The sequence below is a fragment of the Myotis yumanensis genome, unplaced genomic scaffold (genome assembly GCF_028538775.1).
Source record: "Myotis yumanensis isolate MYYU_CA2020_CCGP unplaced genomic scaffold, mMyoYum1.0.hap1 SCAF_3, whole genome shotgun sequence".
NCBI lineage: Eukaryota > Metazoa > Chordata > Mammalia > Chiroptera > Vespertilionidae > Myotis > Myotis yumanensis.
The window spans coordinates 15,175,823-15,247,911 of NW_027223754.1; the positions used below are offsets into that span (position 1 = coordinate 15,175,823).

A 72,089-nucleotide genomic window follows, 5' to 3' on the forward strand; every position below is an offset into this window, starting at 1 on the left:
TTGATTCTTGTGCTCCTCTGGTCTGCTATTGGGTATAATATTCTTTATTTCAGTCCGTGTATGCTTACTTTCTAATTTCTTTATCGTAGCATCGAGGGTCTCATTAGTTTTCGTGAGGCTCTGCACAAATTTATGGCAAGCCCTCAAAATTGCGATTCTTAGCTCCATATCTTCCATTTCTGTCATGTTTTTTTGTCTCCGCATCTTATATGCTTTCTTGGTGCCCCCCCTTGTGGTCTCTGTGTGCAGTCTTGTTCTAGCCAAGCCTTAATTGTTGTAGTTAACACTAGAGGGATTTGACCACCAGGCCGACTGGCTGTAGGAATCAGCTGTGGAAAACGTCTGTCTTCTGGGGAGGCGTTATTCCAGCCTTTGCCTGAGGCGGTCGGCAAATGGCTGTGCGCAGGGCTTGGGCGGGCGAGATCAACAGGGCGGGGGGAGGGAGCAGCTATGGCCGCTCTCAGTCCGTCCCCAGGGGCTCTGCCTCTCTGTCCCAACAACCGCTGCAAACCTCGGAGGGGCCGTAGCCAGACAGTCCCGCTTCTCCCGTTTGAGTCTGGGTCCCTAGAGACTCGCCCGGATCTGTAGCCCAGAGTCTGAGACTCGCTCCTGATTGAAAACGACAACCGCGCCCTCAGCCGCCAGCCCGCTTTGCGCGCGCACCCTCACCACTGCACCGCCGTACCTTTAAATTTTCCACACTGCGCCTCCTCTGTGCGTCGGAATGCTGTTGTTTTTGCTTCTAGTTGAAGAGACTCTCCTCAGCCAGCCTTCCCGTGGTTCTGGTTGATGTCCGTTCCGACTTTTAGTTGTATTTTTGAAGTGGTTGTCCACGGCGGCAGTCTCCGGTGTTTACCTATGCCGCCATCTTCCCGAAGTACCCTGTTTGTCCTTTAAACACAGTGTCTGTGCCAGATGTTTGGACAGGATATTACATCCGCCGACGAGCTAGCCGCCCCCGCCCCCTTGGCAGCTCTTTCCTGATGCTTTGAACCTCGAACGCAGGTTATACTTGTTTGACTCATCCAGACTGTTATCATTAACTTGATCTCACACGTGAAAACATGGCACAGGGGACGAAACTGATGCTCGGGGGGGGGGGGGGGGGGGCCAAGCATTTTGGTCAAACCAGACAGTCGTTTTTGTTAATCCTCACACGAGGATATCTTTACATTGATTTTTTAAGAGAGAGTGGAAGTGAAAGGGAAAGACAGAGAGAAATATCGACGTGAGAGAGAAACACACATCACAGGAGCCCTGACCAGGGCCCGGGCCGGGGAGGAGCCTGCAACCGAGGTACGTGCCCTTGACTGGAATCAAACCTGGGACCCTTCGGTCTGCAGGCCAAGGATCTATCCACTGAGCCAAACAGGCTGGGGCAAGCCAGTCAATCTTAACAGCAACAAGAGACCGAGCCTAGGAGGGGGGCTAGCACTCGGAGAGAGGTGGTCATACTAGGCTTACTGTGGTGATCATATCGTGGGAACGCAAATGTTGCATCACCATGTGAAGCTACTATAACATTGTATGTCAACTCTGCTTTAATCATTAAAACGGACAAAAATACCCGCAACAGGAAGCCGTTTGCGCTCTCTCTCCTGGTCCAAGCTCACTGTGCTCTCTCTAGTTTCGCACGGGTGCCCCAGGACTCTCTCCCCTGGCAGCCCGCCAGGGGCAGTCACCCTCAGCTTTGAGAAAGGGGACTGGGCATCAGCAGGTTCTGCAGGGAAGTTAACAGAGCTGGGCAGCGCCAAGTCACAGAGCCGCAGCGGCTTCTGTTCCCCAGCAGAGGGCGCCCTCGCTCCACGCGGGCGGAGGCCTGGGCCGGCTTCTCCGCGGGGCTGCGGTTCGTTACAGGTTCTCAGCCCCGCAGGCAGCCAGGTGGGAAGGTGGAGCCATTTCTTCCTTTTCTGCTCCCGGGCTCTCAAGACATTAGCTCATCCTATCTTACCTTTGCGTGAACCTCACTTTTCTTTCTAAGCCTACTGCCTCCCCTCCTCGCTGTGCCCCCTCCCCACCCACACCTTCGCTGGGCTCTTTCTGCAGCATCCGCTCAAAAACTTCAACTCTCCTTAGCAGTGGTTCTCAACCTTGGCTGCACATTAGAATCACCTGGGAATCTTTTTAAAATCCTGATTTCTGGGCCTCATCCTCCGGAAATTCTGTTTCTTTGTTACTAATGTTGTGGCCCCACCCCATAACAAAGAAACAGAATTTCCGGTGGATGAGGCCCAGAAATCAGGATTTTAAAAAGATTCCCAGGTGATTCTAATGTGCAGCCAAGGTTGAAAACTACTGCCAGAGAGAGAGAGAGAGAGAGAGAGATGAGAGAAGCACTTAAGTTGACAGTTTACTTCTGATTCCAGCCATCAAGAACACTGTAAAATCTGCTAAAAAATCTGATAAGCAACCCTAACTTGTTTGGCTCAGTGTGCAGAGCATCGGCCTGCGGACTGAAGGGCCCCTGGTTCAGCTCGATCCCCAGTGGGGGGCGTGCAGGAGGCAGCCAATCAATGGTTCACTCTCATCATTGATATTTCTTTCTCTCCCTCTCCAAAATCAATAAAAAAAATTTTTTAAAAAAAATCTGTTAACCAGATAGCTTTTAAGCTGAATCAGTGCATAGATATTTCAAAAATGGAAGATGAACACAAGGATGGAAGACTTAAAAATAACGAGTGAAGTTTTAAAACAGAGATTTCTGCTGAGTACACAGCATGCGGCTGAGGTTTCATTGATTCTTTCTGAAAGACGGGCACTGCGTCTATTTCGTTTGTTGTCAGCACTGTTCATCTTTGTCTTCTAAGCAGCCACGGTGAGGGGCAGACTGAGCCTGGGGAGACGCTGGAGCTTCCGCCATCCCAGGGGTGGGTGGGAGGTGGGCAAGGTGGCACCAGGCCAGGCTCCGTCTGTGCGGGAAGGCAACCCCAGCCCCGCGGAGCTGTGCAGAGCCCACACCATGCCTGCCTTGCTTCCCACCCCAGCTCTCACACTGAGCTGGCCACCTGCAGACGGAGGTCAGCACAGAGAGCAGGTGGGCTTGCATCCCAAGAACTTAAAGCAATGACGTTGTTTGAATATTACAACCATGTTTTCACACACCTCACTTTCAGAGAGTCAAATATGTCTTTATTAATCTTAAAAGATTTTAAAAGTCAGTAAGATCCCTTTATTAACCAACTAGAGGCCCGATGCATGAAGATTCGTGCAAGAATAGGCCTTTCTTCCCCTGGCTGCCGGCACCGGCTTCCCACTGGCACCCGGGACCCGGGACCCGGGCCTTCGCTCTGGCTGCTGCCTCCCGCCTTCGCTCAGGTTGGAGCCGCCTCCCACCCGCTCCGGCCAGCTCCGTGGCCACCGCCCAGAGGCCGGCCCTCAGTGGCCAGCCAGGGCTTGCGAGAAGCTTGGCTTCCTTTGTCACTGGGGTGCTGGGGCGACAAAGGAAGCCAAGCATCCCACCCGCTCCAGTCAGCTCCGTGGCTCCAGCCAGCGCCACCATCTTTGTGGCTATGGCGCCGCCATCTTTGTTGTGGAGTGATGGTTAATTTGCATATCACCCTTTTATTAGTATAGATTAACCCTTTTCGGTCCAACGTCGAGGCTGATTCGACAGACCAGGCGCTAGGAGCAGGTCCAACGTCGAGGCTGAAGTCGACACCGCAAACCAGTTCAACATGCAATCCCGTCAATTAATTTGGACCAGACTGTTTGAATTCCAAAAATAAAATTGGACCGAAAAGGGTTAAAGACACTCTATTATTGAACAGTTAGTCTGATTTCCTTTAGACAAAGATAACAGAATTCAAACAGGAATTGGCCCAGTTCTATGGAAGGATAGCGAGGGGGCTGAACGGATAGAGGAGGGAGCCTGCTTGTCACACTCCGCGTGGAGCTGAAAGGCAAACCTGCTCATCCAGGGAGGTCTGTGAAGAGCACGCCTACACAGAACTGCAATAACTAATGCGTTCCATAAGCATACACACGACACCATTTTTATAATCCTTATTACAAAAAGATCCTAACGTCACTGTTGATGCAAATACAATATCTTCAAATTGTCACAATAAAGATATTTTACATCAATGTGTGCTTTTGAAACTATGGTTAAGCTTCTGGGAAAAGCTCAAGTAACTGTACATTGTAGAGAAAAAGATTTTTTGTATTTTTGATACAAATACATGTCAACACCAGAAGAGGCACAACAACATTTAACAATTATCTTTGAATTTCTCTAAAATGACAAAAAAAATCAATTCAACGAAATACATTTCTATGGTAATTGCTAATTTAGTGTTTTGGCAAGTACATAAGGGGGCTGCTTTTTCTTGGTCAGTAATGACAGCCAACACTAGACGTCTAGGAATATGGGTATTTACATCATACATATTGAAGAGAACATCTACAGAAAATGAGACAGTTTTCACATCCATGTTCAAAGTGTCTCAGAAATTCCGCTGGGGTCCATTTTAGCGAGACTTAAGTAGCGCCAGGGTTCTGTGTAAATAAACAGTAGAACAGTCCTTTACTAATGCATTACATATGCAAATAAAAAATCTAATGGAAGTGGTATGATTAGCTCACTAGAGAAATGCCTGTCACTCAAACAAATTTCCTGCTAAGCGACCATAAATATTAATATAACTTCTTCAGGGAATTCAACATTCAACACTGGCTACAGATGAACTGCTGTGACCCACTGTTTTTTCTCTTCAGAGGTAACAATCAGAGGGAAAAAAAAATGTTCTATGTAGAAAAAATATATTGTTTTGTATGGATCCTTTAAAAACTAATTTGGTTCGGAAATTTATTTTTCCCAGCTCTAGTTGAAGACAATATTACATATATATTGCCAAAAGAGGGATCTAATTTCTTAAAAATATACTTTTTTAATTGATTTCCGAGAGGAAGGGAGAGGGAGAGAGATATAGAAACTTCAACGATGAGAATCATCGAGCGGCTGCCTCCTGCATGCCCCCTTCTAGTGGTCAAGCCTGCAACCTGACTGAAAATTGAACTGTGACCTCCTGGTTCATAGGTCGACACTCAACCATTGAGCCATGCTGGCCGGGCAAGGGATCCTATTTGACAATTGATCCTCACTAGTAGTCCATTGGATTGGCCATCTATAATAATAAAAGGGTAATATGCTAATTAGACTGGACGTCCTTCCGGATGAAGCGAGGGCCGGAGGGAAGCCGGTGCTGGCAGCCCTGGGAAGGAAGGCCTACTCTTACACGAATTTCCATGCATTGGGCCTCAAGTATGGATTATGTTATAGTTCGAATCCCACTCAGATAGAGCGATTATTTGTGCATGATCAATGGAAGACCCACATCGAGAGGGGACAGCAGGTGTGAAAACTGAAATGATGCACATCCCTACGAATGCGTCACGCACTGTGGGACCCGTGGGGAACCCAAACTAGGACAATTCACAGTATTTTCTCTTCGATTAGCTTTCTTAGGCTTCTGTGTTTGTGTTCTTCATGCCATGCCTAGTGCTCTCTACGTGCATGCTCATTTTAATTCTTGATTGGTGAGAGTTCTTTTAAAAAGACTCTCACTCGAGTTTTGTAGATCATTGAGGTGGCAAATATGGAGTCCGTAACATCAAACTAGGAACTGAAATGTTGAGTTGAGGCTGGGATGAGAGGAGCCGAGCCTTCTGGTTTGGGGTCTGCCGGTGCTTCTGTCCTTCCCTTCCACTCCCATGGTTTCTCCATCTGCTAGATGGGTGTCTGACAACACTTATCTCATATGACCTTTGAACTGATGGAAGGAAGCCTGCTTCCTGCCTGTTCCTTTGGAGAAGGACAGCAATGGTGGCAGTTGGAATCCAAGTTTATATCTAGGGGATGTGATAATTACTTGTCATTATGCAATGTCTAATGAATGCATTGTTTAAAACAGCAGATTGCAGGCTAGAAAAAATTGGGTGCAATTGCAGGAGATGAGGCTGAAAATAATTTTGAGTCAACTTACGAATGACCTCCTAAGGAGTACGTGTTTTATTCTATCAGACACATTATTTTCTGAGATGCATTCCACAGAATGCTTGCGCTACAGGATGTTAATATGCCTGGGGCAAGCTCAGTAAATTGTTTACTTCAGGGTAGGCCTTAAATATGCCAATATACATTGTGATTTTCCAAGAGTATTTTGTGTATCGTTTTCTCAAACTAAACAATGTAACTTGGTAGTAGGTACACAATGAATATACCTTTCAGTTAATTCTAATATTCAGTGTACACACAACACATCTGATATTCAATGCCATATAACCGATGTATCTGGGAACTCGCAGAGTTCAGTAAACAAGTGGAATGAATGAAATATCTGAATAGCCCTCCAATTGCTCACTTATAAAATGAGAAAACACACAAACAAAAAATAAAATAAAATGGGAAACCAGTAGTACAATTTTAACTTAAAAGTGGAGTTTAAAAGAATGTTTTTATTGATTTTAGAGAGAAACATCAATCAGCTGCCTCCTGCATGCCCCGGCACTGGGGATAAAGCCTGCAACCTGGGTGTGTGCCCTGACCAGGAATGGACTGGCGACCTTTCTAAGCACGGGATGAGGCTCAACCACCAGAGCTACACCAGCCAGGATGGTAATACCATTTTTAAGATTGAAGAGTTGGAGAGAAGTGATCACACAACATTTTGTGACCAAGACTATTTTTTTCTCAATTGAAATCAAATTGAAACAGACTCAAAAATGAAAAAAAATAATAATAAAAGATGGGCGAAAATATGTAAGGGACAGTGATGGAATTATTGTTTAGCTGTGTAATCTTTGCTTAACCTTGAAAGGCTCTTATAATCTAACTAGAGGCCTGGTGCACAAAAATTTGTGCACTTGACGGGGGGGGGGGGGGGGCATCCCTCAGCCCAGCCTATGCCCTCTTGCAGTCTGGGACCTCTCAGAGTATGTCCACCTGCAGGCTTAGGCCCGCTCCCTGGGGGATCAGGCCCAAGCTGGCAGTCAGACATCCCTCTGGCAGCCTGGCAGCCCTCAGGTGATGTCCACTTGCCAGCGGGGAACAGGCCTAAGCTGCAGTCGGACATCCTTAGTGCTGCTGAGGAGGTGGGAGAAGCTCCCGCCACCACCATTGTACTGGTAGCCATCAGCCTGGCTTGTGGCTGAGCAGAGCTCCTCCATGTGGGAGCACACTGACTACCAGGGGGCAGCTCCTGCATTGAGCGTCTGCCTCCTGGTGGTCAGTGTGTGTCACAGTGACCACTCATTCCCAGTCGTTCTGCTGTTAGGGTCAGTTTGCATATTACCCTTTTATTATATAGGATAGAGGCCTGGTGCATGGGTGGGGGCCAGCTGGTTTGCCCTGAAGGGTGTCCCAGATCAGGGTGGGGGTCCCGCTGGGGTGCCTGGCCAGCCTGGGTGAGGGGCTGATGGGTGTTTTCAGGCTGTTCACACCCCCTTCAGGGTGGGGGTCCCCACTGGGGTGCCTGGCCAGCCTGGATGAGGGGCTGATGGCTGTTTGCAGCTGGTCACATCCCCTTCAGGGTGGGGGTCTCCACTGGGGTGCCTGGACAGTCTGAGTGAGGGGCTGAGGGACGTTTTCAGGCTGGCCAAGCCCCCCGGCAATGGAAGCTACCAGCCTCTCTTTTTTTCTTTTTATTCTGGGATTTATTTACTTTGTATAATTGAAACTTTGTTGCTTTGAGTGGAGCTCAGAGCCGGCTGCGGCAGCTGGGAAGCTTGGCTTCCTCCATCTTTGGGGCAACCAAGCCTCCTGCTTGCTCCAGCTCCGTGGCTGCTGGCCGCCATCTTGGTTGGGTTAATTTGCATATAGTGGCTGATTGGCTGGTGGGTGTGTCTTAAGTCGTGGCAAATGTACAGTCAATTTGCATGTTTGTCTTTTATTAGTGTAGATACTGTGACTGGGTGTACATAATGTTGTGGTTGAGAGTACTGGCTGGGAGTCAGACTGCCAGGGGTTGAAGCTCAGCCCTGCCCCTCACTAGATGTGTGATACTTACTATGGGTGTGACTGTGATGCTGGGCAATTTCTTTCTGTCTCAGTTTTCCTCATCTGTAAAATGGGAACAATAAATATGCTTATTTTAGAGGGCTATGGTTAGGATTACAGATAAAATAAATGTTAGATATTAAGAAAAGTTAGCTGTTATCAATATATTTCAAATTTTCTACATAGTAGGAGACAAAAGCTCCAGCCTGCCCTAATTTGTTCTTCTTAGACTGTAGCTGGTTGGCCAGTGTTTCCACTCCACCCTCTCCCTCCTATAGTGGGTGTGCACAGCTCACTTTTAAGCTGCCCCACCAAGTTTAACAGCTACTGGATTAGAGCCTCCATCCTCCTTCAAACCTGTTTATTTTTACTTAAAAAGTCCACCAACGCTTACGCCTTTTTTGGCCATTAATATACAAGTTCATTGATGTTTCTAGCTGATTTATAGTTGGATTAGTCTTCTCTGGATTACGTCTAATTTTTGGCCATTCAGTTGATGCTCAGTTAAAATGCAGGGAATTCTTGACATTTAGAATTTGCGAAGACACAGAAAGGCAAACTAGAGACAAGAATTACACAGCATCCTGCAAAAGAATGGATGAGGAGAAAGGAGGACCAACACAATGCTCCAAGATATAGATGGTCTGCTAGTTACTACAATAGGCTGGTGTCATTTCGTCATTGCAGTGACAATTTGAAAATAATCTGAAAAGGCCCCTCGCGTGGCTCCCACCAGAACGTTATTTTGATTGCATCCTCTGTCTATGTGAATGCAGTTTTCCCAAAGTCATTTGACTGTTTATATGGAATTCCACAAATAAGCCAGTGAGGCAGCAATAAACCAGCAAAGGTTTTTAGAAACATCCCCAATAATCCCTCTACTTCTGATTGGGGGACTCCGCAGTGATGCCAGCAAGTAAAAGAGAAGGAGTGGGATACTGTTGGGCCAGTATTAATAATGGAGTCTGAGCTTTTAAATCATTTCAGATAGAGCAGCAAAATGTATAATCAAGCAAGTTAAGGCAGCCTGAACACTCACAAATAACCTGCGAGTGTTTAAGCTCACTTATGACTTGTATTTCCTTTGGAGGACAATTTTAAAGATGAGCAAGACTTTGAACTGATCAAGATACTTACATTAGGCTCTTGCATATCTCATGATATATGAGATATGCTATATATGGATATATATCCAAAGGTAAAAGTTAGATTTAAGAATGCTTTTCACATGAATATACCAAAGAGACATTATCAGCCATGGAATTAAATATTTGCATACAAAATAAGGTCTAGATGCATAGAATTCTGTGCTCAGCAGACGAAGAGTGAAAGATTGCTGTTATTAATGGTTTTTCATTTATAGCCCTGTCAAAATTATGTGAAAATATGTCTTTATCAAAAACCATTCTAAAGAATCATTTCTACAAAGTGTGTGTGTGTGTGTGTGTGTGTGTGTGTGTGTAGGAGGCTGTTCATACGGGTTAGCTCAAAGCTTTTTGGAGCAGTCTAATGAACTGAGTTTTATGTAAGTGGCAGGCTACCACCAGAAAGACTTCCGACTGATTTCTCGCAGCAGGACTGGGATTAAAAATACATCTGACAACAGGCTTCAAAGAAAGGAAAAATCCACTCGCAATAAAAAGGCCATCAAGCTTTAATTGTACGAACTTCTCTGACTCCGAGAATCTTTTCTTTCTACCAATAAAACCACTTATACTCATGGTTTAATGTCCTAATTTAAGAAATGGACAACACTGCTCAGCTGGCATGGTTCAGTGGTTGAGTATCGACCTATGAACCAGGAGGTCATGGTTTGATTCCCAGTCAGGGCACACGCCTGGGTTTTGGGCTCGATTCCCAGTGTGGGACGTGCAGGAAGCAGCCAATCAATGATTCTCTCTCATCACTGATGTTTCTCTCTCTCTCCCTCTCCCTTCCTCTCTGAAATCAATAAAAATGTATTTTAAAAAAAGAAATGGATGACACTAAATTAATTTCTAATTTATATCCCACTTCTCTGCCTGTTTTCATTGTCTTGCTAATGCAAACTGCACTGAACAATACAAACCATGTCTCATTTCTACCACACAACCTCATCAACCAGAAAGGTGGTGATGCAGTCTTATTTTAAAGCAAAATGAATTATAAACATTGGTAACGTTCAGCTAAGCATTAAAAATTGTTCTTGAAGTTCCTTTGGAAGTAGCATTATTAAGTCAGAGCACAATCACTGAAGAAAAAAAGAAACAAATGAGCCAAAAACAGTTTGGCTCAGTGGATAGAGCGTCAGCCTGCGGACTGAAGGGTCCCAGGTTCGATTCCGGTCAGGGGCATGTACCTGGGTTCCGGTAGGAGATTTGCAGGAGGCAGCTGATCGATGTTTCTCTCTCATCGATGTTTCTAACTCTCTATCTCTCTTCCTCTCTGTAAAAAATCAATAAAATATATTTTAAAAAAAAGAAACAAATGAAATACTTTACTGTTTCAGTTAATTTTAGTGGAAAATAGAACAAGAATTGGATTTTCATTCAGGATTACAATGGTCCTTAAAGTATATAGGCTCTTTGTCGAATGCCAATTCTCTCCTCATTGAGGAAATATCTGAGGCTGTATTCCTGGGTCAACTTATTTCTGCTTTTCTTAGATCTCTAGTCCCGTCCTAGTTATATCTACGTTTCAGGATCCATGACATGGATTTAAACAGACCCATGGTTAAATCTAAACAGAGGCAGTGACCACACAACGCCCAATCTACAGGCTTGTCTGTAAGGTGGCAGGAATTCAACCTTTGATGAATAGGACTTGATTCTGCCTAAATGTCTACTATAACTAGCAAAATGGTCACTTTCAAAAGGATAAATACTTGGGTATTATTTTTAAAAGTTCAACACCTGATCTCCCACCAACGCCAAATATCTTACCCCTTAACAGTCTTTTGTACTGAGAGCCAAGAGAGCTTCACCCAGATCCTCATTTCCTAAATATCCATTCTGTCCAAAGATCATCATTCCAGGTCGGTGGTTCCCAACATGGGCCCCACGCCCCACAAGAGGGCAATTCGAGAATGAGTTATTAACAGTGAATTTTTTTGCATTTCTTATGGTTCTAGGGGCCTCATATACAGTATATAAATACATATTGTGACATATTTATGCATTTCAGTGCTCTATTACGTTTTGAAACTTTGCTATTTTTTCATATCACTTCATATTATTATTATTTTTAAAACAATTTCGTAGTGATTTCTTCCTCAGTACTTCAACTATCCTTTCGTTCTTTTTTTTTCTCTTTCATGGATGCCATGTTCTTTGGAACTTAGACCAAGTTCATGGCCTTTTAGGCTTCCTCCATGTGAATAGGAGTTCACTTTTTGAGTAATAAGAATTATATGCCACAGGGGGGCATCAGGATTTTAGAGATGCTTAGGTGGGGCATGGTCAAAAAAAGGTGGGAACCACTGTTCTAGGTGAAAACTCCTCCTTGGTCAATCTTAGTCTTATCACAACTGGATATTCCTGGTCTATTAAGGTCAGAAAAATACCAACTACAAATACCCACAGACACTCTGTGCTAACAGTGCCTTTAAAAACTTCTGAGTGACATTGATAACCTTGTTATCCACTTAGCTTGAAGCGAGATTGCTTATCGTTTCGAAAAGTCCGGTAACACTTCTTTTCTCTCTCTACTGTTTCTCACCTTTCTGAAGACTTTAAGTTGAAGCAAGGCCTTGGCAACAAAATAATTTATCACCAGGTTCGATTTCCACCTGTGCAATGGAACAGGTTTACCTGTTATCTGGCACACAGATCTAAAACATAATCTGAGAAACAGAATTACCCCCTAACTTTATAAAAATGCCGTTTTTAGAAGGTATACTTACAAACAGGATCTTTTAAAATCAGTTTATAAGACCGAAAAACTATACACATGTAGTCTCATAATAATTTCGTTTTTCAGGGGGAAGAAACCCCAAACTGGACTGAAGCTCACTGCACACTGCTTCTTCAGATCTCTTCCATCAACACTGAATCACAAATACCCTTCGCCAAATGCTTCAGATGCCCGGCCCTGTGCTTACACAAAGATTCAAAAGATGACTTTCCATAGTCTCTACAGACCAGAGCACGCATGGGTCAAAAAATAGTGGAAGTGGGTGCAGAGTCAGGTAGCCATCCCAACGCCGGGACAGGAGCGTGGCGCATCTCCGGAGGAGCTGTCTGAGATAAGCCAGTCAATCACAGGTCTCCTTTTTCTCGGCGATGATGCACCAGTTGCCATGGTCGTTCCCAGAGCTCAGGATATGGAGCTCTGACACGTTTTCCCTCAGCAGGCCACAGAGCTCGCCTTCTCGAAACACGTGGTAGTAGCGCATAAAGGCCCTGGAATCCAAAACGTCGGGCTGTTGTCCTTCGACAGGAATTGTGTCATCTGGGATGGAATCTGTGGAGTCAACCGTAGAAATCCTCCTCAGTGATCTACGAGCAGAAGGCTTCCCTTCTTCTAAGGCACCCGCAGCAGCACACTCCTCAGGAGTATGGGTGCTACCCAGACAATCCCCACCGCCATTCCTCCCAGTTTCTCCTTGATGGTCTCCACGGAGATGTTTCACGGTGGCTGGTGCTCTCAGCCACTCCAAATGCTTCTGAGAAGTTTCCACAAACACGTCCTCATCTGAATTTGGCTCTCTTGTTGAAAATGGCTCTTGGGGATCCCTGTCTAAACTAGAGTGTCTGGAAGGCTGGATGGAGATAGTGCTGGTGGCCCAACCTTCTGTGTTTTTCAAGGGTCTCACTCTTTCAATTTGCTTCCTCAGACTTGACTCATCCAAAGATTTGGAGCAAAACCAGGAGCGAAAAGATTTTCCTAATGTGTGATAGAACCCATTTTCTTCCCCAGCTTCCTTCGAAATGTTTGCACAACAAGTCCTGGCCCTGACAGGTTCATAGTCCACGCTGTGGGACCGTTTTGAGTCCCGTCGCTCCTTAAAACAAACAGAGCAGCTACACACGGAGCAAGGAGGGTGGTAGGGGTGGCTTCTCTCTAGATGTCCACACTGCTTCTTTCTCCCAGGCTGGCTGGATTCGGACAGGAGCCGGGAGCATAAGGCCCTGTTCCACGGAACCAGCAAGTCTTGCTTCTCAAAGTGCCGGTTCTTTTGTTCCATAGCCCAAACGTAAATCATCAGCTGGCCTCCGGGAACCAAGACTCGGGCCATTTCCTTTATTGCTCGGATTCTTCTTTGTTTTGTAGAAAAATGATGTATAACTGAAAAAAGAAGAAACTAGATCTCAATGTGTATATACATACCTAAACCTACACATTTATGTATTAGTATTTTCCATGTAACAAGGATGCAATTTTGACATGTAGTAAAATCTCCGTATTTCCTACAGGGCAGAGTATGTGGTAGAAATAGCACAGGCATGGCTTTGGGAAAGACTCTTATAATTAGTAGACAACTGATCTTGGGAAATTATTTAACTTATATGGGTTTTAAGTCTCTTCATCTATGACACCTCGAATGAATAATGTGTAAAATCTCTTTCAGTTCCCAAATCCTATGAATTGTGTTAACTAGAGAGCGAACAATGTGAATTGATAAAATCTGCAAGGAAGCACTAAGTTAGGTAAGTGCTACCAGTAGAATTCTATGAAGTAATTCATTACTTTAATGAATGATTGGTACTTCTAAAGCTCTGAAGGATTAATACCACTAATCAGAGTTAATAAATCAAATAGGAGTGGAGAAAAATGCTAAAGATGTTTTTCTACTTAGATAATGCAAAGATAGCCAGTCAAGCTCAAGTCCAAATGATTGCTTATCATTTTTAAGAATGTTAATGTAATATAAAATGGTTGAATATATATATTTTTTAAAGTTAACTTCTAGGTCATCATTTTTACTTTCAATCCCTGCAAAGTTAAAGTGAGAGTCAAGCAGAACTGCCTTTATATCATCATAAACATGTTATTAGGCGACATTTTATAAAAAACATATAGCGCCCTGGCCGGTGTGGCTCAGTTGGGTGTCATCCTGTGCACTGAAAGGTGGCCGGTTCCATCATGGTCAGGGCACAGGCTGTGTTTCCACTTAAGGGAACACTTCTCACCAGAATCTGACCTCTCTCAGATTCTAGGTCTTTACAAATGTCCCCATTTTGAACTTAACAGTTTCAACTTCGAAGAAGCAGTACTATTACACAGCAGGTTTCCATGGCAACCATCTCCTGCCGGTCCTAAGTAGTTCCAAGGTTACGGCATCCAGGCCTCAATATACAAAGATACAGTTTCCATCTAATGTTGAATAAATTCACTTCTCATCTATTCAGGAGAGAGCAAACCATTTTATGCTGAGTTTTTATCTGGTCAGTCAATTTTATATAGGTTCCCTTTGCTTTAATAAAGCTTAGTATATTCAAATAAATTAATTTTTAAAGTGTTTTGGAACAAATAGTTTGCTTTGCCAAGGAAGTTGCTATGAGATCAGCAAGGGCACCAAGCATATTTAAATATGACTAACCTACCAGGTTTCAGGACTATGTGTTTTGAGTAAAATGAGCCTGCGTAAATTTCAGGCAAGGATTTTTGCTGTGTCTTTGTTTTTTTTTTTTAAGTTGTGGCATGTGTATTTATGGGCACACTTGCTGGGAGGATATGAGAAACATACTCCCTAGATTTATGAGCAATCTCTGGCAGTTCGAGCTGAGTGGCATTATAAAAACAATGCAATCTGGGACCAGGTGGGGCTGTCTTCCCCTGGGACTTGACTACCAGCAAGTGGCAGATTGGATGACACATCCTTCCAGGTGGCATTCGTCCTACAGTATTCTGCTACTAAAGAGCACACTTATGGCCTAAAATAGGTCATATGACTTTGAAATGTCCACCTCATGCTGGGAGATCTGGCTACACTGCAATATAACAAAGTACTGTTCTCAATGAGTAAAATTCCTCTACTACTTCCTTACTCATAAGCAAAAGAAACTGGAATGAGTCCTCAAAAAGAATAAAATAACAGTTTGAAAGTTTAACTAGTTAAAATAATTATATGTCCCACCATAAGTACATTTGAGATTACTCAAATAATTCAATCAGTTGGTATATTTTAAAAAATAGATAAAATGAACTACATAGACCAGCGGTTCTCAATCTGTGGGTCGCGACCCCTTTGGCGGTCGAACGACCCTTTCACAGGGGTCGCCTAAGACCATCCTGCATATCAGATATTTACATTATGATTCATAACAGTAGCAACATTACAGTTATGAAAGTAGCAACGAAAATAATTTTATGGTTGGGTCACAACCTGAGGAACTGTATTTAAAGGGCCAGAAGGTTGAGAACCACTGACATAGACCCTTCCACAAAGAATGGATGTTGGGTTGTAAGAATGGCCTCAACCACGCAACATGATTCTCATGGCAAAGAGGGAACGTGTAACCAGGCTGCCTTACCTCCTATGGAGATGATGGCATCGAAGCCCTGATCCCTAAAGGGGAGATTAAGGTTGTCACATACCATGACTTCACATCCCCTACTCCGGGCAATCTCTACCAACGGCCCACAATAGTCACAGCCCAGGGTATGTACCTGGCTATTCACTTTAAGGTACTTTCCAGTCCCACAACCTATAAGAGAAAAACTGTGTTACATGCTTAAAGGAGAATGGAACAATGTCGGTCAGCTTGTCTTATAACAAGAACAGAAATAGCTTTATATTAACTAAGTGACACAGAATACAGCATGGTGTGAAGGCAAACACAGAAGCAAAAGCAAAGCCTTCAGATAGCTCTTACATATTTTCAAATAGAATAGAAGAGGGAAAAGGGATTGGAAAACCTAAATAATACTTATTAAATATTTAGCGAGGTAATGTCCAGAGGGCGCAGCATGCTAGCACAGCTGTTGGCTGGCCCATGGAAGAAATGATTGGTCCCTAGCGTCCCAGGGACAGTGTCCAGTCCCTTTACAAAAGTTGCCTTCACATGCATATTTCATTATGTACAGATCCATATATTCTGGCCTTTATTCTCCTGCCATCTCTCTAAATAGACAGACTGCTTACTGTTTACATAAAACAAACTATTGCCCACAACTTTTAAATGGCTATAAAGAAAACAGGCTTTTCAAAATTTTAATTTGAACGAAAAAAAGATTTCAACAGTTTTTCATCCACCCTATCGTCAGTGCTCGGTTTCACATGACTCAGTATACAACCTAAGAAAGAACTATTCTTTTCTTAAATAGACCATTTTTGACATTCACTTTCTGATGGCAGAGACCCAAGTCATTCAACATTTACACAGCCCAGAGATTTAGGTCAATCAGATCTCAGTGATATTACAGGGAAGAAGATGGTGCCGTGAATGAATCACCACCCTGAAACAAAGCCTTCCAAATCTAGTACCTGGTATATTCTAGTACAGACACCTCATCTAATTCCTTTTCAGAAATATTTAAAGATATCAACAGAGCTGATGATATTTGTACCTTCTGGAATTACCTGTAGATTTTTGTCTCATATTTTTCTAAAATATAACCACTATTCAAAGATGATTAATTTGCAGCTTCTGAAATACTTTTTAAAAATATTATTTTTATTGATTTCAGAGAAGAAGGGAGAGGAAGAGAGAGATAGAAACATCAATATTAAGAGAGAATCATTGATCGGCTGCCACCTGCACGCCCCACTGAGGATCGAGCCTGCAACCCGGGCATGTGGCCTGACTGTGAATGGATCTGTGACCTCCTGGTTCATAGATCGACGTTCAACCACTGAGCCATGCCGGCAGGGCTGTCACACTTTTTAAATAACTCCTCCTTGATAGGAGCTGTTCAAAATTACGAGACACCACAAGCATAATTAAAGTTTGCTGATGCCAGGTGAGACAGTGGAGGGCTTATGAATAAAAAATAATATTTCCAATGTTATTATTTCCATGTAAATGGTTGAGGTCTTATAAATATTTCAGATCTCATGGCCACTGTTCCTAAGAATGCTTGTGAGAAAAAGTATCCAATATTTAAGAGCAATCATGGGGAAAATATAATCCACAGAGTGTTTTAAAACTGAAATCCTGATTACAAAGATGATGGTCATGTTTTTTAAAAGAATCTTGTTTTTTTATTGTGTGTGTGTTTTTTTTTTTAATTGGCTCAGGGGCTACATTTAGAGAAATGAAAGGAAAATTACTTCTAAAATACTAATAAAAACTGATTTATAGATGATTAGTGCTAGAAGGAAGTGTTCAGAGAGCATCTGGTAATAACGAGGAAACTGAAGTCTTTTAAAAATCTCAGCATCTCCTAAAAACTTCCCAGCATGACTCATCCCAAATTCATTTTTTTTTTTTTTTTGCAAATTCATTTCTAATGGTATTCATGTTTAAGGATAGCAGTGGAGATCCCAAATCTGATGTAGTTATCCATTTTCTAAGTGCCCACATGGAGATGCTAGAGAGGGAAGGTTTTATCCTAATAAGGAGCCAGAACACAGCCAAGCCTAGTCACCCCACTATTGTAAATGTGCAAGAAATAAATCAGAAGATCTTCGGTGCTGCAGCAAGCACAGGTACACAACAACCAGGTCCTTTGCAAAGTCTCATTAAATGCTGACCTTTCGTAGGATTGAAGAGAGACCAGAAAGTGTCTGCATGCTTCCATTTCCCTCTACTTTGTATTCTGCACCACACACATTTTGTGCATTTCCGTACTTTTTGGTGGTGATTTCACTGTTTAAAATTCAGCATCGTGCTGAAGTGCTGCCTACAGTTTCTAAGTGCAGGAAGGCTGAGACGGGCCTTATGGAAAAAATACATTTTGTCCAGGCATCAGGTATAGTTGTTGCCTGTGAGTTCACCGTTAAGAAATCTATACTAATAATAGAGGATTATGCAAATTGTCCAGGACACCATCACAGTAACAGTAACGACCGAACAGCAGGCTGTGTGGGGCGACCAGGCTGGCAGGGGGGTTAGTGAGGGATGACCAAACGACTGAACAACAGGCTGCGTGGGGCAACCAGGCCAGCAGGGGGGCAGTTGGGGGCGACCAGGCAGGCAGGCAGAGGTGGTTAGGGCTGATCAGGCTGGCAAAGGGGGCAGTTAGGGGTGACCAGGCAGGCAGGCAGGTGAGAAGTTAGGAACCAGTGGTCCCGGATTGTGAGAGGGATGTCCGACTGCTGGTTTAGGCCCAATCCCGGTTTAGGATAGGGCCTAAACTGGCAGTCAGACAGGGTCCCGGATTGGAGGGCCCCTTGCCCCCTCCCCCCCCAATGCACTATTTTTGTGCACCGGGCCTCTAGTCAATAATAAACAGAGACACACATGGAACCAGGTTAGGTATTTACCAGTTGACAAAAATGTGACCAGAGGTTCACAGGAACTGAATCCTATACTTCCCCTAAGGGTTATCATGCAGGATTCACTAATTCAGTGTCCTTGGCAACTTTATAGAACATAAATACTGTGTAAAATGACAATCAATTGTATTTTTTTTAATGCTTTCTGACTTTTTAAAAAATATCATACAGAGAAAGGCCTTTTGCCTCTGAGAGTATTTTTTATTTTATTTATTTTTTAAATCCTCACCCGAGGATATTTTTCCATTGATTTTAGAGAGAGTGGAAGAGAGAGGGAAAAACAGAGAGAAATAGTGACGTGAAAGAAACACACCGATTGGTTGCTTCCTGGTCTGGGGAGGAGCCTGTAACCGGAATTGAACCCAAGACCCTTTGGTCCACAGGCCGATGCTCTATCCACTAAGCCAAACCGGCTAGGGCTGTTTTATCTTTTAAAATTATTCTTTTATTCTTTTTTATTTTATTATTTTAAAATAATCTAGTTGTTCCCTAGTCCTTTAATGATTTCATTTTCTTATACTTCCATCGGTACTTCATTTGAAATTTCTGATGTAAGGTATGAGAAAGAAAGTAGCATATGTACATGCTGTGGTCTTAAAGCAGCCGTGGGCAAACTACGGCCCGCGGGCCGGATCCGGCCTGCTGGAAATGAATAAAACTAAAAAAAAAAGAAAGACCGTACCCTTTTATGTAATGATGTTTACTTTGAATTTATATTAGTTCACACAAACACTCCATCCATGCTTTTGTTCCGGCCCTCCGGTCCAGTTTAAGAACCCATTGTGGCCCTCGAGTCAAAAAGTTTGCCTACCCCTGTCCTAAAGCCACGTGTTGAATAGTTCCTTTTCCTACCAGCTGATTTTAAGATCCTGGTACTGTGCTTAGACTATGAGTGGTAAGAGTTCCAAAGTCACTGTATCTTCTGAAACCAGATTTATTTAAAAACAAACACTGACATGATAGAGATATTATCAAAGACTCTCTATTTCTACATGACATGCAACCCTTCCCCAAATTCCACACTGCTCACACCATCTTTAACAAGTCAAAAGCTCTGGCCAGGCACATGTGTTTCTCTTACCAGCACTAGAGTGAATGTCAAATTAGGCCGAGTGTGTAAGTACAGACTTAGGACTCCATGGGTGTAATCTTCATGCAGTTATTAGAAAGCAGTTTTAGGCGGGCAGGCCTCAAATGGAGATCCCAGACCTTAATCTTAGATCTACCGGGCTGTGGTTTACCACTCAATTCAGAAACATCCTTAGCCAAAATCTGCCAGGCAAGTCTGTGATTACAAAGACATGATCTATTTAAAGACAGGCTCTAATAATGAAACACCCACAGAATAGTTCAGGGGGAAAAAAATCCATGTACTAAGAGGTTACAGGAAATCTATGATCTCTGGATCTTCTGTGGAAGGCACGAGAGCCACTGGAGGTGAGCCACCGGAACAGACTATATACACATGTGAACATCTCTAAAGTTACAACAGTCAGCTTCCCAAGCAGTCGTTTCAATCCCGATTTATTCATCCGATGTCAGGTCGATTTTGTTGGAGGATGAGCCCCAAAATGCTGAAAAGATCGCCACTGTCTAAATGTAAGTTTGAGGAAGTTTCCTACTTGGTGACTTGATTGTATGAATTTCTGCTATAAAGTGAATGGGCTGCCCTGGGGTGTGGCTCAGTGGTTGAGCCTAGACCTATCCCAGTCAGAGCACACGCCCGGGTTGCCAGCTAGATCCCCAGTGTGGGGCATACAGGAGGCAGCCGATCAATATTTCTCTCTCTCCTTCTCCCTTCCTCTCTAAAATCAATAAAAGTATATTTAAAAAAATAAAGTGAATGAGCTGGGTTATAGGCATGCCAAGGGCACAATTTCAGACTTCCAGTTCACACAGCAAGGAGCACTGACTCTGAAAAGAAAGACACGATGGGATCTATTTCTCACCACGCGCCCGGCCCTGCGTTACCTATGTCGGCGATGAGGCTGCCGGGCTCCTGGTCCTGGAGGAACTGGCGGACGCGGGGCCAGGCTTTGCCCTGCAGGTCGCTGAGGTACCGGGCGGTGCTCTCATACACGTCGTGCACGTGCTGCTTCTCCAGCTGGGCCGCCTCATGGTCCATCCTGGGGAAACAGGGCCACCCCGAGAAAGGCCGGTCAGAGGCGGCTGAAGGAGGAGGCACGTGTCCTAAACCTGGGAACCTACCGCTGCCCAAGGCTGTGCTGATCTTCACTAGAAGCTGCAAAGAGTAAAGCCTTCACCACAGCTGTCAAAAGACTCAAAAAATGCATCCGTTTTACTGGCAAGTCCTCAGAAAATAATGGTTTGGGAATGAGCTAGTCATTGTCATTTCCTGTGCAAGATCAGCTCTAAATTTTGGAAGCACATACCAAAGATTCACTTGGATAAAATTGTTCTGATGATAAATAGATTTTAAAAATGTGTAATATGCAGCTCACCACTCCAATCCAGTCACAAAGCCCGATTGATTCTACCTTTTTAGTGTCTCTGGATTCCAACCATTTCTCTACATCCCTACGGATTCTATTTTAGGAAGGGTACTTACTTCTTTACCTGAATTACGTCAACGGTCCGTAAGCAGGTGTTTTTTGGGCCCTTCAATCCTTTTCTTCAATTCTGCCACAACTATTTCTATAAAATATAAAATCTAATTGTGTTGCTTCCTAGCTGAGACTTCTTCAAAGGCATTCCATACTTGTCTGATCAAGTTCAGGTGTCTTAGGAGGGCGTACGAGTCTCTTTCTGACCTGGCCTCAACTTGCCTCTTGAAGCCATTTCTCACCATCCTTCTCCAGATGAGCTGTAATACTCAGTGATACATGGTTTCTCAGGCGTCTCTCATTCCCCCTCCTCCCAGGGCCTGCACCGGAGCTGTGTTTACTTGGCTAACATCACTTCTATTCATTCTTGGCACAGCATCACCTCTTCCAGAAAGCCTCCCCTGACCTTCTCTGCAGGACAAGGGCAATCAGAAAGGAGTGGGGGAAGTACACTGCTGTTTGGGGCTTAATCTTTTCGTTATTCTCTTGTGGCACGTGAGTGAGGAGCAGCCCAGGGGAATAGCCAGATGCTGAGATTGTGGCTCGTTACCAATCAGCATGAAAGTAAGTTCAATCATGTAAGAACCCAGCTGGCCCTCCTGGTGCAGATCAGCTAGTTCAGTCCTGCCCCTGGCCCTCCCGTTGCATCCCATGCATCCTGTGAGTGTAGGTGGCTAGGTTGTTAAGGAAGGGAACAAATGGAATCGCACACTAAGCCTGATTCACTAGGGAGACGAGTCAGACATTAAGCTTGACTTACTAGGAAGCCACAGCACCGACAGGGTCCCCAGGGGCCAACTGCATCCTCTGCTGAGGGGACTGAATCCCCAGAGTGGGCAGGAAGAAGTGGCTATCGGTCATTAGCCGGGATGGCTGAGTGAGGAGTAAAAACATCAGGGGAAATGCCTTTGCTAGGCACATGCGCAGTAGAAGCCAAGATGGTGCAGGGGGAGGTAAGCGCATGAGTAGTATAAACCAGATGATGCAGCAAGACTTTGGGGACACACAGTAGGAGCCAAAATGGTAACATAAAGGGGCAAAGTCTAGCATGGAAAACCTGGGGAAAAGACTGAGTTGGATAGAGGGAGGACCCAGCATAAGCCCGCTAAGAGCCAGGGGAGAGACGGGTTAGTTTGAAAGAAATTCTGCTCTCTCCCAAGCCCCAGGGAATATGCATTTGCTCATTCACCGGTTGGATCCAGTGTTCTCTCTCTGTAGCAGCAGGTGCTGTGTTTAGGCCTAAACACAGCACCCGTTGTGGCCCAAGTGCAGCCTTGGAAGTGGCCATGCAGATAGGGCAATGAGACAGAGAAGTTCTGCATCTCTGGGCCCTGGTCCTCCTGGGCTGGGTGAGGACAAGTGTGAGTATACAGCCCCAGAGACTGGACTTACTCGGCAGTGGGATGGAGCTGAACCATTTGGTCCTGGATGAGACACCAGGCACCTGGGGACAGTCTGTTATTGCTCCAATAAATCTTACCACGACACCTCATCCTCCTCGCGGTGGAGGGCGGGGGGGGGGGGGGGGGGGGGCTCAAAATGCTTTTCTCGTGACTCCGTGGAAGAACCCTCTTTCCACTGGCAACAAAATCTCTTGAGACTATGGAAACATCCTGTTTCTCATCCTCTCTCCCACCAGTTTTAGCATCCAATCCACTGATGACTCTTACTTAAAACAATCATTACCACAATTATCATCAAATAACAATAGAGTAGTTCCCCGCCTCCCCCCCCCACCCCCCCATATCCAGTTTTGCTTTCTGAGGTTTAAGTTACCCATGGCCAACCATAGTCTGAAAATATTAAATCAAAAATTCCAGAAAGAAACAATTCATAAGTTTTAAACTGTACGCTGTTCTGAGTAGCCTACTGAAATCTGTTGCCATCCCCCTACATCCTGCCCAGGACTTGAATTACCCTTTTGTCCATCATATCCACCTCACTTCAACTCATCACGAAGGCACTGTATCATCTCACATCATCATAAGAAGGGTGAGTACAGGACACTAAGATATTTAGAGAGAAAGACCACATTCACATAACTGTTATTACAAACTATTTTATTGTAGGTACGGTTATTAATCTCTTATTGTGCCTAATTTAGAAATTAAACTTTATATATGTATATCTAAACTTCCTATATGTATAGAAAAAAAACATAGTGCAGATAGGGCTCAGTATTATCGATGGCTCAGGCATCCACTAGGAGGTACAGGGGACAACTGTATTCTAATTTCATCATTCCTTCTATAGCAAGAAAGAGACTTAGGATTTACTCTTCGAACAAATTAGGAGTAGGTTATCCTTCATTACCATGGACCTGCACACAGTCCCAGCAAATCTGGCAAACGCCTAACAGAGCACAGATCTCATTTGTGAGGTCTGACAAAACTTCCACCCAAATTGAAACAGCTTATATTGCACCCTCAACTAGAATTTACAAAGTAAACATATGGCTGGCTACAACTGCCTACACACCAGAAAAAAACCAAAACACTGAGTGCTTTTCTTTTAAATCAAAATCTCAGTAGAATAAAAAAAAATTTTTTCAGTAGACTTAGTCTGTTTAAATGTTTCCCTTTAAGAAATCAATCAGACAATACAATTTCGAGAACCTAGAACAAATAAACTTTATTGCACTTGCAAATGTTAAGTGGCAATCAACAAAAACTCAATTCCCTTCCATTGGGCTCTAACTACCAGCTCAGAATTTGTAGTATCTGAACAACAAACCCCTTGGAGAACGTTCTCTAAGTCCTCTCCCAATTGCCTGGCCTCTACCATAAACAAGTAACTATATTGTGGGAACAATAGAAATCTATTTTTTTGTTTTATTATATTTTCCAGTTAAGATTATACACTGCAGAACAAATAGCTGACTGTGAAATCGATTTGTAGCTAGGACTATCCAGTGTGACATTTTTGACTCTGTGGATTTAAATTTCCTGCAATATTTTCCATGTGAATTATATATGCAAATTCCTTGAGAATTTGGTAATGTAATTAAGCTAGTAAGACTCATAGTAAAATAAAAGTGCAGGGTTCAAGGAGAAGCTGGGGAGACAGGGTTTGGTTTAGCCAGGCTTCCTAATCTCTATGCAGTCAAATTCTGGACCCCTGTAGCTGATGCCTTATTGGTGAGTCATGAGAGAAGGGAAAATAATTTGAAAGGTAAGAAGAAGTCACATAAAGTTATGCACTGAAAATCTGAAGACCCAATTTGGAGGGTTTTTTTTAAGTCTTTACTGTTGAAAGTATTACATATGCCCCCCCCCCCCCACCTCCACTGGCCTCTTTTAGGCCTTCACCACCCTATTGTCTGTCCATGGGTTATGCATATATGCCTACAAGCTCTTTGTTTGATCTCTTCCCACCCACCCACCCACCCTCCCCCTCCTTCCCTCTGAAGTTAGACAGTCTGTCCCATGCTTCTATGTCTTTGGATCTATTTTGTTCAACAGTTCATCCAATTGGGAGTTTTTTAAGAGCAGTAGAAAGAGGTTTTAAGTTGGTAGATGAGTTGGGGGGCAACATGATTGGATTTACAATATTAAAATATCACTTTAGGTATATCTAGCTCTGAGTAGGCTAGACTATCTATTGTTTTTATTTGTCCAACCAAGTTCACCTTCCTACTTCTGATAATTTGTATCTTGCCTTGCCTGGATGGGCATGTGACCTAGCCCTGGGCAATCATGGTATCCTATATTCCTGGACACAATCATTGGTTCAAGGGTGGCCAGGTGATAAAAGCTGATCCAATCAGAGCCCTTCCTCGAGATATCTCAGTGTAGAGCCAAAGAAATGTTGGCCTTGCCTCTGGCATCACAGAGTAGGAAAGGCATAAAGGTCAGGCTGCCACTGGCCATTTTCTTCCCCAGGAAAAGACATGGATGAGAGTTCTTTAAGTTGAAGAAAATGAAGTCAGGGGAGCAAACAGAATAAGAGACAAAAGAGAGGAAAAACAAAACAAAACATGGCAGCATAGTGTCCTGCTTCCAGTCCCTGAGACTAGTCCTTGAAGTCTTGTGAGCCACGCCTTACCCTTCCCGACTCAGTCAGTAAACTCCTCTACCGCTCCTCACTGAGGTCTTTGCTGAAGTCAGCAGGCAGTTCTCTCTCATCTGAAATGCTCTCCTATCACCTGCCCGCTCCACAATCTCACCTGGCCTTCAAAGTCTAGCACAGCTTCCTCCTCCTACAGTTAAAAACAATCTCTCCCAGTATTTTTGTGTCCTGCGTATTTATTATCTCTGTCACTCTTAGGGCATTTCTCCTGCTACCGTCTTGAACTCTATACTCTGTATATGCCCCCAACTAGATTGGAAGATCCTGGAGGGAAGGAACTAGACCCAGGACAGTCACTCAGTAATTAACTGTAGAATCAATGGATCAATGAGCTGTTTCCTAAGCATCCCCTGCAAGACAACAGATTTCCTGCCCTAGCAGAGGCCTGTTTTAGAGTTATACCCTAGGCATGCAACAGCCACACTCGTATAACTAAAAAAATTTAAATTGTTCTCCCACTATAAATACCACAGAAGACACAGTATTTAAAATGAGGGAATAAAACTCTGTTTTACATTTTAAAGATGTATTTAAACTATAATTCTAAAATAAAAATACAAGTTAGTCAAGACAGTTCAAAGAATTTACTTATACTTAATCATAAAATACATGGGTGTGTTTTTTTTAGCTTTTAACAGGTGATTCTTCAAACTTAACATTTACATAATTACTTTCAAGTACAAATTATATTGCAAACTTTTGTGTAATAAAAAAAGTACCACTTAGCAATGCTTTTTAAGTGCTAGAAAAGCATTTTACACTCTAAAAAACCCCAAATACTGTAGAGTCTTGTAATTTTAACTTAGTCTGTACAACTATTTTCAAATTCTTTTTCCTACCTAGTGTAAAAATAAATTCCAACTTTATATCATTGTCATAAACTTAAAATTATAGGAATTGGGATTAATTAGGTTTACTAAACATGGACAGGGCCAAAAACCTCAGATTATTTAAACTGTAGTAATAGCTGAAAGCAACTAACCTGAGTCATCTTGTGATTACAGGAAAATTACTTCTTGTCTTTGTGAATCATGGCAGTTCGCACCCTCAGAGAGTGACAGTTGTTGCTCCCAACCTTCTCAGTGTGAAAGGTGAAAAGTACTAGGGTGAGTGACATCAAGTAGAGATTCCTTCATACTATGAGCCACTCTGCAGGGGACACAGGCCCTATTAGGAAAAAACAAACAAATGGTAAGAGTTATTTTACATAATACAAATGTGGAGCCCAGGTTGACCTCTGAATCTATCCAGATATTACCCAGAGAAGACGGGATGAGAAAGAACTGTTAAGATCCGTGGGATACGCCAGAACTCTAAGAGCAGTTTCTGAATTAATTCCTAAGCTTTCTGTAAAATGCACTGTACTTTCCCCTAAAATTAAATTGAATGGTTTCATCTTGTCCCCGGAAAAATTACAAGCACACAGAGTCAACTTGGAATACAGTGGCTTAATTAAATGTACTACCTATTTAAGACACTATCACTAAATTGTGCTAAATCATTCCAGTACCGTTCAATATTTGTTCGTATTACCAGCTACTTCCATGTCACTCTGACAAGTTCTCCTATTCTTCTTGCTCACATTTACTTTTTGCATTTTTCATAACAGAGTGGGTCTGACATGAAACCCATCAAAAAGCTCTCAGTTACTAAAAAATTTTAAAAAAGGACCTTGAATGCCAAAAAGCACTCTGCAATGCAGAGGTCTTAGGGGAACGAAATGAGGTCTGAAGAGCTGCCTGGTGTGGTAGGAAAAGTTCATCCTGTGAAACCTCGGGCCAGATTCCTCATCTGTAAATGAGGCAAATGGACCTCAGTGTGATCACAGTGCTCAACCATTTTTGTAGATGTCATATCCTTTGTGTGTGCACCTCACTGCCACAAACTGCACCTCTTACTAGGTACAGTGATTCTCAGGATGGTGGGGTGCATGTGGCTTTCCCCACCTTCCTCCTGTCCCCTATCCCGCCCCAATCTGGGACCCTGTTTAAGAATCAATGATCTGGGTATGCTTTGAAAAGCTCTCTGGTCTTTGGAATATTTAAACCACAGTCATCTCTCCATCATATGCAGGTATATAATCTGCACCACTGACAACTGCAAAGGGTGACTCTGTAGGAAGAATATTTAAGAAGGATCTTGCCCAGCTGGTGCTGCTCAGTGGTTGAGTGTCGATCTATGAACCAAGTGATCATGGTTCCATTCCCAGTCAGAGCACATGCCCGGGTTGTGGGCTCAATTCCAGTAGAGGGTGTGCAGGAGGCAACCCATCAATGATTCTCTCTCAGAATTATTGATGTTTCTATCTCTCTCTCCCTCTCTGAAATGAATACAAACATATTTTAAAAAAGAAGAAGGGTCTTGAAAGAGCTGTTAGTCAAAGGACCTCATCTTTCCTCATACACTGTCAGAGCTTGCGTTAATCATAGAGAAGGCATGTTCATTTATGGAGCCTTGTGCCCTTCCTGCAACTAAAGGCTCTCATTTGCAATCACTCTTCCCTGGCCTGACCTAGGCGCTCCACTGTCACCAGCCAACGCTGTCTGGGTGCCTTCCCTTCAGCCTTCAGCCTTCAGCGCCTAAATGAATTAGCTGCCCTGACAGGCTTATTCCAAGCTGAAGCTCAGGAGACAGCAGGGGTAAGTCAGGTAAAGGTGGAGTGGATGACTCTAAGCATGGGAAACAGCATATGCAAAAAGGAAGAAATGAGAGCGATGACAACCTCTGATGAACTTCGAGTAGATTAACAACAATTAATAGCAAGACACAAAACACAGACATACATTAATTATTTACTGTCAGCCAGGCCATTATAAGCATTTAACATATATTAAATTGTGGAGTCTATCAAATTACTATATGAAATAGAAACTACTGGGTCCCTCATTTTATAGAAAAGAAAGTAAGGCAGAGAGAACATAGTGACTTTCTAAGGTTACCTAGCTAGTAAATGGCGGAGCAGGATTTGAACCCACTTAACTATACACACTTCACTATAGTGTTGGTGGGAGGGGAGGAGGAGGGGAAGACTGTGGTGCTATATAAGCCTGGAAGAGTAAGCGGGAGTCAGACCACAGAGGGCCTAGTTGAAGTTTGGACTTTATCCTGAACATAATGGGGAACCACTGAATTATTTTAACAAGAGAAATGACAAAATTTGATTTGGGTTTTTTTTAACTCTTCTCTGGCAATAGTGTAGACTGGTATTACCTGGCCAGCTTCACAATGAAGATAGAGAAAGAACCCGATTAAATACTTTAGACAGAACCATAGGAGAGTAGATGAAGAGAGATTGTGTAGAGTAAGAAAAGGAATGAGGTTAGAACATCAAGGATTGCCAATATTTAACCCTTGTACATTATCATTAAAGGAGAGGTTAGCGTGTGCTGCCTCTACCGTAATTAAATTTAATTAAAAATATATGGACCAAGAACCTACTGGGTAAAAGATGGGCAGTCCCCACTCAAGAAGCTACAGCCTAATCAACAGCGATGCAGAAGAAGAATGACAAAAATGACAAGAGTAGGTAGCAAGCATGAGTGTTTGATAGAAAAGTAGGGGTAGCATGCGATATTAGCCTTTATAATTGTCTCCGAGTATTACTCCCTCTAAATAATGAGGGTGCTGTTCTAAGAATATTCCCTCTGTTACACAGAACTCCTTAATGATGCAACAGAGAGAGATCATAGGAGAAATGGTAAGAAAACACCTGACATTTCTGATTGAAATCTTACACGTAGAACACACTCAGGACTTCAGAACAATAAAACGTGCGGCACTGGGGCAATATGACCCTCTCTGGATTCCCAACAGGTACCAACAGGTTACTCTGGAGTAAATATATTTTGAAAGTGGAAAGAAATGAGGGAAGTTTATCCTAAGGGGAAGGGATCAAATATTCCCCCCCAAATACTTTGTTTTTCTTGAAAAGTTCAAGCACTATGTGCCTACATTGAATTCATTTGGGAGTAAGGTATTATCTTTAAAATCTAAAGGCAGGAAATGAAGGTGATACCATCTTGGGGACTGTGTGTGCACGCGCGCATGGCAGGGCAGATGGGAGGCAAATACAAAACATGAAAGACCAGAACTCGCAGCACAATACTGATGGTGAGAGCTGTTATCAAAGGTGGCTCCTCCACAGGAGAGGACTCGGCCCTATTCATTGGAACTCGATTACAAGTCATTCTGATTTTGTAGATGAGAGAAGGCCAGAAAAGAACGAGGAAATGAAATAGATGAGATTCAAGATAAATGTAACACTGAGCATCCCTCAGTGGTGTCATTGTGGGGGTATAACGTCCATTATTGTGGGGGTATATTGTCTTTACCTGAAGGCTAGACTAACACACACACACACACACACACACACACACACTATTTAAAAGATTATTTATTGTCACCAGTAGCACATACGTGAATGTGCAATATACCCCCATGAATTGGTATCAATTTGACCAAACCGGCTCTCAGCCTGTGTGAGGATGAAGGTCATTGGAGCCGCAGCACAGCAGCCAGGAGAAGGCTGCTCTGTTATTGTAAAAGGAGACCAGAGGAACGGAGCTTCGAGCCTCCTTCTTCTTAGGAAAGGAGGTTCCAGCAGGTGGGCAGCAAGGAATGCCACAGCCATTTAACTGTCAAACGACTGTTCAAGAGGGAGTTTTACCTGAAGACCATGGTAGTCAATGACAAAACTACCAATTAGGTGATGCTTTTCTAAGAATGGAATTCAGGGAGAAATGTGAGGACAAATTATGTATTGGTGTATTTCATTAAGTGTTTCTAATACAATTGACCCCAAAGAGCTGCTCATGGGATTATTGATAAAAACATCTGATTGTACATTTGAGGGTCAGAAAGAGAGTCATGTGCATACAAAGTGCAGTAAATTCGGGACTGTCAGGTATCTTGTCCTACAGATTCTGTCTGTGTCTCACTCCTCTTATGTGTCTCCCATCATTTCCCCCATTGCCTCACCCCGAGTTTAGGCCCTAACTCAGTAGTCCAGGATTTCTCACTCTTGTGGATTTCACAGACCCCCACATTTTCAAAGGGATATTTGGAGAACCAGAGGGACCAGCTGAGTCTTTACCCAAAGGCTACCAGGGGTGGGCAAACTTTTTGACTCAAGGGCCACAATGGGTTCTTAAACTGGACCAGAGGGCCGGAACAAAAGCATGGATGGAGTGTTTGTGTGAACTAATATAAATTCAAAGTAAACATCATTACATAAAAGGGTACGGTCTTTTTTTTTTTTTTTAGTTTTATTCATTTCAAACAGGCTGGATCCGGCCTGCAAGCCGTAGTTTGCCCACGGCTGGGCTAGACCATCACACGCACACTCACACACTTAAAACCTATAATTTATTGTCCCCATTAGAACATAGATGAATGGACAATTTACCCACACAAAAGTTGGGAGGCCATAATTTTAAACTTTAAAGAAGTCCTTTAAAAGTGAGTAAAATTTAGCTTTATGAAAACTGACTAAACCTTCTTTAATTTTCTCATTCCACGACAGATTGATGAAAGCATTGTCACAAACCAAGACTGGATTGAAGAGCTGAGTTTGGGGTAAATTTTATGTTTTGTATATTTTAGCACAATTTTAAAAACAACCGATTTCAGGCTCTTCTGAAGGCCTGTTGGTTATTCTAGCAAATTTCAGAAAGTGAGAGTAATTGACACCTGATGTCTCTGGGCCCATGACTGTCATGGTCCCTCCACACTACTTTGTGTTGTGGGGGTGAGGGCTCTGCAAACATTTCCTCTTTGCCAGCAGGGCCCATCAGAGGGAGCCTGGAATGCTGGAAGTGGCGGGGGCGGTGAGGGGGAGGGGAGAAGGGGCCAGCCCCTTTCTGGTTGCTTCCTGTTCCTGCCAGTTACCCGGTAACAGCCCTTGGCCTAGGCAGCAGCATTGGTTTCCAGTAGCAGTTGGTTCCCAAGGTTTTCCACTTTCCCAGAACCAGCCCTTTTGCACATCCGCATGAGATACCTGCCTGGCTGAGCAGCACCCCGGCCAAGAGATCTGTGTCCCAACTCCTCGGGGCCCCTTGTATGTGTGCTCCATAAATCCGCACTAGCCGGCCGCCGGCCCCTTCTCAGAAGTCTGGGTCCCCACTCGGACACTCTTCCTCCAAGCATCTAGGTACTGATAACTGTTCTCTTTGTTTCCCAGCACAGGGTGGCAGCTGCAGTTGACTTTGTTGTCCTACCTCATTTGTTCCCTCTGCATTGTCAGTCCTGTAATATCTGTTTAGCCAACTCCGTATACATTTCCTGTCAACATAACTAGGGTGGTTTCTATTTTCCTGACTGAATGCTGACTAGTTCTGCCATGTTTTTGCACTACTGTGCAAAACAATGAAAACAAGAAAGAATTCCATGTCAACATCCTGCTAGAGTTGGTTATTGTTTGTATTCCCTGAACAGTTTGCAAGCACCATGAAATCGAGCGTTTGGGGTTCACTGATGCACCCACCTCTTTGAACACAGCCTGGCACACAGCAGGCGCCCAATCATCTTTGTTAGATAAATGGATAGGAAACGTTGAAACATAAAAAAAAAACAATTTGGTTATGAAAATATGCTTGGAATATATAAAAGTTATAACCATGTGCAAATATATCCAGAAGGGAAGGCAGTAGCTGAACTTTGTAAAACTCTCTTTCTGAAATTCTTAGCAATATCCATTTTCTGCTTTTCTTGTGCTATATTCTTGTTTAATCATTTTTGTCAGTGGAGGTTTCTCCATATTTTTCTTGTGCATTTTGGCATGTTATCCATGAGAGAGTTGTGCAATGATTCAGTGTGATATGATGATTTACAAATAGAAATACATATTTGGCCTTTGTCCCCTGTTCCTGGCACATAGCTCCTAAAACCCTTGGAATACCCTATGTAAGAGCCATGGGGCCATCATCTCCTGTTATGTTTTGTTTCTATGCCCAGTTCCTGAAATAGCTCAGAGCAGAAAGGTGAAATGAGTGTCTTTTGCGATTAATAAATAACAAGTCCCTTTTTACTATACCTTAGTTTACTTTAATGAGGTGACCTTTACCAGTCCCTAAGGAGGGGGCTGGTTGCAGTAGTGAATACTGAGAGCACACACACAGGAGAGTTTTCCCTTTACAGTTAGTCAATAAAACACACAACTTGAAAATGGAAACACCAATAAAATGCCTTAAAGCTCACAAAGAAAACTTCAAAGGCAGAACTCGGAGCATTTTGTTCTGACCCAAAAACACTGTCCAGGGAGAGAAACACCTGGGCCCAGGGCTGTCACTGGCAGCGTGACCTCGGACAGGTCACTTAGCCTCTCTAGGTATCTGTTACCTTCTCTCAGATATCAGGAAATTACCCTTCCTCTTTTAAGGCTCTGATTTTCATATAAAACGTGCTTTAACATCCCCAAAGCACAACATAACTTTAAAGCACTCGTAGCCTACACCAGATGTGAATTTCTTCTCTCAGTTCCCAAACCCAGTGCTACGCACAGACTGAGCCTGGAAAAGTGCAAAGTGACTGACAGCACGCAGTCTAACGCAGAGCTCTGGTGCCAATGCCTACTTCCAGTTCCAAATGAAATTATAATTTTCTGTAGCTAATACTTAAACGTATTTTTATTGATTTCAGAGAGGAAGTGAGAGGGAGGGAGAGATAGAAACATCAATGAAGAGAGGGAATCATTGATTGGCTGCCTCCTGCAAGCCCCCAACTGGGGATTGAGCCTGCTACCTGGGCATGTGCCCTGACCAGGAATTGAACCATGACTTCCTGGTTCATAGGTTGGTATTTAACCACCGAGCCACACCAGCCAGGATGTAGCTAATACTTTTTAAACTTGGCTGGATATTTTCAAGACCCTAATTGGTGGCACAGTATTAATACTGGCAGCTGCACTAAATGTCTAACACATTGGAGTTCATGGCAAAGGTCAGAAAAGACCAGGTGAGGGCAGTGACTCTTTTCTTCCACTGACACCTAAAGGCGTAAGACAGCCCAGGTCAGCGTGAGATCCCAATAGTGGATCTGAACAGTGGAGCGCAGGCTGCCTGAGAAGTGCCCTGCACGGGCCGCGGAGCCGTGAGGTGAGCTGGAGGAACAGTGCACGCGGGGTGAGTGCACCTGCCATAAGCTCTCTCTTTGCTGTTATGTGTGATGAAGCATGGAGTGCAATAAAAAAGTCAATCAAATGCCACTTTAGAAATAAAGAAAATAGAGAGAAAATAGGCTTACATAAAACACCGATCTCAGGACCAGAAGTTCAAGGTCAGTGAAAGAACACACTGCTGTGTTTAACAACAACAGACGTCTACAAAAGTTAACTGAGTAAAATTGTTTTTTTGTTGTTGGTTGTCACTAGTATTTTCATACAATTTTGTCCACAGAAGCAAAATAGAGCGTGCGTGTGTTTTATTTATACATCAATAACACATACACTTACAAGCCAATGTGAGCACAAAAGTACAGCTTGGTCAGCGAGCGCAGGAGAGCGGGTGTCACCAGCAGAGCCAGGGCTCTGGTTTCACGTAAGCAGGTAAGTAGGAGCGTCTCTGTGATGACTCCTAAGTGCTGCAGATCTGTTGCTTCTCTCTGGGACGCTGGTCAGGCCAGGCCAGGGGGTGAGTAAGTGACATGCTGTAAATCCATCACAGCTCAGCAACTGTAGTGCCTGGAGAAGGCGTACTGGGAGAGGTGGGGGTGCAGGTCAGGGGTGACCTTCTGCGCTGCCTGTCCTACCATCCTGAGGACTTCCCTCCACCCCTCAACCCCCATGGCAGGGGAGGCAGCTGAACTTTGAGTCACGGTGGGTATCAGCTCACACCTTGAAAAGTCCCTAAGATTCCTCTGAACCTGATGGCATTCCATAAAAACTCAGATTAGAGAGCAGGGAGAGATGTGGGTAATCAATGAGAAGGTATGCTAGCTCTTTATGACAAATAAATCAGAAATGGCTAAAGGATCGATATTTGCATAGGAAAGGAAAATCCTTCTTTAACAGCCATTCCAAAGAGCAAGCCCATGGCTTTCTAGGTTAAAGAGACAGAAACCGGGAAGGTCTGCCCGCCCCGTTGCCCCTCCCAACCTCATCCGCACCCAACAGGCTGCATCCCAGTGAAGTCACACATTTTTGCAGACCGCCCTAAACTCTTAGTATGTGTGTCTTTTGTGATTTGGGTAGTATCCCATTTAAAACAGAAATTCATCGATATCATTGTCTCTTTTGAGAGAGAAAGAGAGAGATGAGAGAGAAACAGCAATCAGTTGCCTCCTGTACGTGCCCCAATGGGATTGAACCCGAAACCTAGGTATGTGCCCTGACAGAGAATCGAACCCTCAACCTTTTGGTATATGGGACGATGCTCCAACCAACTAAATCACCCAGCCAGGGCGCAAATTCAAAATCTGTTAATAGCTTAGACCCAGTTGCTACTTTCATATTCACATCACGATAAAGACAATGTTCTGAAAAAATGTATTTAACACTCTTCTGGCATTCTGAGTGGATTGAGAATTGTAATTCTACTATGGAAGTGACAGCTTCTATACTTACTTAACAAGAAAAATTGAAAACTCGGAAGGCTTTCCCTTCCCTGGAAATGACCAGTGTTAAAGAGCCACTTTACTTAAGAAGGAATCACTTAGGTACAGTGCATTAGTGGAGACAAGTTAAAAATAACCTAAATGGAGACGGCCTGAGCTGGCCAAACGCCAACAGGAAAAAGTCACCTTAATGTCAGCTCTGTCACATGGAAAACCTGTGGGGTAAGCAAATCATCATTGTCATTTGTCCCTATGACTTCACTGTGGTCGGATGAGGTTCAGACTTTGTGTGGAACTGGTAGGTGAAGCAGGAGTTAAGAATATGACTGGATGTGCTAAGGTCCTGAGGTCAAGTCCTATCTCTGCCACTCTCTAGTCCAGTGATGGCAAAGCTATGACACGCATGTCAGAGGTGACACACAAACTCATTTTTTTGGTTGATTTTTCTTTGTTAAATGGCATTTAAATATATAAAATAAATATCAAAAATATAAGTCTTTGTTTTACTATGGTTGCAAATATCAAAAAATTTCTATGTGTGACACGGCACCAGAGTTAAGTTAGGGTTTTTCAAAATGCTGACACGCCGAGCTCAAAAGGTTTGCCATCACTGCTCTAGTCCTATTATGGAACACATCTGTTCCCAAAACCTTGGATGATATCTCACTTGTGCTTTTGCCCGATACATTAGCCATTTAGTTTAACGGATCTAAGATTCCAGGGCTCCATTTGTATCTTTAGATGATTATTTCAGAGAGAAAACAAACACAGGAAATGACTTCCCCAGGACCCTAGAGTTAAGCAGTATTTGAGTACAAAACCCACAGAGCATTTCTGCTTCCCCACACAATGTTTTGTGTACCATAAAAAAATGTTTATTTTCGCCCTGACCAGTGTGGCTCAGTTGACTGGAGCATCATCCCATATACCAAAAGGTTGCAGGTTCGATTCCTGGCCAGGGCACCTACCCAGGCTGGGAGGCAACCTATATGTTTTTCTCTCACGTCAATGTTTCTCTCTCTCCCTCCCCCTCCCCCTCTCTCTCCCCCTCCCTCTCCCCCTCCCTCTCTCTCTCCCTCTCCCTCTTCCTCTCCCTCTCCCTCTCCCCTCCCCTCTCTCTCAAATCAATAAAACATATCCTTAGGCAAGGATTTTTTTTTTAAGTTTATTTTCACACTACCTTAAATTTTATTTCCTATACTTCCCATACCTCTAGAGTATTAAACATTGGGATTGGTCCTGACCATGAATGCTACCTGACCATAACATGCCTTTGGATTATAACCTCAGAATGTAAAAATGGAAAGGGACCCTGTAAAATGTAAACAGGGAAATGAAAGTATTGGGAACTCTTTTTTGCTCCTCTGATCTGGGGAAATGAGGCTTTAGCCCTCTGCCATGCCCTTGCCCACTGTGCCAGCTCCTGAACAAAGAGGTGCAGCCCATCTCCAAGGGGCTGAATCTCCTGGTCACATGTCTGAGAAGCCAGCCTGCTCTCTGAGCTCCCGCGCCTGCGGGAGTGGTGGGTGAGGGGATGGTAGTAGTGAGTACCATCCATCTCTTGTATTAGTCAGAGAGGTCCTATGCTAAATAAATAGGCACTGAACTCAATATTTAGGCCAATTTTAATAAAAGCCCGTGGCACATAATTTAACATTAGAAATAGCTGAGGTTGATCCGTTTTCAGTACCAAGGTATTATTTATTTTAATCACTTTTATAAAAATCTTTCTAATATGTACCACATACCTTTTATGTCTTTCTAGACAGCCTATAATGAACACATTTTTTCTTGATGACACAGGGGCAAATTATAACAAAGTATTACAGAGCGGCGCTGCTCCGGGGGCCTTACAGTGTGGGCATCTCCGCTGAGTGCACGAAGCTCTGGGTGCCCTGCCTGCCCTCAGCAACCACTTCTCACTCTGTCCCCGTAAGCTCTTCTGCTCTCAAATGTGTTGCTTTTGATTGGCTTTGGGCTTAAAACAAAACAAAACAAAACAAAAAACAGGAAACAAAATCTTTTTTGTTGCTGTTAATCCTCACCCGAGGATATTTTTCCACTGATTTGTATGAAGAGTGGAAGAGAGAGAAAAAGACAGAGAGAAACATCAATGTGAGAGAAATACATTGATTGGTTGCCCCCTGCACAGGGCCCGGGCCCGGGAGGAGCCTGCAACCAAGGTACGTGCCCTTGGTCTGCAGGCCAATACTCTATCCACTGAGCCAAACCGGCTAGGGCAACGAAATCTTTTGAAATCCTACCTAAAATATGAAGAAAGGGTCATCAGAGGGGTCAGCTTTGGATAAACGTGGTGACTTCTATACTGACCACTCTTGGGCCTTCTTGGTTCTGAGTCGTGATCTGGCTGCTGGCAAAGGCTTGCTGCACCTGTGACCTCCTGCTAAGGCCTTGGGCGCTGGCCCTCTGTCCGCCTCTGCTTTTTTTGTTTTGTTTTGTTTTGTTAATCCTCACACGAGGATATTTTTCCATTGACTTTTAGAGAGCATGGAAGAGGGGGAGAGACAGGGAGATAGAAACATCAATGTGAGAGACAAATAGAGTGTTTGCCTCCCACATGCACCCCAACCAGGGCCGGGGATTGAGCCTGCAACTGAGGTATGTGCCCTTGACCAGAATGGAATCTGGGACCCTTCAGTCTGCAGGCTGATGCTCTAACCATTGAGCAAAACCGGCTAGGGCTGCCTCTGCTTTTTAACCAGAACTCCCAAAACGATCTCCTTGCTGTGTGTTCACTTCAATGCTACTTCTGTTTCGTTTATCCTGAGCTCCTAATAGCTTGGATCTTGTAGTTCCTTCCACTGTCTGTAGCAACCCACACCTGCTTAATACTTATGAAAACCAATTCCGGGGGAGGGTTTGAATGTTTACATCACGCACAGAGCTTTCAATTCTAAGTGCCACAATTATGAAAGCTGCACAGAAGTAGGAAAATACATCAGTTGAAAGAATGTTCTAATTTGCAGACAGCTTGCATGTATTTTATCAGACTATACTTGACATTTTAAGCTTTCTTGTGTCAGTAAGTTATACTTCTCCTAGCAGCAGGAGTTATTAAGTCTGTGCCCAGAATAAACCAGACAGTTTTGGAAAGTTTAATTTTTTTCGGTTTTCATACTCTACTTTATGACTGTGTTTGTCTTTCCAAAAATAAGCCTATAATGATACATAGTCTCTTATTTCTAATTTAAGACTATAAATGCCATTTTTTAACCTTCACAAGGTTTCATCATAATCTGGTAAAAAGTTTCAAAAATTCAAAAATAAAAAAGACAAAAGATTTAATCTGAAACTCCTATGCAAGATGGAAATATTTCTTGATGATGGCTTGTTAAGATGAAGATTGTTAGAAATACAACACTTAATGGAGTCTAGGGTGCCACCTTCATGAGTGGAATCTTATATTCCTCAAAATTCATATGTTGAAGCTCTAACCCCTAATGTAACTGTATTTGGAGATAAGCTCTATAAGCAGGTAATCAAGGTTAAATGAGGTTGGGGCCCTGATCCAACAGGATTAGTTTACTTTTTTAAAAAAATATATATTTTATTTATTTCTTACAGAGAGGAAGGGAGAGGGATAGAGAGCCAGAAACATCAATGAGAGAGAAACATTGATCAGCTGCCTCCTGCACGCCCCCCACTGGGGATGTGCCCGCAACCAAGGCACATGCCCTTGACCGGAATCGAAGCCAGGACCCTTGAGTCCGCAGGCCGACACTCTATCCACTGAGCCAAACCGGTTCTGGCGGATTAGTTTACTTTTAAGAAGAGACACCAGAGAGCTCTCTCCATGTGCACGTAGAGGGAAGCTCATATGAGGACGCAGCGAGAAGAAGGCCATCTGCAAGCTAGGAAGAGGGCTCTTACCAGAAACCAGATCTGGGACTTAGAGCCTCCAGAACTGTAAGAAAATAAATTTCCAGTAGGCAGCTAGTTAGATGAAAGACTGGGATGAGGGGAAAAGAAGGGGAAGTATATTTTGCTTACAACAGGTAGAGGGGAACAAAAAGGGAACATTAGCTCATACCAGACAGCATGCCCCAAACTAAAAGTAATTCTAAGAAGAGCACAAGGTCAGTAGAGTACATATCGAATTTTTTACAGGGCAGCCACAATAATGAGGAAGGGGAGACTTGAAACCCTTCTAGATGGCCTCAACATCTCGGGTAGTTTAGAAACCTAAAGAATAAGGATATATAGATATACTAGAGGCCCGGTGCACTAAATTTGTGTGGGGGGGTGGGGGGCATCCCTCAGCCTGGCCTGTACCCGCTCCAATCCGGGACCCACTGGAGGATGTCCGACTGCCGGTTTAGGCCCAATCCAACTGGCAGTCGGATATCCCTCTTGCAATCTGGAACCTCTGGCTCCTAACCGCTTGCCTACCTGCCTGCCTGATCCCCCTAACTGCTCTCCCCTGCCTGCCTGATCTCCCTAACTGCTCTCCCATGCCAGCCTGATCCCCCTAACTGCCTCTGCCTCAGCCTCGTCACCATGGCTTTATCCAGAAGGATGTCTGGAAGGTCACCTGGAAGATGTCTGGCCTAATTAGCATATTACCCTTTTATTAGTATAGATAATCTTTAAGACCCCCCATTAGGTGGGGTGCTCAGACCAGCTGAGGTGCTTGCTTGTATTATATTTGAGTGTATTTTCTTCTGCAATAAAACTTCATTTACTTTGCCTGCTATTTGTTGTCCCTTGTTTGAATTCATTCCCAAGCAAGACAAGAACCAGGGTAAGGTGGGCTTGAGACCCCCGGTAACATTTTAGACATCCTGCCTGGGTCTTTGGTTATGGTAGCCCATGCTGACTAAGACACCATTTATCTTATAATATGCACAGTTATTTTACCAAGAAAGTCAAAGACATGCCATCAACTGTAAGATGTACCCCAATTCCAATGTTGAAATGTGAAATGTTAAAAAAATAAACACAATATTTAAAATAAATAGCAAAAATATGCCAAAACCGGTTTGGCTCGGTGGATAGAGCGTCGGCCTGCGGACTGAAGGGTCCCAGGTTCGATACCGGTCAAGGGCATATACCTTCGTTGCAGGCACATCCCCAGTAGGAGGTGTGCAGGAGGCAGCTGGTCGATGTTTCTCTCTCATCGATGTTTCTAACTCTCTATTCCTCTCCCTTCCTCTCTGTAAAAAATCAATAAAAATATATTTAAAAAAAAAAAATAAAAAAAAAAATAAAAAATAAATAGCAAAAATAATCCGTATGACAATAATGATGAGCTTTTTAAAGTAGCTTTTACCTGAGTAAGGCCAAATAATCTGCTCTAATCATCTTTGATTGATGGCCTCCTACATTGTTAGAAAATGAGAGGTCGTATAGCTTCATGCATGAGAAAATAGTGAAACATGGGCAAACATATAAAACCAAAGCTTAACCTTTTATTGTTTACACTAGAGGCCCGGTGCACTAAATTCATGCACGGGGGGAGGGTGGGATGGGGAAGAGGGGTCCCTCAGCCTGGCCTGTGCCCTCAGGGGATGTTCGACTGCTGGTTTGTGGGAGGCAACCAGCAGGGTGCTCGCCAGGCCCCCCTCCCCACTGCCATCTCCACTGCCACAGCTTGTCTCCTCCCTCTCAGGAGGGCAGATGCATCATAGAGACCTGTCGTTCCACCATCCCTCCGTTCAGTCAATTTGCATATTAGGGTTTTATTGTATAGGATTGAATTTACCTCCATTTCCCCAGAAAGCCTGAGCTATTGACAGATAGTGCCTTAACTCTGCTCCTACTTCACTAAGAAAATAAATTTCTCCAATTTCCCTCCTAAAAGTTAACACATGCTTTTTGTTTCAGAATTATGGGTCCTTTCAAAGGCTAGCATCTCTCCTCTGTTGATCTCTTTCCTGAGCCATTAGCCTGTCCTCTCTCTTCCCACCCTCAGCCTCTCTCCCCATGGCCTTCGCTCCTCAGTCAGCAGAGATCGAGTTCCCTCTCCTTAAATAAAAACAGAAAACCACACACAAATGCAAGCCGTTCCCAGACCCTGCTTCTGCCCTCATGCTTTAAACACTCTTTTTTCTTTTTCAAGAGGGGTCCATAAGCCTTGCTCTCTTCCTCCTCCTCTACCCTCCTTTGTATAAAGTGCCACACAGCCCACTCGATGTCACGAGTCCCTAGGGTTTCCCTGCCACATGCCTCTCTCACTAGGTTTCATAGCAACGGCACTCGAGAAAAAACTACGATTGAATTCCACAGGATGGTCATTTTGCTGGTTGAGAATCTACTCCTTCTGAAGCCAATGGTCATCCAGCAAACAAGAAACCTCCAACAGCAAAGGTGCCTCTCAGATGAAGGATTAATGATGTGAGGAAGCACGAAAGGTGGAAAATAGTATCATGCTGACGTGGTGGGGCCAAGGAAAATAGCAGCTGTGTGTGGAATGACATTTAAGCTCCGTGGCCTATTGGTGAAAACCAATGCCATTGGCTTCATTTATAAATACCTGAGAGTCAACCAGTAAGGGAAAGAAAACTATATTATTTGTTTCTTAAGGACTAAGGACTAGAACCCACCTATGCTAATTCTATAAACCCAGAGTCCACCACGTCACAACACAGTTTAAAGAACCAGATCTAGGAAAACAGGAGTCAGTCAGCCACAGCTTTCTCTAAAGTAGTTGTTGCACAAAGTTTTCAGAAACCTGTATAAATACTTGAGTGATTGCTATTGACCTGTAATCAAATTTCCATGTCAAAATATAATGTAATTTCCCTCTCCATTTTTACATTATTCAACCAGTCTTCAATTTTCTGTTTGAATGGATGAATCATAACACACAGCACACTGGGAATAATTCAAAACACCAAACTAAGTGGTTAAAGTTTATAACCTGACAATTGAATCAGGGCATATCTTGCCTCCAGCACAGAAAGCCAGAGTGTTAAATTGACCTGCTTTTAGCTGCAGATGTGGTAGGATTTCTAGTAGCTTCTGCTATTTATTTATTTATTTATTTATTTATGTATTTATTATTTTTAAATATATTTTTATTGATTTCAAAGAGGAAGGGAGAGGGAGAGAGAGATGGAAACATCAATGATGAGAGAGAATCATTGACTAGCTGCCTCCTGCACACCCTCCTATTGGGGATTGAGCCCACAACCCTGGCATGTACCCTTGACTGGAACCGAATCCAGGACCCTTTAGTCCGCAGGCTGATGCTCTATCCACTGAGCCAAACCACCTAGGGCAGCTTCTGCTTTTTAAAGATTCACTATCATTCTAATGTGGTATCCTATACATAAACCCAACAATTTTATGCCAGAATATGTCATCGTAATGAGAATAAAAAGCTTCTGCAGGCACATACTGTCAATTCATTTCCAAAGGCCCACATTTTAACAAGTAGAATAGACAAATTATACAACAAAAGATCATAAATTACTTTGGCTAGAAAAATATCTTTAAAAATAGCTGGCTCTGTGGACTGAAGGGTCCTGGGTTCAATTCCGGTCAAGGGCACATGCCTAGGTTGCGGGCTTGATCCCCAGTGGGGGCATGCAGGAGGCAGCCAATCAATGATTCTTTCTTGTCATTGATGCTTCTCTCTCTCTCTCTCTCCCTCTCCTTTCCTCTCTGAAATAAATGAAAATATATTTTAAAAATAATTAACTAAATAAAAAGAGCTGGCTCAACATTCTTCTACATATACTGCATACAAATGAGTGTGAACATGTGCTTAAACAGCCTTTTTAAGGTGATGGCATATAGTGTAGCCCACTTTTCCATGGTCATGTAGGAACCACAACATTCGTTCCTAGCAAAACAAGATCTAGGTCTGTATTTCTGCCACCTCAATGCAAATCCATCAGAGCTTCCTGCATGGGGAATCCAGCCAATGCCTGAGCAGGAAAAATGAATGGCAGAAGGTTGGGGGGCCTTGATGATGATCGGCCTTGCAGCCTCCGGACAGGCATTTGCTCTGGTTTCAGGCTTGTCTATCACTGAATTCTGTGGGCCTAGGCCAGTGGTCGGCAAACCGCGGCTCGCGAGCCACATGCGGCTCTTTGGCCCCTTGAATGTGACTCTTCCACAAAATACCACGTGGGGGCGCGCACGTACAGTGCGATGGAAACTTCGTGGCCCATGCACAGAAGTCGGTTTTTGGCCTGGGCGAGTCTATTTTGAAGAAGTGGCGTTAGAAGAAGTGGGGGGTGTCGGTTGGTCGGGTGACAGGAGATGCGGCGGGGGGGGGGCGGGGGGGGGGGAGGTACATTGTTTTGAGGTACGTTCCTTCGTTCCCTGAGGTTGACCCCTTCCAACTCGCCCATCCACACTCGTCTATCTGAAACAAGTATATACAAGACAAGTGTGGATGGGAGAGTTGGAAGGGGTCGACCTTAGCGAACGTACCTCAATCAGATTGAGGACGTTTTTAGCAAAGGCCAGCTTAGGAGTACCCTAATTAAGTTAATAACAATGTACCTACCTATATAGTTTAAGTTAAAAAAATTTGGCTCTCAAAAGAAATTTCAATTGTTGTACTGTTGATATTTGGCTCTGTTGACTAATGAGTTTGCTGACCACTGGTCTAGGCCCTTAATCAACATGAAACTGGGTGGCAAGGAATAGTTTGCTCAGAAGTCTGATTCAGTGCATCTTCCCACCTGCTAGGAGCGTGGGGAAATGTGTGCATGTAGGGTGCAGAGGAGAAGGTTAGATGTTCAGCAGGGATTAGACTGACAGTATTGCTCACGTTTATTAATTTCCTTGACTTGGCACTCTGTTCCCACCACCTGACACGTCACCACCTCGAGCCCTTACGTTAACATTTTCTACATCTTCCACTCTAGCACCAGGTGAAGTGCTTGTGTATATGTATTTTTTATTGATTTCAGAGAGGAAAAGAGGGAGAGAGAGAAATAGAAACATCAGTAATGGGAATCATTGATCAGCTGCCTTCTGCACACCCCCTACTGGGGATCAAGCCCACAACCTGGGCATATGCCCTGACCAGGAATTGAACCATGACCTCCTGATTCACAGGTCGGTGTTCAATCATTGAGCCACGCCAGCTGGGCTTATTTTAAGCAATTTTTAATATCTTGCATTAGTGTTGAATGTTGGCAATACTGATGAACCAATATTGATACATTATTAACAACAAATACCCATAGTTTATATTAGGGTTCACTCTTTGTATTGTAAAGTTCTATGGGTTTTCCAAATGCATAATGTCATGTACCCACAATTTTTGTATCACTGCCCTAAAAATCCCCTGTGCTCTACTTACTCATCTGGCCTCCCCCTCAAAAACCCTGGCAACTACTAATCTTTTTACTGTCTCTACAGTTTTGCCTTTTAAAGAATGTCAGATAGTTGAACTCATACAGTACTTAACCTTTTCAGATTGTTTTTTTTCACTTAGCAATATTCATTAAGGTTCCTCCATGTCTTTTTGTGGCTTGGCAGATGTTGTCATTGCTGAATAACTGTATGGGAATACCATGGCTCATCTATCCACTCACCTACTGACTGAAGGACATCTTGGTTAGTTCCAATTTTTGGTAATTATGAATAAAGCTGATGAAACAACCCTGTGCAGTTTTCATATGGACCTGCCTGCTGATTTTTCAGTCCTCACCCATACAGGGGCAGTTTAATGAGAGCTGACACTATTCATTATGGACACTATTCATTCTGGAAAGCAGAAGATATTCACATTGGGGCCATTTTCCCCCTCAAAGCTCTGTATTACCTATTGGCTTTCAGCTATCATTTCTGATTGACAGATAACTTCTGCAGATGTATTTTCTGAAGCTTGGTTACTTCTAATGACTAAAAGGTTATCAAGTTCCTTCAAGGGTACTGTTATAGATAAGCGAGTTTCCTCTATTGACTACATAGAGGGCTGACATCTGTCATAGAGACTTAAAGAGAGAGCCCAGCTGGCATGGCTCAGTAGTTGAGCATCGACCTAAGAACCAGGAGGTCACGGTTCGATTCCCAGTCAGAGCACATGCCTGGGTTGTGGGCTCGATCCCCAGTAGGGAGCATGTAGGGGGCAGCCAATCAATGATTCTCTCTCATCATTGATGTTTCTATCTCTCGCTGCCTCTCCCTTCTTCTCTGAAATCAATAAAAAATATATTTAAAAAAGAAAAAATAAAGAAAAAAGAGCGAGAGAGCAATACACCTTCCTTATTTGTTTCAGACATGTCAACAATACTTGCCAGGACTGAAAATCCCCAGTGGAAATAAAAGTACTTAAAGTTTCAGACAAAGGGTTATATATTGATGCTTCTATATTCATAAAGGGATTGTCTAAATTGAGCTCAGACACATTAATATTCTTAATATTGACATTCTGATCTCTACTTCCACAACCAAAGCAAGAATATTTTTCTTTGTATCAGAACGTCCACATTCTGCTGTAGCCTGTCTCCTTTCATCTCAGCTTCCAAATCAACAGGTAGTTGCTGGTCCTGTTGCCTGTTTCCAGGAAGTTCGTGGTCCCCTGTGTTACCAAGATGTCCTTGGTCATTCTGTTGTTAACCACATGCTGTTGATCTTCTAGTGTTTTGGTTGCATCATTCAGTTAACCCTGATTCTGACATTTTAGATGCTGGTCCCTTTCACTTAGAAACATCTGCATAATGCATAGGGGTACTTGTGAGAGAAAAACTAGCTTCTTTTCTTGTGTGGGGATGAAAATTGAGGACCTGGGTGTTTTGTTCAGCAGGCAGTTTGTTTATTTTTTAAATATATATATATTTTTATTGATTTTAGAGAGGAAGGGAGAGGGAGAGAGAGATAGAAACATAAAACAATGACAAAGAATCATCAATTGGCTCCCTCTTGCACGCTCCCTATTGGGGATCGAGCCCACAAACCTGGCATGTGACTTGACTGGGAATTGAACAGTGACCCCCCTGGTTCATAGGCCAACGTTCCAACACTGAGCCACACTGGCCGGGCAGGCAGTTTCTTTAGAGTATCTGCAACAGCTGCTTTTTTCTGATGAATTTTGCAGAGCCATAGCAGGACTCCTGTCTGACAGAGTACTGCGCTGAGGAAGTATGACCAGAAAGATCTTGTAGGGCAGGAATGAGGAACCTTTTGTCTGCCATGGGCCACGTGGACATTTATAACATCATTTGCAGGCCATACGAAATTATTACCTTTAAAATTAGCCTGCTGCCCTAGCCGGTTTGGCTCAGTGGATCGGTCTCGGGTTCGATTCCGATTAAGGGCACATACCTGGGTTGTGGGCTCAATCCCCAGTAGGGGGCATGCAGGAGGCAACCTATCAATGATTCTCTCTCATCATTGGTGTTTCTGTCTCTCTCTCCCTCTCCATTCCTCTCTGAAATAAAAATATTTAAAAATAATAATAATAAATAAAATATAGCCTACTATATTTGGTCATTTAATTAACTCACCCCTAATGCCTTGGCAGGGCCAGACAAAATGATTTCACAGGCCTTATATGGCCTGCAGGCTGGACGTACCCAACCCCTGCAGTAAAGGAAAAGGGATGTTTTTCCCTCACTACTTTTAATTTTTTTCATTTAAAAAAAAATCAGATTTGAAAGCAAGGGTTCACAGAGATATCTGCACACCCATGTTCATACCAACACTATTCAAAATTGCCAAATGGGGCAACTCAAGTGTCCATCTACAAATGAATGAATAAACAAAACATGGTATATACATACAATGAAATGGTATTCAACTGAAAAAAGAAACTCTGACACATGCTACAACATGGATAAACCTTGAGGACTTTATTAGACTCAGTGAAATAAACCAGACAAAAAAGGACAAATACTGCTTGATTCCACTGATGTAAGACAGACTAGTCAAATCCATAGAGATGAGAAGTAGAATGTTGGTGTTTCAATGAACTCCACTTTTTACCTCACCAGACAGAACACAACACTTTCTCTTTGAAAAAGCCACTGTTCTCCACACGGTGATAAGAGTCCCCAATCACCAAAACCCTTTACTGCTCTCCCCTCCAGACCACCAGCCTCTCAAGGGCAGAGCCACACATCTTGCACCAATTCCAGTACAAAGAGCTTCCATATCCAGAGTCAGCGAATAAACAAATCATTCAGTGATGTTCAAATACTAGTCTTGCCTGGTTCTCCTCAAATTTGGCTTTGAAAAAATATACAAAAAATCTTGTGCTCTCTTTACCCACTTTAATTCAGCACATTGGTAATCGCAGATTTGGATGTTTTTCTATTACATAATACACTTAGCAAATCAAAGGCTCATTTTGATTTTTGATCCATAAAAGGAGTTGTGTCCTATCCCTTAATCTTTAACTTAGCCCCATAGAGCTAAAGACAAGAATTCATGACTCTTATAATCCAATGGGAGGAAAATCCAGCTTTTTCTCTTGCATGTTTGCTTGCATGAATGAAAGAGGAAAATTAGGAGTGGGGAGGAGATGCTGAAATTAGAGAGTTCATTAATATGCTACTATAACAGAAATATTAATACTACTTCTTTTCCCTTATAATTAATCAAATCTATACTAATAAAAGGGTAATATGCAAATTAACCATCACTCCATGACAAAGATGGTGGTGCCTATAGCCACAAAGATGGCAGCACCGGCCAGAGCCACGGAGCCAACCGCTTGACTTCCCACAAGCCCTAGCGGGCCACCGAGGGCCGGCCTCTGGGTGGCAGCCACGGAGCCGGCAGGAGCGGGTGGGAGGCGGCTCCAGCCCAGAGTGAAGGCGGAAGGCAACAGCCAGAGTGAAGGCCTGGGTCCCGGGTGCCAGAGGGAAGCCGGTGCCGGCAGCCAGGGGAAGGAAGGCCTATCCTTGCACAAATCTTCGTGCATCGGGCCTCTAGTGAAAATATAATGTTAGATTTAAACAGTGCCATCCTGAGAATACACTATAAATGGGGTTTAAGAACAACAGCCTGGTAGGGACTGGAGACCACTACTCTTCACATGAGCTTGCCTGGATGTTCCGGATGGCAATCCACCAAGGGTGGGCAGCAGCAGGACCTATGTCACAGCTTCTCAGAGTGGGGCTCAGCCTTCTCAGCTCCAGACTCCGGAAGTGAATCAGTCTCTAAGCTCTTGAATAGACAGTCCAACGGGATACATGTCCTTATTTTGTATATTTCAAATTATCCTATATATATGGTTTTTGTTGTTATTGTTAATCCCCACCTAAGGATATTTTTTCCTCATTGATTTTTAGAGAGAAACATAGATGTGAGAGAGACACATCGATTGGTTGCCTCCATGGGGGTGCTGGGGATTAAGCCTGCAACCAAGGGATGTGTCCTTGACTGGAATCAAACCTGTGATCCTTCAGTCCTCGGGCTGATGCTCTAACCACTGAGCAAACAACTAGGGCTATATATGGTTTTAAAGTCAGGCAGTAATGCAAAGAGCTCACAGTGAATTATGGTCTAGGTCCGTGGTCAGCAAACTGCGGCTCGCGAGCCACATGCGGCCCTTTGGCCCCTTGAGTGTGGCTCTTCCTAAGCCTTAGGAGTACCCTAATTAAGTTAATAACAATGTACCTACCTATATAGTTTAAGTTTAAAAAATCTGGTTCTCAAAAGAAATTTTAATCGTTGTACTGTTGATATTTGGCTCTGTTGACTAATGAGTTTGCCGACCACTGGTCTAGGTTCTGGTCAGCTAAACAGTTGATTGCAAATATCCTTTTTTTAATTCAATGGAGTAGTCTGAAAAAAAATCCAAGGTAAGATGTTTATAAAAAGGAATTAAGAGTTCTACTGAGACTAATTCTTAACCGAAAAAAAAGAAAATGTGTGTCACAGCCCAGACCTACGGTTCCCACCTCATTGACACATGTTTCCTTCTTCAAAGACACTGTTCTTTCCACAGTCCTTGCTAGAGGGAAGTACCCAAAGTGAATGAGGTCAACTCCTTTTGGAGACCTCTTGGCCAGAGGTCTATGCTATCTATCTTATGACATCAAGAGAAGAGAATTGTGCCCGGCCGGTGTGGCTCAGGGGTTGAGCATCGACCTGTGAATCAGGAGGTCATGGTCTGATTCCTGGTCAGGGCACATTCCTAGGTTGTGAACTCACTACCCAGTGTAGGCATGCAGGAGGCAGCTGGTCAATGATTCTCTCTCATCATTGATGCTTCTCTCTCTCTCTCCCTCTCCCTTTCTCTCTGAAATCAATAAAAATATATTTTTTAAAAAAGAAGAGAATCACAAAAACTGAAGGACATTCAACTGCTCACTTAGTACCTCTCCAAGTTCAGCCCTAGCAGGGACTGAAATATGCTAGAATCAGGCTTGCTATTTAGTTCCTTCAGTCTGTCCTTAAATAAATCTCCAGAGTCTTAATACTTTCATGCCACTCTCCTCAGAACACTTCCTAATTTATCTATGAGTAAAGATGCAAGATGGCACAGACAAGTTCTGACAGCCGCATCTCAACAATGCATTATACCAAGCGCTGAATGACAGTGAGAGCCTCACTCAATTCCTATCTAAAACATAATTCAGGACATCAAGATGCAGCAAACACAAGGATTTAGTTGCCTTTCCCCTCCTCCCCTCCAACATTAAGCTCCTGTCTATTGCCAGACTTGTCTGGCCCTTCATGCCGTCTTCAAAGCAGTGACAACGTCCTCATCATAACGTGTTTCAGATTTTGGAAACTAGCCTTCTAAAGGTGCATACGAATTCTTTACAAGTGAAATGCACATAAGTATTCATATATTCACTTATCAGAAATGCTCTGAGAGCCCAGCTGGCGTGGTGCAGTGGTTGAGCATCGACCTATGAACTGGGAGGTCCCGGTTCGATTCCCGGTCAGTCAGGGCACATGCCCCAGTTGCCGGCTCGATCCCCTGTGTGGGGCCTGCAGGGGACAGCCGCTCAATGATTCTCTCTCATCATTGATGTTTATATCTCTTGCTCTCTCCCTCTCCCTTCCTCTCTAAAATCAATAAAACTATATTAAAAAAAAGAAATATCCTGAGGTATAATACATTCTTTATGGTCCTTAATCACCATAAGATTTGGCTTTAGAGGTACACATGGACAGAGACTGAAGGTTGCCCATCGGTTTCAAGGCAGAGTTAAGCATGAAGATAGCATTTTCAACCTCACCTCCCTCCAATAAATAAAATTGTATTATAACCTTTGAACTACCTTGATGCTTTAGCCATATTAAGAACACACACAAAAGGACCAATTATTTCCAAAGAACATCGTTAGAGTAATTGAATCTTTCTAGAAAGAGGATTTTTTTTTAAATCTAGAAAAGAGTTTATAAAGAGTGTCCCTCTCAAATCTGATCAAATGCATTCATAGTGCAGTATCTCTCTGGAGCAGTTTCCTTGCCCAGGAGGCACTTTCCAAATGGCCAAGGTGTCCTTTGGAAGGCATGAGCTTTGACCTATGAACCAGGAGGTCACAGTTTGATTCCCGGTCAGGGCACATGCCCAGGGTTGTGGGCTTGATCTCCAGTAGCAGGCATGCAGGAGGCAGCTGATAGATGATTCTCTCTCATCATTGATGCTTCTATCTCTCTCTCCTTCTCCCTTCCTCTCTGAAATCAATAAAAGTATATTAAAAAGGAAGAAGTCATGGGCTATTTTCCCCTTCGGGCGACTCTATGCCTCCCTCACCAATCTGAGTCTGGTACACTCAGCCAGCTGTCAAGGACAGAAAAAATCTACAATTCTTCCTTCCCTAAACTTCAGAACAAATTAACTATTTATTAGCCAGTAATGTCATCCAAGGATTCGGTAGGATTACAAGTCACACCAATAATAGTATTTTTAGTGGCTGAAACAAGGGGCTAAATGCCAATCGTTACCTGTAAGATTGCCAATAACCATAAACACAAAACGATATAGATATACACTGGCTCTTTGCCCACACGAACTGTTCCATGAGCATTTACATGCATGCATGCCAACCAACATACAAAGCTGTGCACGTAAATATTTATAACCTTACCCCCTTTCTATATAAAGCATTGCACGCTTATCACATGTATCATAAAGAGCCCAGATAATACCCCAAAACATAAATATTAGCAAACATTATGCAAATCCTACCATCCCATCTTGATATGCATTCTTAAGCTGTATTTTTGCCATCCTCTTTGACTGTTTCAGTCAGTTCTTTCAGCTCAACTAAAAAATATTCTGAAAAACTTTCTGACTTCCAGTCATCTTAGTTCACCGCCTGCTGCTAGTTAAAAATCCATTCCCAAATGAGAGCTTCTACAGGAAAGGATTCACACGCACTCCAGGAAACAGACATTCATTTTCACCTTCAAGACACCAAGCACGTCCCCTGCAGCTCAGAGCTCCGATTTGCCCGGTGGACCTCGGAGGCACATTCCGCAGTCCCCATCTGCAGGGCAGGCTCGCCTGTTTTGATCACGTCTAAGTTTTCCAGGTAAACAGGTCACCCTCGGCGACAGGGACGACAAAAGAAACTCACCCAGGCGGCCAGACTCCAGTCCCGGGCGCTCGCAAGTGAGCCGACCTGTCGCGCCCCCTCCTCCCGGCCCCGGAGGGAGGGCAGGCGCAGGGCCGGCTGAACTAGGCTGGACAGCAGGCTTCCCGCCGCTCCCCTCTGCAGACCATTGTTAGAGCCGCGGTCGGCGAGCTTCCTGCACCGAATGGGGGCGGGAAGCTCCACCGAACCGAATAGTTGCAATGCTCTCCCGCAGCCGGGGAGGAAAAGCTGCTTTTGCATCAGAGGCGGAGGCTGTACCAGGTGTAACTTCCACCCCGTGACCTATTTTAGAGTGTGAGAATGAAAGCAGTAAGAAAAAATAGACGGAAGGTGCGCGGCGGAGCTGGGCGCCGTGGGCGCGGGGGCCCGAGTGGGAGCGCGCGTGCGCCCGGGCGCAGATCGGGGCTACGGAAGAGAAGTTGCAGCCAGGGCCCTGGAGGGAGGCCTCCGGGGCAGTGGATCCGCGGGCAGAGCCGGGGGGTGGCCCCTCCGCAAGCTCCTCCTCCCGCCGTGGCCCGATCCCGGCTGCGCCCCGCCCTTCTCCGGGCACGCCCCGCGCGGGAAGCGCTGCTGGGAGGGGAGGGGTGGGGGGGCTCGGGGGCCTTCAGGTGGTCGGGGCATCAGCAGCTGGGCGACCGCCCGCAGTTCCGGGAGCGCAGTTCCCCGCCCCCATTGCCATCCCCGCCTCCCGGACCCACCCTCTCCTTCCCGGAGGTGTCCCGAGGACAGCCTCGGAGAGGCGTGGGGCGTGGAGCAGAGCCCGGGGAGTGTCCCTCCCCGCTAGTCAGTTGCAACGCCCCGCCCAAAAGTGCCGGGGAAGTGAGGCTCTGCCGCGGGATGGGGGGGACCTTCCTGCTTCCTCCCCGCGCCCTTCTGGTTTCTCCTTCCTGGCGTGGCCCGTCCACACGGAGAGGACGCCGAGGCGAATACACCTGGTCCGCCGGGAGCGCAGCAACGCAATACCTGACAACAACGTGACGCTTAACCTTAGCGCGTCTTTTCACGTGTGTTCCTTGCAAACAACTACTTCAGGGGAAATGTCCCCATTGCGCACCTTGGATAACTGAACACCAAAGGGGCTAAGTCCAAGGTGCCACCGCGTAGACTCTCCGGAGCTTGTCACTAAAACAGGATGCTCAATCTGTTAGGAGTTTTGCAAAACTAGCCCCATCAAAATAGCATCTATATGGGAAGGTGGGGTGGGACTTAGGTTAGAAGGTTCTACCTAAAATCTTTCTGCTGGGTCCTTAGCATGATAATCTTCAACCTCTATTATTAAACAACTTAGTAATGACCAGGGGCCTGTGTACTTTCAAAGATGCTAGTGCCCAATATTGGAAAATTAGCATGTTCAGTAACTGCTCTGCTGCTCTTGCGTGGGAGGCGATGCTCCTGGCTTCATGGGTGTGGGGGGACTTCATGTTGTTTTTCCAGGCGTGTTGTGTGTGTGTGTGGTTGGTTGTTTTGTGTGTGTGTGTGGGGGGGGGGGAGCCAATTGTAAGTGTATGTCTCACATAGACACTGGTGAACTAAGAGGGAGTGGAGGTCAGCATATATGGTTTGATTCTGGAATAGTTATCTAGTGCCACGGTATATTGGTGTAGGGAGGAAACCTTCGCTTGGGCATCTTTATCACTATGCCCAGGATATTCAAATTGACATTTCCTTTTTCTATAAATGTCATCTTTTTGCATATAAAAAGAAAAGCAAAAAATCATGAGCCTGGTTTTACACGTTCTTCTGGAGTTGAATGCCAGCCCACAGAAGTGCCACTGCTCATTTCTGTTTCCATTCAATGGAGCTACAGCAACCATCCCTCCTGCGATGCAGATACATACTGGATACTGTGATAGTCCTTGCCTCTTCTAACAGTGCAATAGGAGAAAGCACACCTAAATGAGTATAGTATAGTGCATGGTACATACACAGCAGGTGCCTAATAAATACCTGTTGAGTGAATGAGATCTCAACGGAATGTGATAAATACAAAAGTAGCTTGGTTTAAATTCTGCAGGAAAACATGAGGGAAACCAATTATAGGTGAGGTGGTCAGGGAAGGCATCCTGGAGGTGGTGACAGGTGCCAGATTTTGATATGAACGGGCTTAGGAATGAAAGTGAGGAAGTATGTTTGCTATGCTTTCAGGACATGCAGAGGCAGAGGTTCCTAACCATTTGTAGGTAATAGGCCCGTGTGAGAATCTGATAGAAGCTTTGGAACTCTCCTGTATAAAAAATAAAAAATATGTACATACATTTCCTGAGATTTCACAGACTGGCTAAAGCAGATCTGTGGAATCCCTAGAGGTCTGTGGGCTTGAGTTATCATTTTCTTATTTGGAGGCAGGAAAAAAATAAAGAGATTACTTTCTTTGAGGCCATCATAGGAGGCATTTCCATGGCCACTAACAGAATTTGCGTAATGGCTGAAGGAATGTGAAGAAAAATGTTCTATAAAGAAAATGTATACACTTGGAAGCATTTCCTCTTTGAAGCTGAACCTTGTAACATTTTTGTTCCTTTGTACATGAGAATTTCACTTTCATCTTTCAACAAAAGGGGGAAGACATAGACAAAATATGACTGTCAGACATTGGCAGTGGCCGATCCTAAGTGGGTACATGGAAGGGGTTATTATATTATTATCTCCTCATTTGTGATGTTTGATAATTTTCATGAAAAAAAATTAAATGATTTTTACTCTCAGATAGACATAACCAATCCTATGACATTTCTTAACTTAGCTTCTTAAAATGGACATTTTGTATTAAGGAAAAAAGGAAACAAAACAATAACAAGTATACTAGTGATGCCAACATAAGATTACTAATAAATGCAGTCTCCATAGAAACAGTGGGGTTTTCTCTTATAATTAATCATGAAGTGTGTAACAATGTTTTCAAGTGTTCTGTTTCTTTCTAAACTTGCACTTTATTTTATATTGCTTAGTTAAATCAGTTCCATTATTACATATATACTATTGTATTGCTGTATATAATTATGTAATAATAAATATCTATATATATATAAAAGCTTACGCGACCATCCGACCATTAGACCATCTGACCAGTAGCTATGACGTGCACTGACCACCAGGGGGCAGATGCTCAATGCAGGAGCTGCCAAGCTGTGGTGACTTGGCAGCTGTGGTTCTCAGGTGATGCACCTGAAACCAGAGAGGAGGGAGTCCAATTCCGGGCTGTGTCACCTGAGAACCACCCTCTCGCAATTTGGGACCCTTTGGGGGATGTCGGAGAGCGGGTTTTGGCCTGATCCCCACGGGCCAGGCCAAGGGACCCAACCCGGTGCATGTGCACCGGGCCTCTAGTATAGTATATTACTACATCTGATTGTTAGTATGTTGTTTAGCCAACTCCATTCGTTTATTCACTCTCTGTGTCTAGCACACAGCTTTTGGGGAGCAGATCGTGGGCCGTGGTTCTCTGAGTGCTTGTCCTGCCCTCCTTTGAGAAAGACAGTGGCAGTGCTCCCTTACATATGGGGTGCCATACTACCCATCATGGGACTAACTCAGCCAAAGATTCGTGACCACCAGAAGGTACTATCTAGTTTGTCCTGTGGCCTACAAGGCAGAGGCCAAAGAAGGTTGCCAAATAGATGATCAGTACCAATCAGATTCCCCTCCCCCCATGTCTTACAGGCAAGATTTGGATTTGAACCCAGGCAGTGAGTGCTCCAGGGCCTGTGTTCCTACCCACTCTGTTCACTGCCCCCGGAGAAGCAAAAACACAGTTAAGTGAGCTGCATGCATGACCGAGTGGCACTGTAGGAGCAATGGATGCCTTGACAATTGAGAGGCTCACCTTACCATAGGACCCGGGGCTGCTGTGTTTCCATGTCGGTCTTCCAGCACCTTCTGAATCGCTCATGGCTGTGGACATTATGACTTGCCCTTCCTTACTTCCTCTTGCAGTCTCATGACAAAGTGATGTCAAGGTAGATAACCCGTTTCTTTTTTTACAACCTCCATGAGCACAACTGCACGATAGCACATGATTGTTTCTACCGCTGCCAGTACAGGAAGCGCTATCCTGTCTACCATCTGAGTGGCCTTCTTTCCTCCTCATAAAACACGGGAGACACCTTCTTAGAGATGTTATCTGAAAGCAAATGTTTACAAATCAAATCACATTTTCCAATTGACTTTTTTTTTTTTGTAAAATAAATCTTTTCCCACAAAAATAACATTTTCCCTTGGAACCATTATGAAAATTATATCCAGAATTTAGCGGCTATTATTTTTAACTGCTTACTTAATGGAATTATGGAAGGAAATAGAATCAGTAAATACGATAACCAAATTATTTCATGTCCCTTCTGCTTGAGGTCTATTACCAACTTTCCATTGCTTACTCAATTCCACAAATCCATGGAGTAGGGTACAGCACCCCTCTCAGCCTGGCCCCAATGCACTTCCTGGGGCTCAGGGAAAATCGTAAGATCTCTCCAGCATATGCAGCCCTCAACTTCACACTTCTAGTTTCTTAAATTATGGCATTTACTAGTATATAGAAATCCAGCTAAGTTATTTTCTTAGAGCGTTGGACCATTATTTATTTTATCCTCATTGCCTATCACAGTTCTTAGCACTTAGAGCTCAATGCATATATTGAATCTCATTCATTTTATTATTATTATTTTATTGCTTAAAGTATTACAAAGGATATTACATATGTGTCCCTTTTTTTCCCCCGCCCTTGACAATCCCCTGGCCTCCCCTACCCCTCAGTGTCTTATGTCCATTGGTTATGCTTATATGCATGCATACAAGTCCTTCAGTTGATCTCTTACCCCCCTCCCTCCTGCCCTCCAACCCTCCCCGGCCTCGTTCATTTTCATATGTTACAATGAGTTTCAAAATCTGTTGCATGATGCTTATGTAACTCTTTCATTCATTTCCGCTCTGAGCATCAACTACATAAAGCCCCGATCAAAGAACTGGCTGTTGAACCATTTTGGATCCTTATCTAGTCTTACTAGAATGAAGACTTTGAAAAATATTGCTGTGTTTTTACCCACATTTCTCCTCCTTTCTAAGTCATTCCATATTTATTGAATAATTGTAACTAGTTTAGCACGATACTACCTTGGTGTGTTTATTTATTCAACCAAGTCTTCATTGAAGACTTGGGGATGATGTGCCAGGCACTGTGCTAGGAAAACAATGGTGAGCAAAACAAATAAAAGACCCAACCTCCTAGAACTTATGGTTTAGTGGGATGACAGGCATTAGTCACACAACCACGTGTACTACAAACAAAATGCGTGATGCCAAACTGAAACAAGTGTCAGGAAGGCAAATCACAGCGTGTCATGCGAGCTCAGGTGTCCCTGTCTCTCCTAGAGGGGACATGGGTGTAGGATTCGTCTTTGTGGCCTCGGTTTAGCCCAGAGCTGTGCGTATGGAGGTGATCAACAAGTTTTTGTTGAGGGAACATATGCATCTACTTCTGACATATAAGTGCAGGACGCTTTCTGTATGGCACAGAACTGAATACAGTACACAGCAGGCATTCAAACCCTCACATGCTGATCTCAACACACTGCCACTTCATGCTGTTTGCTTTTGTTTCCATGACCACAGTCCATGGTCTTCTATCTCCAAACGCATCCTGTTTTCTTTGCCAGCATGACAGCATGTAACTTCTTGTTATCCTAGTAGCATGGTCAAGAACATCCTTTACTTTATAGCAAAAGTTCTCATACACACTAATACTTTGCTCTTCTCACCACCACACATCCATGAGCCCTCTTCCTTATAGCTCATAAAGTTTGCTGAAGATATAAAATATTGTTTCTTTTGTCACACGGGAAACTGGGTCACCCTGCACTATCCTTTATGTCATTTTCCGACTTCCCTCCCTCTCTGTAGTGATTTGGGTATTACTTCTGCATCCTTTTCTCTTGATTGCTGCCATGTTGCTCTTCCATCGTCTTCTACTTGTGATCTTGTAGTTTCTGGAGTCAGCTTTTTGCTGGAACGGGAAGTGACACATGTCTCCTTGTTTATTTTATATCTTTGTTTTTAATGGCATTATTGCAGAATTCTTTCTCAAGAAGCACTCTCAGATAAGAATCTCAGGTCTGATTTTTTTCCCCCAGTGTGTTGTTTGTTTTTGGCTTGGAATGGGCAGAGCATGGGAAATATGGAATATTTCTCATGGTAGAGAAAGAAAGACTAAACAATAAACTCCAACAACAGAGGATGTGTCATATATTTTAAAAAATGAACATCCAGGATGTAGAAAAATACAGAGCCGTTATTTTGAAGACAATTCAAAGACCTGGAAAACAATATGCTAAATGAAAAAGCTTTTGGATCACTTTTGCATTAAATTTTGTAAATATTTAATATTTACATGTATTGGGAGAAAATACTAGACAAATATACCAGAATATTAATAGTGGTTTTATCTGAGTGATGAAACTTTTATTATCATATTCTTCTGCATATTTCTTGAGGGAAAGAGACTACATGTAGTTTTGGAGCAAAGTTTATCCCTAATTGTAGTCACAACTCTGTCCTCATGGACTTTATTGATATTGTATGCCTGCTGCTACTGATCAACTGTGTGAGAAGCAGTATCAGCATGTGGAAAGTCCTCTTGTTCCTTTAAAGAAAAAAAAGGATTTTAAATTCTCAAGAGCAAAAGTGGCAGTAAATCCAGCTGTTCTAAGTATGGAAGCCACAATGACCACAGCATTTATTTACCAAAAAACTATTCGTGGTAAGTGAATGACACAGTCATCTGTGTCCTATCTTGTAGCTAAATTACTTGTTGTATTTACATCATGTTTGTTAGGTAAAGTCAAATGTCTTCTCCTTGGCTAAGTATCTTCATTGCAACTACCTACCTAATGGTAACCTTGAGTTTATGTGAAAGTCAGCTCTAGGAATAATAGAGAAGTAGATATACTCTGTGTGAGTGTGCGTGAGTGCACGTTTGCACCTCTCTCTCTCTCTCTCTCTCTCTCTCTCGTGTGTGTGTGTGTTTGTGTGTAATTACTAGAGATTTGATATTCTGGGGGAAATGGTGGGTGAATTTTGAAGTGGTTTTTATTTTTCTTTGATGATATTTTTGGGGTACAACTTTTGAAAAAATTAGTATTTTAAGTTAGGTACTAATACATGTTACTAGACGTTAACTTGCTGTACAATTGTTTCAGAAAATTGTGCAATAAGAAAATTTTGCTAAAAAAATTTGCACTCGTCAGAGTATAATTCTTATCTTCTGGGAATAAACAAGACAAAGGCCCTTTACAGGGAAGAACATTGAGACTCAACAAGAGGAAAAGATGCCTGAAGTTGAAACTGCCTGAAAGCAGGGCTTCTTCAAGGCGTACAGTTGTTATTGTCATCTCTGGACAGGCAGGTGAAGGGCCAGCCCACTGGGCACCGATGTTTGCAGAGGAAATCCTGCTTCGGAGAGCAGGTCAGGCCCTGGAAACACCTCAACATCTGCCCCGGGTTGGCATCCTCTGATGTAGTGTTGACAAAGGATGTTGAGAAAGGGTGGAACACCAGGTCTCTGCAGGTGTGTGGACAAAGAACGAGGCTGATATTATCACAACACAGCCTTCGAAATTCTTGCTTCTCTTTCCTTCTCCGGATGGCTTCATCTTCTGTAGAATGGGGACGAAGCTGGTTGTGTTTGGATATAGTCGTGAAGCCAAGATATAAACTAACGTGGCAAAGCTTGCCTCATCCCCTTTTTCAAGGAGTTCAGCTGAGACCAGGGCAGAAACTATGCCGTAGAGACCAGGAAGAACCTGGCACAGAAAATCAGGGGGAATAGGTCTGGCATAAGGCTGTGCTCATACCTGCTGTCCTGGATTTTGTACTTCCTTTTGCCCATTTAACATGAAAGAAGAAAAGGAAGTAAAATGAGGAAATAAAGATAATCAGTAGGGGAAGGAGTCTTGAGTTAGGGTGGTGAGCACACAATACAATATACAGAAGATCTATGATAGACTTGTACACCTGAAACCTATATCATCTAATAACTAATGTCCACCTCAATAAATTCAATTTAAAGAAAGATAATCAGTAGGAAGGTAATCAAAAGCATAAAAATCTAACTGAGTAATCAAAACCACCACAAAAGTCCAGATAAGGTGTTTGGGGGGCGGGGGGGGGGGGGGGGAGGGTTGTGGTGTTTTTGTGTTTGTTTGTTTTTTGTCTGAAAGCAAAACAAATAGATATTATACAACAAGAATAACAAAACAGAAAAAATTATTTCCCTAAGAGGAAGAGTGCAAGTGGAATGCCCAGAAGTTGAAGTCCCTGCTAAGGGCAGTCAGGTGGGGAAGTCCATTTTCTATTGTTGCAGGAGCAAACCCGCCCATCATTTTGGAGAGTGGCTCTCTCATCCTCCAAGGCAAAAGCTTTTCTGCATTACTATCCCGGCCACATGCAGGCAAGTGTAATGTAATGCAGGTAGCCTTCCCTCATGAGCTCAACTCTATCTGATCAGAAATTAAACAGTATAACCTGAAGAGAACATTTTAAGAGAATGTCAGGCACAATTTTCCTATATCCAAACTGAATACATGTTAAAAGAATTATCTTCACTCAAGGGTTAACTTGACTAGAGAAACATTCATGCAAAAGAGAAAGCTATCTTATATGAAAATAAAAATGAGAGTTTCCTCCCCACCCCCAATCCAGTTTATACCTACATTCCTAAACTACAGTACATGTATAAATTGAGTATATTTTAGCTCCAGCTTTTTAAAAAAGTCTGAAATTGCTTGGAGTTCCAGAATTGTGTGTTTCTGATCATCGTTAGAAATTATTTGGAATTTTTCCAACATGTATTGATTCAGCATCCAGGTACATGTTAGAGAAAGAAGGAGAAAAACAAGGACTTGAAGAGATATTTTAGTTCTTTCCTATTTACTGAGAGAGAAAAAGTCTAGGAGTAAAAAAACGATTTGCTTCTCAGGAGATGAATTTTTAATGTTGCTGGCCAATTATTCCAACACAAGAGTAGAGTGAAGAATCTCTCAGGGGGTCTTCTTGTCTTTTTGAGCAAATAACATAAAATAATCACATTACGTTAATAAAGCAATTATGTGTGCATACAAAATTGAAGAGATGTAAGGAATTTTGAGATATGGAGTACATATGGAAGAAACAAATGTTTACTCTAAAAATAAATGAAAATTCAAAACTGTGTGAAAAAGTAAAGAAGTCCATAATTGAACCACTTAAAGACATCATTGTTAATATTTTGGTGCATTTCCTTCCTCTCTGTGTCAACAATCTAATATTTTAAAAGTCAAAATTGGGATGACATTACATCCATTTTTACTTTACATTGCATCTTCATGCAACATCATCATGTTGTTAAGTAATCTGATTTTTTAACATCATAATAATATTTCACTTAAAAATATTTATCATGTGCCAGGTGTTGGATGAACTACAATGATGCATTAACTCATGTAATTCTCAGTGGAGCCTGAAGCAGCATTATTATATGGGTGTCATTATCCTTTTTTTAAAAAAAAATGGTGAAACTGAGCTTAAGGAAGTTTAAGTAACTTGTCCAAAGCCAATAAATGATGGGGTTATGACTTAAAATGATTTGGTTCTAACTCTAACGCCAATATTCTTAATGATCAAGAGATCCTTCCTTGTCAGGAGATCAAGTCATTTCCTTCAGAAGCCTTACTGCATAAATCACTATGACAGCCACAGGAATTGCATCTTCCCTTCGAGAGCAAATGCTTCTCTCTGTTCAAGTTCCTCCGTTTTCTTTTTCTCAGCTCCGAGTTTCCAAAGGGCAACATTGTGCATTTGTCTCTGTGCCTATAAGTCTACCTTAAAACTACAGAAAGAAGTCCAGAGAATGTCGTATGAATTATAAGCTAAAGCCATACAAAGGGTGGCTCTGTATTTGGGCACTTACCATAGTTATATTGTGTTGTTTCTCTTGCCCTGATCCCTGACCCTTCTGTATATTCTATCATTTATTGCATTTTCAGAGTCTACTAGTAGCACATCACCCTAAAAAATTGTTATTCAACATTTGTTTGCAGTATACATGATGATGGTGATAATGTTCAGTGTGTCAATACTTAAATACTAAATACTTAAATGCTACACAATAGTTCTCTTAAATGAATGAGTGTTTGTAGGTAATCTGGTCTCTGTGGCAGAAATAATGCTAAGCGATCAACAAACCAGGCCCATTTACCTCCTTGGCCACAGGGAGACTCAACAGCCAAGGCTCCTTAGCAGTTTAATGGGACCATGTCTGTGTGTCTTAGTTCTGGCCAATAGAATGTGGGCAGAAGTGATGTGTTCCTTTCCAGTCCTGGTCCTTATTCCCTGCAACCTCTTCTGTGACATAATTTCTCTCTTCCTCTCCCTCCCTCTATTCATTCTCTCTCTCTCTCTCTCTCTCTCTCTCTCTCTCTCTTTCTCTCTCTTACACACACACACACACACACAGATCTTGTACGGAGACAGACCTATAAGATTCATAGGTGCTTGAATCTGTGATGTGAACTATTGAGATTTGGGGTGGGGTTATTTTTAGAGCCTATATCCCATTGTGTTTATCATGTACTGAGTTTCATGTATGCCATGGGCACTATGCCATCATGTTTCTCTTCCTTTTGCTCCTACTGCTTCTACAACTTGAAATTCCCTCCTTCCATGACTTTACCTAGCAAACCCCTACATATGATTCAGCTCACATGTCCCTTGTGCAAAGCTTTGGTTCATATCATAGGCAGAATAATCTTGCTCTATTCTAAACTATTGCAGAAGTTTATTTTCTTATTGCACTTTCATAGGTGAGTGTTGGTCACCACTGTATCCTTAGTCTCTGCCCAGTGTTGGCATTCATTAGCACTCAGTAATACTTGTCAACGAATGAATGAATAGATAAGTGCATTTTATTTCTCCCACAGGTTTGATAAATTCTTTGTGTGTAGGACCGTGTCTCATTTATCTTTATACTTCCTAGTGACAGGCACAGAACTTGGCATATGGGAGACATTTAAAAATTGTACATAAAATGGCTAAAGTGCTATTGATGATGATGGAGAAAGTTGCAATTTTTAATTTTTTTTTTTTTTTAGAAAAGGTGTTCATCAGAGTTTTAGAATTCTTCAAACATTTAATAACTTTCACAGATGGGAAATATAAATTTAAATTTGACCTAAATTCATTTTGTTGCCATTTCAAGCCTTCTATGATTCTTTTTTTTTCTATGATTCTTAGTTAGCTCACAGTCACAGCACTTTTACTGGTTCTCATAAGCTATTTCTGTCTGATTGATGTATTTACAGAAGAGATGGTAATGATTCAACTGCTCTAAATCAATACGGCTGCATTATTTCAGGAAACACAGGGGTTTTAGAGTCTTCCATCATGCATTTCTTGCCCCTTGTGGTTTCCTTAATTGGTCACAAATTCATGCTTGTATGGAGATGGAAAATTAGGAATATACTTATTTGGGGAGAAATTAGGGAAGTGGCAATTGGTGATGCTGACTCTATTACTGAAGGCTCAGTAATTAGTTCTATAAATAGAAGAGAAAATATAAAGTATTTATTTTTCAATTATAAAACCAAGAAACAGGCTGTCGTGTGAGTAAGTAAGGGAATAAAAATCACATGGCTGTTTAGTCCTGTGGTGCAGTTTTGATCATCGTTCCTGGAAATTTAGCTTAGAACCTATTTCTTCACTTATTCACTGCAATGTTTTGTGAACTCCACATACCCCTTACCAAATACCTTTTATCCTAAGCTAGTTTGAGTGAATTTTTTGGGGGGCAACAAAAACTTTAACCAAAACATGATTTAATATTATGTTTTTACCCAATTATGTCTCAACATTTGAGCAATCTTTCCCTACTTATTTGAATGCCTCTATCATAATAAATTTCCATATTCATATTATAAGGGTTCATTTCTGTACTTTTCTGTCCCATTGATTTATTTATCTACTCTTCACCCAAATACTGCACAGTTATAATTGCTATAGTTTTATATTATGTTTTAGTATAAGTGGGGATGTCCCTACTCATTGATTCACTTTTTCAAAATTTCCTTGGTTATTCATGCACATTTTCTTTTCCAAATGAACTTCAGAATTGGTTGAATTGCATAAAATAAACCCTTAGCATTATACTTCCATCAGTATTAAATTTATATATTTGACAAAATGCTTTAAAATGGTTTTCAAATTTCTTGATCTCTGGATTCTTTTTTACTCTTAAAAATTAGAGGACTTTAGAGAGCTTTTACTTATATGAGATATGTATATCAATATCATGTTAGAAATTAAAACAAAATTTAGAAATATTTAAATTTATTAAAAATAACCATAAAATGTATATTTTAACATATATAACATGTTTATCATAAACATAATTATAATTTTCAAATAATAGTGAGAAGAGAGGCATTATTTTACATTTTTGCAAATCTCTTCAGTGTTTGGCTTAATAAAAGAGAATTGGGTTCGTGTTTCTGCTTCTGAAATCTGTTGTGATGTGGTGCTTTGATTGATGTATATGAAGAAAGATTTGGCCTCACACAGATATGTAGTTGAAAAAGAAAGTGTTTTAATAGCCTTTTCAGGTAAGTGTGGAAATTTTCCTTTGATACTACAGTACAACCTGGTAAGTTTTAATTTCATAGAGGTGAGTAAAAATGTAGAATCTGAAATCAATGAAATTTTTGTTCAGTGATTCATTAAAATCCATTACTCTGTCTTGTGCTTTTGATAGATCTTTCACTCATGCATTTTAACAATACATTTCATTATACAAAATTTAAAAATCCATTCATTAACATAACCACTGGTCTCATCAGAGAAGTTGTTAAGTATTGGAAAGCTGACAAACTTATTATGGTGAATACAAGTTCTTCAAAATTTTAGTTTTTAAATAAAAGTTAAATTTTATCATTAGCAAATAAACACTGTCGGTTTTCTTTGAAGTAACAAGGCATACTTTATCCTATTTTCAAGAAAATGTTAGCCAAATACCGAAGTCTGAATAATCCCAGTTTTTTTGTCATTTGCTCTTCCAAGCAAAAATGGAGTTCCATGAAAAAAGTAAATGAATTATTAAAAAAAAGAAAGAGAGAAAAGAAAAGAAGAGAAAAAATCAGCTAAGCTCTAGACACTTGGAAGAGGAAGATGATTCAGCAAAAGGGACAAAGAAAAGCAGCAGTGTTGATGCTTTTCAACCAAAGACACCAGGAAACCTGGCTGGCGTGGCTCAGTGGTTGAGCATTGACCTATGAACCAGGAGGTCATGGTTCAATTCCTGGTCAGGGCACATGCCTGCGTTGTGGGCTCAATCCCTAGCAGGGGGCATGCAGGAGGTAGCCAATCAATGATTCTCTCTCATCATTGATGTTTCTATCTCTCTCTCTCCCTCTTTTTTCCTCTCAATAAAAATATATTTAAAAATCAAAAAAATATTTTTTTAAAAGACACCAGGAACACAGCTTTAATTAAACAAAGCTGAGTTTATTACTCATTGCAAGAAGGGAGCACACACACCAAGGGGAGCTATGTGCGTCTCAATAAGGGGATGTTAGAGTGACTCAGAAGATTTAGACGTGTGTGTTAGGAGGTTTGGGGAGGGGAGAGTGAAGCAGAGCTTTGGTCTGGATTGGGTGCTCTCAGGAAGAGAGGATAATTCTATGATTAATTTTTTAATCATAAAAAATTATGGGTTTTCTGAGTAAACCTGTGAAAAATAAGGGAAGACTACAGTGAAGGTAGAGCTGTAATTGATAAAGAAGTAGTGGTTCCTTGGATTAGTCAGGATAGGGGTTGTCTGGCCTTTTTAGGTTTGGACAATGTTCACAGGTAGGATTATATAAGACAGCATTATGAAGCAGTTTTGTTGTTTTGTTTTGATGTCTAGTGGTCACAGAGCGGCCTTGTCTGAGGTTGGTGTTCTGTGAAATTGTTTATGATTAACAAGAGAACAGCAGGGCCTGACTGGGAAAATCAGGCTGGCTTCTGATGTCAGGGGCTGCTCTTTTCTTTCTCAGAGTAATCCAGAGTGAACCAAGAGAGTGCGGTGTTATCAAAGCCAAGTGGTCAAATAGATTCAAGGGAAGAGTGATCAATACTTTAAAACACTGCCAAGAGGACTGGTTAGATGGAATCGAGAAGTTCCTACTGGACTTGCCAAGAGTGAGTTATTTGGAGACCTTGACAAACATGCAGAAAGTTGACTGGCTTAAAACTTTTTAAAAATCGGAGTTCTAGTTCCAGCTATTTTTTTTTAAAAACTACCTTTTTGACCTTGGAAAAGTCAATTCACATGACCTTGATGGTTCCAAAGTCCCTGGGGAAGACAGTGTGGTAGAGAGTCTATACTGTAGAACAATGGTTCTCAAACTTGAGCATGAAGAAGGGCTTGAAGGGCTTGTTAAAAATGCAGGTTTCTCGGTCCCACCCAAGTTTTGATTCAGTGGGTGAGGGCCTGAGAATCTGTATTTCTAACAGGTTCCCTTGCAAGGCTGCTGCTGCTGGTCCAGGGACGACATCAGGGAACCACTGGTATTGACACAAGAGGAGATGAAGTCTGTGGTATACACACCTGGTGTCAGCTCCTGGCTCCACTCCCTGGCTATGACTTTAGGAAGTAAGTCACTAAAACTCTTGGTGTTTCAACTGCCCCAACTCTATGAAGTTCAAAGTTGCTGCTTCCTCACCTCTCTGGCCTTGGCAACCTCTGTGCTCAGTCATGCCCTCGTTAAAGCAAGACTTAACATTTATCCACAAAGCAAGTCCAGTGTGGGTTTTATAAAAGTAAGGGTTGGGGGGCAGAAGGGGAGTAAGAATGGAGGAAATGGTTTATAGTATAAGCATTTAGCAAGTAAGCTGTTATTTTTTAAAATCCTATAAACATTTGTTTTCCTTCCTGATGTGTCTTCTCAGAGGCCAGCCTCTTGGTTTCCTTCCCTCCATCGTCAGATCATTCAAACAGCTTCTTCAAAAAAAAAAAATATATATCTGTATTACTGAAGCAAACGGCTTCTTCTTTCCTTTCTTTTTCTTCACCCTACTTATCCTTTCGATTTTCCTCCATCTTAAGCAGAGTTTTACACTAGCATCTCCAATATATACCCCACTTCACCTCATATCAAGATCAACAAACACCCTCAGGTAATCAGAATTTAGGCTCTCTTGAGGCGTTTTAAAGGACAGAGATATTTAACTTGCATCATATAACAAGTCAGTGTCTACCTTTATGGGTGTTTGGGGGATTAAATGAGATATGAAATGTGATGTGCCTAGCAGATGGTATGTGATCAATAAAAATCAGTTCTGCCCTAGCCGGTTTGGCTCAGTGGATAGAACCTTGGCCTGTGGACTGAAGGGTCCCATGTTCAATTCCGGTCGAGGGCACGTATCTCGGCTGCAGTCTTGGCCCGTGGCTGGGGCACATGCAGGATGCAACCAATCGATGTGTCTCTCTCATCATTGATGTTTCTCTCTCTCTCTCTCTCTCTCTCTCTCTCTCTCTCTCTCTCTCTCCCCTCTCTCCCCCTTCCTCTCTGAAATCAATAAAAATATTTTTTTAAAAACCAATTTTTATTCTTCCCAACTTCCAGATCTATTTTTGTGATTTATGATTTGATCTTTTTTATGTTTAAGAACGACTGTGGAAAATAAATCATCCACGATGGGAGAGCATTCCCAAATACGCCGTCTTACCTATCTTGCTGGTCCTTGTCCTCCCAACACAACTGAAAAGGACTTACAAGTATGTTCTGATTTCTTGTATTGGTTGCCCTGAATGCCACGCATAAGGGAATATGCTGATGGGACAAAGTACAATAAAGATGATCTAAAAGGCTCTTTGGGTATATTTTCATTTCCATCTCATTGTCCTCATCAGTCAGGTCCTACCCTGTAGCGAAAGATTAAAAACCCTAAACTTAATGTTCTCGTTTAAATTCAATGTTCCAAGAGCCTTCCAACCTGACAGCAGCAAAATATTTCAGTTTATTAGTCTTATGGTTCCAGGAATTTCACAGAGATGCCCTTGTCCATTGATTTCCAGCAAGGACACATCAAAATACATTTATCTCAGCTGTCTGTGGAGACCTTGAAGTGGAAACAGTTCGTTGGAGGGACTCAGTGTAGGGTCAGATCCTTCTCTTAACTCCTCGTCACCCAGCTCTTAGCATATGACATTTGAAGCACTTGCCTGCCAACAGAGATGGGAGGTAACTTATTGATTCAAGATATTGACAGCACTTGGAAGAACTCAGTACCTGTAACCCAGACACTGGAATGGTTATTTATTTATTTATTTAAAATTCTAAATTTATTTTATTTTTTAAATTTATTGGGGTGACAGTGGTTAATAAAATTATATAGGTTTCAGGTGTACATTCTATAATACATCACCTGTATATTGTATTGTGTGTTTATCACCCCAAGTCAAGTCTCCTTCCATCACCATTTACTCTCCCCTTATCCTCTTCTACCTCCCCCTACATCCCCTTTCCCTCCGATAGTCATCATAATGTTGTCTGTGACTATGAGTTGTTGTTTTTTAGCTTAATCCCTTTACCTTTTTCACCCAGCCCCCCTACCTCCTCCCCTCTGACAGCTGTCAATTTGTTCTCTGTCTCTTTGATTCTGTTTCCACTTGGTTTGTTAGTTTATTTTGTTCATTAGGTTCCACATATAAGTGAAATCATATGGTACTTGTTTTGTCCTGACTGGCTTACTTCACTTAGCATAATACTCCCCAGATCCATTCATGCTGTTGCAAAAGGTAGGATTTCCTTCTTTTTAATGGCTGAGTAATAGTCCATTGTGTAAATGTACCATAGCTCTTTTATCCACTCATCTGCTTGATATGATCTCAATCTTCTTACAATTATTGATACTTGTTTCATGTCGTAAAATGTGGTCTATTCCAAAGAATGTTCCAGGTGCCCATTAAAAGAATGTATATTCTGCTGCTTTGGGGTGAAATACTCTGAAGGTATCAATTAAATACTTCTGATCTAGTGTGCTAGTTTTTAAAATCCTCACCAGAGGGTGGGGCTATTGCATTCTTTCAGGTCAGTAATTTTCAACCTTTTTCATCTCATGGCACACAGAAATGAATTACTAATGTTCTGTGGCACACCAAAACCATATGATATTTTTTGCCAATGTGACAAAAAATAGATATAATTTTGATTCATTCACACTGGATGCTTATTGTTGTGTTGGCTGTTGTCATTTGATAATCTAAGGGAAAAGAGGCCAGTGCCCTTGACTGAATAGTCAGTACTGCATGTTTTAAAAATTCTTACGGCATACCAGTGTGCCACACCAGTTGAAAATCACGGCCCCAGACTGATGCTGTATGGAGGGGAGTGCTCCACCCAAGAAAGATGGTGTCTGTGGGGCGGGTGAAGATCTCAGCTTAGGATCCTGTCGACTGTCCCTGTAGCTCTCTCCCCAGAGCCACAAACCCCAGTCCTTCCTCACAGGATTCTAGTGTGCTCTGCTCTTCCTCCACCAGAGTCCAGGGTGAGTGACTGTGAATGGGATTTTCTGTGTTGGCCCTTTAAGAGGGTGTCTATGTCTCCAATGGACTCCCATCTCTCCCAGGTGGACAGAATCCCCACTGATTTTCACAGCCAGAGGTCATGTGGGTGTCTCTTCCCAGCCCTGGTGCTCTGGGCTGGGAGCGCAGAGTGGGGTTGAGACCCCACACTTCTCAGGGGGAATCTTGGCAGCTGAGATATCCCTCCAGAATCTCAGCTGCCACCCATGGGAGCAGGGCCAGCCCTTTTTTTGCACCCATGTCCTTCCTACCAGTCTCAGTGTGGCTTCTTCTGTTAATCCTTGGTTAAAAGACTTCTCTTCAGCTACCTACAGTTGGTTGTTCTGGTTGATTGTCCTATAGTTTAGCTGTAATTCCAGCGTGGTCCTGGGAGGAAGGGAGTGTAACATCTACCAACTCTGCCGCCACCTTGGACCTACTGGAATGGATTTTTAAATTCACCTCGCAACTCAAACTTCTATTCAGCCCTGGTATCTGAAAAACACTCCATTAACAACCAAATACAGAGATAATATTTAAAGCTTCTTCTAGGGTTCTAGTCTGGAACATTTGGCTTGCTGAGTCATATTCAGCCATCACTCTACATCTCTGCCCTCCACCAATTACCCCAAATACTGTTTCCTTCCTTGCACTTCAGTTTTGTCTCCCACACTCGCTTTGGAGATGAAGGTCTCTGCTTTATTCCTTTTTTTTGTCCCTGGAACCCACAGCATAGTGTCTTACATATAGTAGAAATAACTCAACAAATATTTAGGCATAAAGAAGAAACCAAGATCCAAAATTTGGAGGCCACTGAAGTTGTTTATAGTTTTGGAATAAGACTCTTGCATTTAGGTCTTAACATCTCCAGAAGCTAGCTGAAACTCTCTATGTAAAAATACTCAGACCCCTCCTCCCCCCAGACCTTCTGTTTCTTCAGAAGAAAACAAAGTATGCTAGTTTCAGGGCTTTATACTCTAGTTTCTAAATATCACCTTCCAAATTTAATATGCTCCTCTCTGTGTCCAGGTTCCACAGGTTTGGGACCAGGGTACATGGTCAGTTGTCATTTTCTTAGTAAGGAAACTCTGAACTCAGTCAACATGCTCCTTGGGCCATCAATCAAACTCCACATGTATAAACAGGCCTACCAGGATACAGCCACGTGAAAGCCATAGACTCAAGATAGTCCAGGGACATAAAACTTCTAGGATATTACATTGCAATTCACTCTCACTAAAGGGATGAATTAAGTGAGGCATAATTTTAGCTGCATAAATCAATTGTTATGATGGCTCATACATCCTCTTGAGTTATTATTTTTTTTCTTTATTTTCTCCCTCTCTCCCTTCCTTCCTTCATCTGTTCACAGTATTCCTACACTGTGCAGGGAGCTTTATACATACATTCAGCTGGATCATAACCTTCTTGTTATTTTGATGCATTTTTTTCATTAGCAAATGACATTGTATTCCTGGTTGATTTCTCTGACCAAGATTTCTATTAAGTTAATAGAAGATATTAAATCAGGGAAATGGAAAGGATTTTTAATCCCTTTAATGCAATCATTCAATTCTAAACCTGATTACTGTGACAAGCTTAGGGCCTGAGTCATCTTCCTTCTCTGATAGGGAAGTTTTGTACTAGGTACCCTCGCCTCTCTGGGCAAAGAGGAAATATCAGTAGTGCTTGCAGGCTTTGACTTCAGCAAAACAGACTCAGTGAAAGCAGATGTGCTGCCTACAGGTGTGCATCAGGGGTAAGAACTAAAGAGATCATGGAGGGCATTTGGGGGAGTCTTTCCTTCCTTTCCCCATACTCTCCACAAATGGCTAGGCAGATATATACGTATATTGGTAAAGAGAGTCCCAGCTGATAAATAAAAATTTCACACAAATGACCAATCCATCCAGGCTACAAGAAGCATCTCAGAAAAGATGACCTTGTATTTGAGGGCGATGAGGTTGGAGGAAGTAGGAAAGGCAGCCTCTCCAGGGAGGAATGAACAGCTGCCCCGGGTAGGAGAGCCTCCCCAGAGGATATCCTTCTGGACAAAAACTCTTGATCAGTGCCAATCAGTTAGCATAAAGACATTTTTTTAAAAAATCCTCACCCAAGGTTATGTTATTTATTTATTTATTACTAGTGGCCTGGTGCATGGATTCATGCACACTGAAAGGAAATTAATTAGAAGAAATATTTTAATATTGCTATTTGCCCTTTATAATCGAAGTGTCAACCAAATTCAGGATCAACAATGACAGATGGAAACACATGCGTGCAGTTGGTGCCAGCGAGAGCTTTATATGTATCGCACATGTGCGAGTCAACTTAGCCTTTTATACATATTGAATAAACTTGCTTAATTAGACCTGCTTTCTGATTTAGCTAAATTTTTCCAGCCCAGGAAAGCACCCCAACTTCTCTTTCAGGTAATTGTGAGCAACACAGCAGTAAATACCAATACCAAGCAGATTATTACTGTAGATCACGCAGGGAGAACAAAGGGTAAAATATTTAACTGCAGCAGTGTTTGACTATATTCTGCACAGTGAGAAAACCTGAAGTCATGTTCAAGGTCACCATTTCTTACTTCTTTTCAGTTGGGTCAAGTTTCTAAGCTTTCTAAATCTCCGTTTTCCTGCTAATAAAAAGAAAATAGGATTCCACCAAGCCTCCTATCTACCTACTCCAGGACTTCTGTGAGGATCAAATGAGATGAGGCATGGGGAAAACGCTTCACAGACATTTAGTTACAGTGTAAAATGTTTCCACCTGGCTATGAAGCAAGTCATGTTCCTGGACTGAAGAAATTGCAAGGAGGCTAGTCGCTAGGGAGAGGAACCCGGGCGGTGCTACATGATGTCATTACCCGGATGGTCGGACACTTAGTATATTAGCTATATATATATATATATATATATATATATATATATTTAAAAAAAGAGGAAAGGAGAGAGAGAGAGAGAGAATTGTTGATGTGACAGAAAACACTGATTGATTGCCTCCTGTACATGCCTCACCCAGGGTATTGAACTGGCAACCTAGGTATGTGCCCTGGCTGGGAATCAAGCCTACAATCTTTTGGTGTATGGGACAATGCTCCAACCAACTGAGCCACCTGGCCAGGGCTGCATGAAGACATTTGAAATGGAGGTAGCTATGAAGGTCTACACTTATTCATGCATCAGTGGAACTTTAATCATTTTCACTTCTCAATATAATGAGGCATTGGAGTTACAAAATTATGTTAGGTTATGAAATTAATCACCAGAAGCACTGAAATAAGAACAGATAAATATGGTTATTTTAGGGGAATGGAAATAGTTGAAGAGACTCTCACTTCCACTCTAGAGGTCTGATTTTTCTTCTTCTACCACGTGCATGTATCATATCAATGAAAAAAAATAACTACTTTAAATTTTTTTTAAAAGGTCATGCCTACCAGTAAGAATTTAAGTCAATTGCAATATGTCCACCATGCAATGCCTTGCAGCCATTAGAAAGG

The 72,089-nt window shown here is 42.6% G+C and overlaps 1 protein-coding gene across 8 annotated transcripts; it reads right to left on the reverse strand.

The window, feature by feature from the left end:
- Positions 1-3,107: 3,107 nt before the first annotated feature.
- On the reverse strand, positions 3,108-51,431 carry TRMT9B (tRNA methyltransferase 9B (putative)). 8 transcript variants are annotated; one of them, XR_011470727.1, is made up of 8 exons: positions 50,828-51,431; positions 33,432-33,673; positions 25,968-26,152; positions 20,325-20,479; positions 15,448-15,621; positions 11,874-13,258; positions 8,004-8,056; positions 3,108-4,494 (listed from the first exon to the last, which is right to left on the reverse strand). XR_011470727.1 is itself a non-coding variant. In XM_070408309.1 (6 exons), exons 4-6 carry the CDS (start codon positions 20,476-20,478, stop codon positions 12,225-12,227), a joined length of 1,362 nt encoding a protein of 453 aa, XP_070264410.1. In that variant the 5' UTR covers position 20,479; positions 25,968-26,152; positions 33,432-33,673; positions 50,828-51,431; the 3' UTR covers positions 3,108-12,224. The 8 variants fall into 8 exon arrangements, 5 of the variants coding, with proteins under 5 accessions (XP_070264410.1, XP_070264413.1, XP_070264411.1 ...); XR_011470728.1 differs by lacking the exon at positions 8,004-8,056; XR_011470726.1 differs by having other exon boundaries at positions 3,108-8,056.
- Between the last annotated feature and the right edge of the window lie 20,658 nt (positions 51,432-72,089).

Coding starts and splice junctions, on each gene's coding strand:
- TRMT9B (XM_070408312.1), bottom strand. CDS start 20,478: ATGGACCATGAGGCGGCCCAGCTGGAGAAGCAGCACGTGCACGACGTG. Junction 15,622..20,324: donor CAGCCTCATCGCCGACATAG/GTAACGCAGGGC, acceptor TTTCTCTTATAG/GTTGTGGGACTGGAAAGTAC. Junction 13,259..15,447: donor TGCCATCATCTCCATAGGAG/GTAAGGCAGCCT, acceptor TTCTTTTTTCAG/TTATACATCATTTTTCTACA.